Raw genomic sequence first — 63,926 nt, forward strand, 5'->3', positions numbered from 1 at the left:
CAAAGTGATGACCAAGAGCTTAAGGATCTTAACTCATGTCTGGTTAGTATTTGTGTGTGTGTGTGTGTGTGTGTGTGTGTGTGTGTGTGTGTGTGTGTGTGTGTGTGTGTGTGTGTGTGTGTGTGTGTGTGTGTGTGTGTGTGTGTGTGTGTGCGTGTGTGTGTAACTGAGAGGGTGTTAATGGCAGTAATGTTGCGTGGATACTGTTCGCACAGGCTGTCCATACCTATCATAGCGAAGTGATCGGTTCATCCAGGTCAGGGTAATTCTAAGATCAACATACGCACACACTGTCCCTTCCCTTCCTCGCCTGCCAGACTGTATTGCTGGCAAGTATCCCTGACAGTACCCCACACTTTGCATATGTTCTGTTTATTTGCTGGAAAAGCAGTTGCAGCTCTAACAATATCCAAGAGAAAACCCAGATACAAGAAATTGACACATAATGGAGATGATCAGATAGTTAAATCGATGACATTGGCGCGTTTTATTTAACAGACGTAATGTCGCCCCTTGGTCTTTTATAGGCCCACGTGAACGGTAGCCTTAACACCTCTCTCTCCTGCCCTGGGATAACATCAGACACCCATTACCTCATCCCTGAATGAAAAGTGACACGCCACCATGGCATAAGGAATGTCACAGATCAAACTCTGATACCCAGAGGTCTCCGGGGCTGGGGGGAGGAGCGTTGGGCATTAACCTATAGAAGCAAACAGGAATACAAAACCACGGCATCGCTGTAGTCATTTGGCCATTCTCCCTTCCAAGTGAGAGGCAAATATACCAAACACTTAGCTTAGCTGTATCTGTAAGATGTAAATATTGCAGATATAGGGGGGGCGGCAGAAAAAGACAGAGGATAAAGTAAAGTAAGGGCATATGGGTACATCATATCAAGAAGCTTGCGTGTTTCACTGACTTCCCTGAACATCCCCCGGCCCTACCACCAGTCCCCACCACTATGGGGGTCTGGCCCCTTGAGGTTTCCGATTCACCATCACCCCAGCCCTGCCTGCTCAGCTTGGGCAGTACTGTTAGGACCCGTACTGTACCGGTCAGCGGATCACAGAGACCCCAGCGCTGACCGCCTCTCTGCTAAAATAGTCCCTTTGCTGGCAAGGTGGATCAGCCGGCTATATTTATCTCCAGTGGGTTGGGTTCCCTGCCGTGTTGTGTTGCTTCTCATCTTGAATACATTCAGCACTTAATGCTCATAAGAGCTGAGATTGAATAATTAAAGGACTGCGGTTATGGACTTATCTGTCTATTTACTGGTGTTGATGATTTGTGCTTATAGTTAGCTATCTGTTAGCAACGTCTGGCCTTGAGTAAGATAGCAGGTCTTTTTGAGGACATAGGATTGGATTGCAAAACAAGACATTCCTAAAATAGGACGGATGTCATGTAAATCATTATTTTCAGGAATGTATGTGAGAGTTGTTTCCATATACTTTAATAGGATTCGACCACATTACCAGACAACCTATTTGTGTATTTGGTCAGCGTTAGCATGCTTACAGGAAGTTGCAAGAGATATTCCAGTGACCGCTTCTGAATGCAGGCTTAATGGCACTGCTTGAACATAAAAGTCATTACTGGCGGGAGCTTATCAGCGCTGCTCAATCATCGTTCTATGACAGCCTTGTTAACAAACTATTCACCCCTTTATGACAAGCAGCTAACCAATGATTGTCCCTTACAATGGTGCTTGAGTGTTAAAGAGAGAGAGATATAGAGAGAGAGAGAAGGTTTGTGTGTGTGTGTGTGTGTGTGTGTGTGTGTGTGTGTGTGTGTGTGTGTGTGTGTGTGTGTGTGTATGTGTGTGTGTGTGTGTGTGTGTGTGTGTGTGTGTGTGTGTGTGTGTGTGTGTGTGTGTGTGTGTGTGTGTGTGTGTGTGTGTGCTTGTGTATCCACCTGTTGCCTTGCTCACACCGCTGCTCTGAGAGGCTGCCAGTAGCACCTCAAGAACAACTCCATCGATGCAGTTTGGCGGTAAACACAGATTGTCGCCATTGGTCAAACTGACTGTCACTCACCAGGGTTCAAGTTTCACACAGATTTAGAAAGTGCAGAGGCAGCAGTCTCATAATGAAAGGCTTTTATGGTAATGAAACAAGCAAGTGATTCAGTTTGTTTGTATACGACTGTGATGGCCAGACGGGACGATGCTCCATGAGGCCTTTATGTGTGCCAGGCAAGTGAGGCGTCAATAAATGTTGCAGCTGATGTCTTTTGTTGAGCTAGCAGGCTAGCAGGCCCAGTAGGCTAGCAGGCTAGTAGGCTCAGTAGACAAGCTGGCTAGCAGGCTTAGTAGGCATGCAGGCTTAGTAGGCCAGGTAGGACACCAGACTTCAATGTGAGAAGCTGACTGTCAGAGCCAATGAGGGACTAGTTTATTAATAATCATTTTGTTAAAAGTAGTTAGTTCCGTGTAAATGATAAAAACATTTCTGTACTTTTGGGCTTCCGGTAAGATAAATACTGTGTCATTGTTTGGTAGTAACTAGGATTGGAGTCCGATATTGTCGGAAGCAACAAAAAATGTTGACCATGCATTTGACTTAATAATTGTGTGAATTTTCTAAGTAAACGCGTTAAAAAGACTTCTGTGTTCCATCAAGTGGAACACCGAAGGAGAGCTGGAAACTAAACAACGAGCGCCACTATAGTGACCCTGCAGTGGCTTACGAGTTATTCTGACCACATCATTCTTTTTACAGCTCGCAGCCCAGGTCCTGGATGAGTTCGACGACGAGGATATTGGGTTCGGCCTCATCGATGAGAAACAGGACAAGATTGTAGCCAAGAAGTTAGGTAAATAAATTTGAACTTAGAAGGAAATATCGAACATATGCAAATGACACATAAGAAAAATGCATGCCAAAAATTGGAAATGTTATTAGCTGAGTCAAGAACAGTGAAAATGCTAAATAAGAAAATAAGAAAAATGCTATATAAAAATAAAGATACTTTAGTTGCCAGTAGGTCGATGGCATCTAAGATCGCTGGCTGCTTAAAAACACTCAACAATCTGAAGAAAAAATTAATTCTCCCCTACGCTTCAACAATCCCAACTTCCATTACCAAAAACCATTCCAACTCACAACACTTCCCTCTGGTGGTGGACATTGGTCATCAACCTGTTTCTCTCGATCCCTTTCTCATCCTAGACCTCGATGAGGCCGACAGTATCTACATCTTCACTGACGACGAAGTGATTGAATACGATGGAGAGCTGGCCGCGGACACCCTTGTGGAGTACATTTTTGATGTTCGTGAGGACATAATCTCTCATTTAAAAACCTATCAAATCAATAACCACAACCATTAAAAACCATTTAGGAACATACACCCCCATGAAAAAATTGTGGTGGACAAAGTACACAACTCCATTACTTGATTCAAAGTATAGATCCTCCCGGACAAATATTACTCCAATACACGTGAAAGTTGTTGTTAAACTACTGGAGTACTTCAGTATTCAAAAGTACATTTTCTTTCTAATGTCAACTCAACACATTAGTTTTATCATTGCCACAAGGCCTTTACAGAACCTTATGACTCTGAAATAACCACCTGAAAGCACTGACTTGTACAGAAGCATAATGCCTTTACTTGAGAAAATAATTGCTTGTTTTTTCTGAATTAACAAGTTACCTTTCTCAGTATTCTTAGATACATTTTCATAGAAAACTCCAAAGTCCTAAGGTGCCTGCCCAAAATCAACAAAAACAATGTATGGCAAATCTCAGGGGGAACTGAATGCGGAACCAAGATGACTGCTAGGTGGTATAAAGGCTGGTTCTGACCTAGGTGCTGGAAGACCCGGTGGAGATGATTGACAACCAGCGGGAGCTCAAGGCCTTCCAGAACGTGGAAGAGGACATCAAACTGGTGGGCTACTTTAAGAGTCACAAGTCGGAACGTAAGAATCTGTACACGGTGGTAGCATGATAAGACCTTTTGATTTCAGGACAATCGGTCAATCCGCCATTTAGAGAGTTGATTAGATTTCATGTTTAATGGCTTACTTAAAATATCTTTATGAAAAAATAACTAACCAGATTGATGTTATATTGTGATTGGTTCATGTGATTGGTTACATTATTATGTAGGGTTTATGCTGCTGAGTCAATATGAGTCATGCCAGGGATGACGTTCTGAAACATATTGACGGATGCTTGCCCTTCTTCAGATTTCCTTGAGTTCGTCGACGCTGCTGAAGAATTCCATCCCGATATTATGTTCTACGCAACATTCAATGCTAAGGTGAACCATAAAATTATCTGATATATTATTTATTGTTATTTAAGTTGCATCCATTTGACAAACCAAGATAAAGAGATGATGCTTACCAAATTAACTTGAATATTTGACGTAAGATTATTCTTTCTAAACATTATTCCCATTAATGTTTAATTAGACACTACATATTTGTTTTAAAATAATTTGTAGAAAAACTGTTTTAATAGTGAACAAGCTCAAGAACCTTCCAATGTAATTATTTTAAGTTAAATACTTCCATTCCAACGTGTGTTTCCCAGGTGGCCAAGACTCTAGAGCTGAAGCTGAATGAGGTGGACTTCTACGAACCCTTCCTGGCCGACCCCCTGGTCATCCCTGGCAAGCCCTACACTGAGAAGGAGCTGGTGGACTTCATTGAGGACCACGACAGGTGATACGCCCGGACACCGGCTGCTCTCAAACAGAGCCGACAATTAGCGAGCCGTGTTGTGGGGGAAAGAGGATCGTACTGGGAATGTGAAGCTCTGCACCATTTAAAGAAAAACTAATTTTGGTGGGGGTTGTGTTTTGTGTGTGTGTGTGTGTGTGTGTGTGTGTGTGTGTGTGTGTGTGTGTGTGTGTGTGTGTGTGTGTGTGTGTGTGTGTGTGTGTGTGTGTGTGTGTTTGTGGGGCTATGACGACAAACGTTTTGATGGTTAATACCAAACTCCCTTTTTTTTTTGTTAATGCCAGTTATCAACAATGCCGTGTGACATGACAGTATTTCATTGCAATACCGGTAGTGTCGTTCCCATGATATAAATGTGCATTCATATTTTAAACTAACATAACATTTCTGTGTCTTTAAAGACCAACCCTGAGGAAGCTGCAGCCCCACAACATGTATGAGATCTGGGTAAGCGTTGGATAATATCTGATATTTAATAAGTGAAATCTGACCTGAAACTTATCATCTAATTATTGCAAAAAGTAAAACTCTGCCACAATTACAAACTCCAATTCCATGATCAATACATGAAACACTGTTCAACCAAATACCAACATTCAAAGCAATGTAAAAATGATAACAATTTCAAATCACCAGTAATTTGATATCTTATGTTAATAGGATGATGATGTTGGTGGTGAACACATTGTTGCCTTTGCAGAGGAGTCTGACCCAGGTAAAAGGGCCTCCATTCAAATATAGGAACGATTTGACTTACAAAAATCCTTGCTCGGGTTTCACAGTGCAGATTGAGGAGTCGCATATGTTTTGGGCGTTGAAGAGCAATTAAAAACTGAAATCAACATGCTACATCGATTTAAATTTATGCATGGTTTGCGCCCCGTCTGGTTAAATATAGTAATTAAAATGCTATTATTTAACTTGGTCAGGAAAATGACAGCGTCACATTGTATTTACTTGAATTTAGGACATTCATTTCAGCCATTAAGAAATTACAATTGCAAAGAAATGTTTTTTTCAGTTACACAGTTTTATTTTAGTATTTATTTGCTCTGTTTAGATAATTCTTCTAAGCTTAATTTTTGTTCCCTCTACTTACCCAGATGGTTATGAGTTCTTGGAGATCTTGAAAAAGGTTGCAGAGGACAACACAGATAACGACGACCTCAGCATTGTCTGGATTGACCCTGACGACTTCCCGCTGGTAAGAAAGTGATCATAACCAACTTAGACAAGGCAAGGCAACTGTAAGGAGACCATTTCCTTAACCAAGCTTACTAGTGATAAAGGCATCTACAAGTTTTTGTAAGGACATGAGCCCTCTAAGTCAAAAAAATGTAAATCTGAATCCATGATAACCCCTCAATTTCTGGCTTTGATTGAGGTTCTCAGGGACAGAGAGTGAAGGTGTTGCGTTACTTTAGGCCTTTCCGTTTTAGCACCAAAAGCATTTATCTCGGTTTGCCCTCATTTAATCAAAATCTAACATTTTTGTTTGAAGTGGAGATATTGATGGCCCGTCTGTTGCCTTCAATTTGATCAGTATAAAATACTGCAAACTCATTGCATTTCTGTGGGGAATGGAGGTCAGTCTACGGCTGAACCCTTTTTTTGTCTCAGTAATATTCAGTAATACTAGCAGTACAGCTTAGTTGTTATCAGCCTATGGCCATGATGTGGCAAGGATACTGGTGTAGGGCTTTGGCTAGGATTCATTGACATAAGCTCATCTTTTTTTTTTTTTTTCTTTTTTTGCTGCTTCAATGCAGACCGTTTTACTTACCAATCGAATTCTCTTCTGTTTACATCTGTGCTGTTTACATTCCACCCGACGCCAATGCTAAGCTGGCACTAGCTAGGCTACAAGACATTGTAAGCCAAAAGCGTGGTGGCACATCCCGACAGTATCTTTATTGCGGCGGGGGATTTTAATCGTGCCGACTTCAAGTCTGTACTTCACTCTTTCCACCGTAATGTGAAATGTGCTACCAGAGGGAGCAACACACTTGATCAGGTTCATTCCAACATAGCCCATGCATATAGAACCCAGGCGTACCCCCACCTAGGTCGCTCCTCCTGCACCTCTGGCACACACACAAAATCAGAGCAAGTAGGCCGGAAGTCAGGTCTGTCAGGATTTGGCCAGAGGACGCCATCCCTAGGCTCCAGGACTGCTTCAGCTCCACAGACTGGGACATTTTCAGTGGACTGGGAGTGTTGACACGTAGGTCTCTGAATAATTCTCTTGTCTCAGTCCTTGACTACATCATTTTTTGTGTGGATATTGTTACATCCTGGAAGCAGATCCGTGTATACCCAAACATTAAACCCTGGATGACACCAAAAGTCAAATCATTACTACAAGCCAGGAAAGCAGCGTACAGAACCGATGACACCAATGCATACTGCGCGGCGAGATCCGACCTGAAGAAAGGCATCAGATCTGCCATGCTAGCATAGAAGACCCGCATTGAAGCACAGTTCAACAGCGCCTCATGCCCCCGGCAGGTGTGGGAGGTCATCAGGGCAATAACGGACTACAAGGGAAGAACATCCCCCCCTGTCAACAGCAGCTCCCCCCTAGCGGAGGAGTTAAGCATCTTTTACGCACGTTTTGACAGGAACAACAAGGACCCGGTGTGGGCCCCTCTCCCCTCTGATGGCTCCAACCTAGGCCTGAGCACTCATGAGGTCAGACTCAGACTACGCAACATCAACATCAGGAAGGCAGCAGGCCCAGATGGAGTCCAGGGACGGGTGCTCAAGGACTGTGCGGCTGAACTAGCTCCAGTTCTCACCACCATCTTTAACCTGTCTCTGGCCTCATCCTGGGTCCCACGATGTCTCAAGGCAGCAACAATAGTCCTGGTTCCCAAGAAACCGAATGTTCCAGGTATGAACAACTACAGGCCTGTAGCACTCACTCCTATCGGCTTTGAGAAACTGGTCATGAAACAGATTAAAGCCTCCATACTGCCATCATTAGATCATAATCAGTTTGCTTACCGGAAGAACAGGTCTACAGAGGATGCCATTTCCATTGTGTTACACACTCTACTAGAACATCTTGAGCACAGGAACACATATGGGAGACTCCTTTTTGTTGACTTTAGTTCAGCCTTCAACACTATCCAAGCTACACAGCAAACTACACAAACTCGGCCTGACCAACACATTATGCAACTGGATTTTGGACTTTCTAACACACCGCACACATCATGTCAGGATTGGCAAGCACGTCTCCCCCACCCTGCCCTTGAACACCGGGGCCCCTCAGGGTTGCGTGCTTAGCCCACTTCTCTACACTCTTTTCACTCACGACTTCTGCTCCTCTTCTCCATCTACCCTCATAGTGAAATTTCCTGACGACACAACAGTATTTGGCCTCATCACAGGAAATGATGAGACCTCATACAGGAGGGAGGCCGAGAGACTGATAGAGTGGTGCGGTGATCACAACCTGGTTCAACCAAACAAAGACCAAGGAAGTGATCATCAATTTCCACAGAGCCAGACACCTCAGCCACTCTCCACTCCTACTCGGAGGGGAGGAGGTAGAGAGGGTGTCCAACTTCAAGTTTCTAGGCGTGACTGTGGCCGACGATCAGTCCTGGAGGAACAGCATCACCTCTGCCGTGGGTAAGGCACAACAACACCTCTTCTACCTGCGGAAACTTAAAAGGGAAAAACTTCCACAGTGACTGATGGTCAACTTCTACCACTGCGCAGTTGAGAGCGTAGTCACCTACGGACTGCTGGTGTGGTTCTCCAGCTGCACCAGGGCAGAAAAGGAGGCCACAGTCTTCACCTCCCGCTGCCTACGCCGGGTGAACAACATCCTACAGGACCCGTTCCACCCAGTGCAGCATCTCTTCGAGCAACTGCCCTCTGGACGAAGATACTGTTCCCTCCGCTCCAGGACCAACAGACTGACCTCTATCCACAGGCTGTCAGACTGCTGAACGAACAACCTGCCCCCCGCACCCCCCACCCAACACCCAACCCCTCGGTCCCATAACTCCCACTATAACTCCCACTCAATAACTGTGAACTGGACTGCATTGCTGCACTGTACACTATTTTCCATCTATTACAGGACCCCCCTGTAATAGATGGAAAAAGCTAATTTATATTAGCTTTGGCTAGCTTGTAACATTTTAAGGGCTTTATTCATAATGGTACTTCCGATATTAGGTTGATTTAAGGAAAGCAAAAAAGCAAAGGTCATCATAATTATTATATTTTGAGTGACACTTCTTTTTATTTGTTCTATAGCTGGTCCCTCACTGGGAGAAGACTTTCGGAATCGACCTGTCTGCGCCGCAGATCGGTGTTGTTGATGCTGATGATGTAAGTAGTACTCGTGGTTTATAAAGTAAATTCATAAGCAACATTTTAGTATAAAGATGTAAAAGTTATCAGAACTAAACTTTGATATAGTACATTTAAATGGGAAAATGCTTATTGCTTTTCCTGACGATGATCGGCATCCCAATGATGGTTTTCAGAATTGTTTACTGGATCATTACGTTTTAAGGTAATTGGTTGACGAATACGACTAGATACTGATGGGGCCCTTGTTACTACAGGCTGACAGTGTATGGCTGGACATGGACGATGGGGACGACATGCCAACCATAGCCGAACTGGAGGATTGGATTGAAGATGCTCTGTCAGGAGATATTGATCCTGATGATGACGACGATGATGACGACGATGACGACGACGATGATGATGACGATGATGATGACGATGATGATGACGATGATGACGATGATGATGACGACGATGATGATGACGACGATGATGATGACGACGATGATGATGACGACGATGATGATGACGACGATGATGATGATGACGACGACGACGATGATGATGACGACGATGACGATGATGACGACGACGACGATGATGATGACGACGACGACGATGACGACGACGATGATGATGACGATGACGACGATGACGACGATGACGACGATGATGACGATGACGATGATGACGATGATGATGATGACGATGACGATGATGACGATGACGACGATGATGATGATGACGACGACGACGATTATTAATTTAACAAAATCATTATTTATTCTGAGGCTTGACCAATTCAGCTGTCAACAACATCAAGTGTCTTGAATCATCCATTTTTGTATTTTATTAAAGGGGACATATTATACCGCCAGTTGACAGTGTGATTAGTCCTTAGAAGCCGTTTTGAAAATTCTGCAATGTGTGCTCATAGATCAGTCTACCAGCCTACCCAATGGACTGAAGCAAACGTTGCTCATCTATCCAGCACACATCTAGGTGGACGAGTAGAGTCCAGCTGCAGCCCCGGAGAACAACACCCTGGCGTGACAACAACAACCCAGGCGCGACGGTAGTACTCTGGTGTGACTTAGTGATTTATTTTTTAAACTTTTTTTACACTCCGCTATCAGAAACCAAAGATCAACCATGGAAGTAAGTGAGTAGTAAGCATTCATGTTCATGTTAAAGCCTAGCTGTGCCATGGTTTATTTACACTTCGCTAAATTCGAATATAATAATACCGTGCCCTTTTTGAAAAGTGAACTGCACTTCGTTCATTCAATTTAATTCAATTCAATTTTATTTGTATAGCCCTTAATCACCATTACAGTCTCAAAGGGCTTAACAGGCCAAATATTTATGACACATTTATATTCAGAGAAGTAACTGAGAGAGACATGAATATTACTCAATATATTAAGCATATTGACAGTCTCCAAATAAATCACTTCCGTCACACCAGAGTACTTCCGCCGCGCCTGGGTTGTTGTTGTCACGCCAGGGTGTTGTTCTCCGGGGCTGCAGCAGGATACTATTGAGGTGGACACGCCCACGCAGATTTTCAAAACGGCTTGTAAGGACCAATCACACTCTCACCTGGTGGTATAATATGTCCCCTTTAAAATTTGTTCAATTCCATTTGCTGTTTTCATCATCAAATCCCTGCGAACATGTCAAATGCCCGCAGTCACAGCCACCAAATATCCTGTGCAAATCTTTTGGAAGAAACTTTTTAAGATCTCGTCTTTTTTATTCCCACTGTATAACAGTGTCTTGTACAATAAAAGAAAAAAACATTTTGGAAACTTTGACATCTAATGTTATTCATTTTATTTTAATTTTTTTACACAACTCTAAGTTCGAAGTTTCAACGTCAATAGCGTTTTTTGTCTGAGTCCATCTGTGAGTCTGTCTGTCACATGTGCCGAATGTCTTCTTTCTCAATGTTGGGCCATCTCTCTGTGGCCCCAGACCTCCCCAGATGAGGGCTAAACGAAGGGTGCTTATGGGGGTCTGCCTGCGACGAGTGCTAACAGCCCCGGTGAACATCACCTTGTTAAGAAACATACATTGATGTTCATCAGGGCTGATAGCATTTGAACCGTAGAACTATGGTAACATTAACCAAATGTGTTATCGTGAATGTAACCTTACGTGCTAAAAGGTGCTGTTTTATCACACAGATGTTTTCTACAATGATGAAATATAACAACAGCGATATTCTATTTTTGTAACAAGAGAAAATACTGTAAAGTCTTAAATAAATAACAGCCTGGACAGAAATGCTAATACTGTATAGTTTCTTAACAAGGTCTCTTTTGTTTGGTGTGTGTGTGTGTGTGTGTGTGTGTGTGTGTGTGTGTGTGTGTGTGTGTGTGTGTGTGTGTGTGTGTGTGTGTGTGTGTGTGTGTGTGTGTGTGTGTGTGTGTGTGTGTGTGTGTTGGTTTGAGCGTATAAGTGTTTCTGTGTGTCTATGTTAGAGGCCCAGAGAGTGTGGAAGAGAAAGAAAGATAGCAAGAGTATGTGAGTCTTTGTGTCTGAGTAGACATTGTTTCCAAAGATTCCAGCTAAGGTGCTCCCTACTAACCAAAATGGCCGCTAGGTGAATAGGGTCTATTTATATTAGGTCCTTTACATTTATCCAAAAAAGAAGTTTGCTGCGTCTTCTCTCCTATACCACAGTAGCTTGAGCCTAATCTGTAAGCCTACGCTTCCACGGATAGGTTTGTTAAGGCCGTGTTTTAATATTCCAATACACTTGAAATATTAGATATTAGGATACACTAGATGCCCTACTTCTAGAGCGTTTGTATGCATTCCTTAAGTTCTGAATAGTTCTCAGCACAAAGTCTCTACAGGTCCCCGACTGACAATGCGAGACGGGTCTTATTAAACGTTTCAATAACAATATTGAATATAAATATAAAACAGCATTGCATGAATATCTTAGGTTTCTCATTGTGTACAGTCGGTTAATAAGGGTGGCATAAGGTGAATAGGGGTATTATTCACATAATTTCCTCTCTTGTGGCAGAATAGATTGATTTTACACTACCTGATTCAACGCTTTCCAATGGCCGCTCGAGTTACCGATAGCTACATCCATTACCAGATTCCTTTAATGCTAACAGGGACTTTTGTAGTTTGGAGGTTGGTTTATATCAACAAAATATCTGAGGTTATTAATACTTTAATGTAAAGAAAAGGCACATTGTCTATTCTTATCATGGTAAATGTAGTACTGTAGTTAAATAGAGGGTAGTACATACCCAATGGTTTGCTATAGGTTTAAGCTTTGGTATACCAGCTAAAAAAAATCCCAAGTCGTCTACTCCATTAAGGAATCATTCAATATTGGTATGATAGCCCATTGTTTATGATCGCTCATGCCAGTTTATGGTATAAAGACGATAAATAGACCCCAGTGTAGTGAGGTTGCATGACAGCCGGCCCTAGATACTCACGAGACTCATTAACAACTGTCTCTGATTCTGATTCATGAGAAAGTGTGCATGTTTTAAATCATATATTTTTTTAACTTTGACATATCCGTGGAAAACTCCAGCCAGGGACAGGAGACCAGAATCAGGCTCTCCCTGGAGAATGGGGAAGTTTGTTCCTCCGATCATACACATGTGGTCTAGTCTCCTTGTAGGCTACTTCTTGCATATAAACTGTCAAGTAAGGTTGATTAATCTGGGTCCTTAAGTTAAGGCAGAGACAGGTGAGGTTCATCCATATAGCCCTTAAAGATTTAGGTACGAAGGGGGTGTTGATTCATTGGTGCCTCTTTTAGATAGATGTACCAAGGTTTTTTTTATATGCAATAGACTAACACTTACTACGTTTCTAAGCTTCAATTTATAGCACTAATTATTTTCCAGCTTTCAGCAAATGCACAGACTAATGTATGAGATGATATGCTTAACCAAATGTATGAAATGGTATTATAAGTAATGCATGTAGCGCACCTGTATAGCGCATGTTTTAAGACTTTAATAATCTAAACCTTTTTAATGTAACTCATAAAAATGTAGAACATGAATGAATACAGCCAGAGGGTATAATGTGAGGTATCCCAGATGTGTTGTTGGCATGAGCCCAATGCACAGGCCCATGTAGGTCTCAACCAAAGTAGATGGTTCAGATGGAGATTACTGCTCGAACTGAGGTGAAGGTTCAAGTAGGGTGTACTGCTCAGGCTAAGAAAGATTTGCCAGGGTAAAACACTAAACTAGCTGATGTGCAGATTTTTATCCGAACCTAGCTCAAACCCAGATGAATGGCAGTAACTCATCAGTATTTTTAATGAATACATGGAACCTAGCTGTGTAAGTCAAGGTTAACGATCCATAGAAAGGGGAGGGAACAAGCTGAATAAAGGAGCTGACTAATGCAGAAGAATCGAGGAATCCTGGCCATGGAGGACATCCACCCAGACTCATTCAACAGAAGAAACTGAACTTAGAAAATTGGAATTGAAAAATTAGAAAGATCTTCTCTCCAAACACTCAGCCCATTGGAAGCAAGCCTTATCCCTCAGCCCACAAAGGAAAGATTCCTCCCGTAGCCCCTTGGGGCTACGTACGCCACCTACCATGGAACCAACTGAATAGACTTTTTCAGCCGCAAGGAAAGATTGAGATTCTCTCTCTTTTCCCCCTTTCCTAACGACCACCAACCCATTGGAGAGAGGTAGAATTCGATAGCAAAAATACCCAAAGACTTTGCCGATTTAGATATACCCAATATGTGCAACAGACGTCTTATTTACTTTTTTATGAGAAATATCCTTGACGGCATATTATAAGCCTTTACAGCGTGCGTTTTATTACTTGTATGTCTCTTATTGCAATGTCCCACATACTTGTCCTGCAAATAAAATAATCAACCCATCCTTTTTTCCATCAATCAGTGAATTCCTTTTAAAGAGGAATAGAATAACGCTTCGTGAACGGTCAGCAGAATCAGTATAAGTGTCGTGGATCTTAGAGGTTACTTAGTCAGTCAAGTTCGAAGAAACACATCCCTAGAGTTAGTTATTTCCTAACTCTTTAACCATCCTAGCAAACTTCCAAGTGCACGGATCCAAGGGGAGAGCCATCATCACACAGACGCGATCAGCAGCCACGTCCCTGACCAGGGTTATGCTCAGGGGTGGGGCGCCGAAGCAAGCGGGGTAGGTGTCTGGTTAATATGATAGTTAGGGGCTGGGCGAGTCTCCCCACTGACCTGTTAACAGTTACTGGACAACAGGTTTTGCAAAATCCACCTCCCGTGAGGCGGTATAATCGACGGTTCTAACAAAACACAGCATGTACACCTTGTTCCCTTCTCACACACACAACCCATAACATTGTTCAAGTTATCCTATATGACCTCCCCGTACATGTTGTTCAGCCTATACCTCTCCAACTACACAATGCTTGGAAGAATGTCCATCTCGCCATGTTCATGCATTAGAGCCAATCATTTGTGGATCCTGGATCTGCTTTATTCTGTTTGCTTCTCCTGAAATCCTTGGGCTCTCCTGAAATCCAGTGGGCTGATTCACCTTGGCTATTTTGGCCTTGAGTTCTAATTGTTTTCTGGAGTGAAGATACATTCATACAGTCATACAGTGTGTACTACTGAAGGCTGCCCCGACTTTAATAGTTGCCTAGTGGGCAGGAACCAAGAGCACTGAAAAGTCAGTGTTGAAGCACATAGTCTGGTATGTAACGAGAGACAAATTCTCCTGCTCCACCCTTAAATGTGAATGATTGGTCTATTCTCTATCCTTGGCCATCATATGTCTTAAACAAAGTGCAACCACCCCTTCAAGGACGACACTGAATGTCTACTCTTGAGCTAAAGAACAGACCTTGCAGGGCAGGGCACACACCCTCTGTCTAAGATCGATGGCAACAGCAAACAGATTTACTTTTGAAATTATAATAAATGTCTAATACCTAAAAAGTCATTGGTTTTAGTTTCAGAACAAAACTTAAACATCATCAAATCACCTATCTGAATATAAAAGTAGATTTTCATCAATATCTAGTTGTCACTTGCATAAATCCAGATCAGTTTGAATAACCACAGTGGGTCATTAATACAACCGTTTAGAACGATTTACGAGTATTACGACAACACCCGGGAGCATGTGATCTGCCTCCACTGGTTCCTGAAACTCCGCAGCACGCATGCGTCCATTTGTACACGCCTCTTTCTCAAACCATGTGTTTGTTATCTGGTAAATAAAGACGGAAGACCCCAGAATCTGTAACATAGCAAATTCCATCATTATCAATTAATGATTTGCGCAGGAAAAGAACTGCAAACATGTCGGCCCCGGATTTAAACTTTCGCGCCCAGGTGGAGTCAGTTTTAAGCGAATTGGTAAAGGTCGCTACGGTGGAATTAACAAAACTGTTCGAGACACACTACCAAGCATGTGTTGTGTCCACGGTAAAAGGCGGGGGAGGAGAAGAAACGCTAGAAATACTGCAATGGCAGACAGAATCGGTCGGAAAGGCGGTGCCATGTAGCATTGGAGTTCAATTCAATGGACACCAATCGAGGAACGAAACAGCCGAGCATTCTGGTAAGGAAGCGTATCAGCTCTTTTTTGCAGAGTTTACTTCCTGAACGTTCAACGATGTCCGACGTAACTTACATTTTTATAAGCTAACCGCTGTAAACAGCGATTTGGGGTTTGACAATGATTTCAAAATTGCAAGGATACGAATAACTGATTTCTATTGTTTGCATTATCTGATTAATATTTTTTGGATGGTAACCCTCTATTTACCACTGTTATATGCACGATTGTGAAAGAGAAGAGTTTGTTTTGTTGTAATAACTCCTCGTTATGTTTCCACACTCCAAGGTGGAGAATTACGCACCGCAGTTAATCCTGTTTATCTGATGGAATGTGTGTGTCCTTTCCTCGCCGATCCCACCTCCCCCCATTTCCCTCATAGGTTCCCTAAACTTGAGAGGAAGGGCTGATTGTTCGAAAAGCAAAGAGGAGGAGCAGGGGTTTGCTTCAACAGACACCCCCACAGAAGAGGAAAATGGCTATGGCGAACGCCTGGGGCTACTTGTGAAAGAGGTCGGCGATGCTGAGTGATTTAAATCTTAGTGCCTTTACCGAAACCTGTTATTTTAAAGTGACTGGAAATCGAGTCAATACCTTAGCGTTATGTCAATTTTTGATGTTAAAAACATTTTGGGAATTTTAGTTCAGACGAATTTGCAATTTCTAGGGTCAGGACTTTTGTTACTGGTACTAAAGCCAATGTGACTTCTGCTAGTTATTTCTCCAGGAATCATCTCTCCAAAGTCTCCCCCACATTTTTAATTAAAAAAAAATCTTTATCCACACCATTGTGCTCCCATATACCTTGTTATACAAAGTCATCATTCTTTGCGTCAAACTTTCTTGGCTCTACAAATGAAGGGAATACAAGGTCATAATAACTTCTTTTACCTTTCAGAATGCAAATCAAAGCCCCGTTGAAAGCAACTTTCCAACGCCACCTAGTTGCGTTAAAGACGCCATTAGCCATGGTGAGAAAATGATTCTCAATACACTTGTTTTAATCATTTCCTTGTTCCCTGCTCCCTTCTTTTGATGCTATCATATTAATTTAAATAACACATATTACATTATATCAATCTATTTTTTCCAACTCAAACCTACTTTCTTTCCACAGACCATCACAGACATCCCAGTTGTCCCCCGTCCAGCCCATCCAGGCCCAAGCAGCCCCCGCTGGTCAAAGCGGAGCGAGAGAGTGAGGTCGTCACTGAGGGACCGGTGGAGGCCGTCTGCCCACCCTTGCCCAAACGGGAGCACCAGGAGCTGGAGGTGGCTCCCTCCGAGCCGGCGGCGGCGCCCCCAATGCTACGGCCTGAGCCTCAGCAGACCGCGGTGAGAACGGCCCAGGGCCAGGACTGCGGACCCTCCCCCTCCGACGCGGCCGCCGTGGCCCCCTTGCCGCAGGTCGAGGCGTGGGAGTGCGTTTCCCCGTCCAAGGTGGCTGCGGCGAACGACCTCCAGATGAAGCTGAAGCGCGCCAACCGCGGCCTGGTGCGGCCCTGCTCGGTGCAGCTGGTTGACATCGACTTGGCCTCAAAGTCGTCGGGCGCTCCCAAGAGGGTCGCTGCCCGTCACAAATCCGGATCGTCAACGTCGTCTTCGTCGTCCTTCTCCCCATCCCCTCCCCCGAAAGACCTCCGGCGCCACCAGGGCCTGCACACGGGCCATCGCCTGTGCTGCTACACAGCCTGCAGTAACGGCGTGTGGCGCCTGCAGGGGGTGGTGTCGCACACGCGTGACGGCTACCCCTGCAAGGTGTGCGGCAAGAAGTTCAAGCGGCGGAAGATCCTCCGGCGCCACGCGCGCTTCCACACGGGCGAGAAGCCATACGCGTGCCCCCGCTGCCCCAAGTCCTTCGCGCTGCGCAAGACCCTGCGGCGCCACGCCCGCTTCCACACCGGCGAGCGGCCGCACGACTGCTCGCAGTGCGGCAAGAGCTTCCGCCTGCGGGAGAACCTAAAGGCGCACCTGAGGTTCCACAGCGGGGAGAAGCCGTACGTGTGCTCCATCTGCAGGAAGACCTTCCGCATTGCCCGCAACCTGGAGAAGCACAACATGGACAAGTGCGGCTTCCTGGTCCCCTCCTTCAGGAAGATCGCCGGGTTGGTTGGATAGCAGAGGAAGGAACGCCTTTTTAAAAGCAGAAGTGTGCTGTTCCAGGGAACTGGATTGTGGGTATTACACTGGATTTGCGCAAAGTCTTTGACACCTGTCACTGGTGTAAGTTCAAGCTCTTATTGGCTGTTATGTTCTATCGGAAATCATCCGTCCCTGTTCTTAGAAGGGCTTCAGCGTCGGGAGACATGTTAGGAGCTGAGTTAGCAGTTAGCAGGAAACAACTTATCACTCACTAGGCAGTTTGAGCCTATGAGGACTCCATCCTTTTTGGGGTAGGAAGTCCCTTTTGGAATACGTTTTTGGCTTTTTATACTTTCATTTCTATTCAGGCTCAAACACATGAGAGGATGTGAAATGAAATCCGTTTCAGGTTTCTTTCAGCGTTTATTTGGAGGCCGTTGCAGTACTGTCATGCAATGACATTACAAGTTCTTATATGAAGATAACTAAAGTTTATCAGTTCTGTACAGATGTACAAGGGATCAGTTTGCTACCTACTGGCTAATACTCTTTATGTTCAAGGTTTGACTTCAACATACGTGCAGTTACTTTATAGTCAGTACAGGCAAATAGAAGTACATCGATTTGGTCTAATCCTATTGTCTAATCCTATCCTTCTATACATTTTCAGTTTTTATAACAGAATAGACCAAGCTTTGATCTTCCCCATGAGGGATATTTCCTTGTGTTTTTTTTTAATGTTTTTATATATATATATATATATATATATATATTAAAAAAAAATTTTAGTATAGTTTTTTTGTACTTCATTATGTCTGTCAAAGATGTTCATAAAGTATTTTTATATGTTGTTATTTTTGTTACTGTTATTCTTTCAAAATGTTGTTATAAAAGAATCTTCAGTCATTCCAAATAAAATTTAAGTTTTAGCTAAAGTGGAACATTTTTTATCCAAAACTGTAAATTCTGGTTCTGCATTCATCAAACGCCTGCCTTCACGATCCACACGGTAAATCTATCCTCTGTATGTTCCTCAAATGCTGGAACTGTACCAGTTCAAAACTTGAACCACAATACAGACATCTAACAGGAAGGGTAAAGGATATTGCTATTGTAAACGGCCAAATTAACTTGCTTCAGACAATATGAACCAACATCCTGTTAACCCTGCAATGGCCTGGCTTGGGTAATGAGACATGGGTAATCAGGGAGCATTACAGGAGGAGGAGTCGAACGAGGGGCTAGGGGGAGGAGTATGGGCTGAAGGGACAGGCCTATGAGACTTGCTCATCTGGACCATTACATGAGGGAATGTTATTTTTTGTTCTGACTCAAAGCCATGATTGGTGGTTCTGAAACAGCAGGGCTGGCCAGATTTACCCCTTTTTGAATCACTCCCATTCTTGAACCAAAATACCTTAATTAATCTGAGTGATATTAGATGTGCCTACAAGGGGACTAGTCTCTGGAAGGGCAATGTTTGAATGAAGTAGTGTCAAAATATTGTATTATCCCTGCTTTCGGTTTCCCCCGTACCTAGAAATAAAGACCAATATGGAACTATTATTTCAGGTTCGGATTTCCTTCTGTAGTCCATCATCTGTCATTTCGAAGACCGAAGGGAATCTAAGCCAGTACCTTTCTTTGTTTTGTTGTTTTTTCTACCAAGAAAAGAATCTTCTTACCTCAATTCACTGCGCCTTTGCATAGATATCTTCAGCACAGTGATGTCATCACCTCTTCTAGCATTCCTTGGGAGAACAGAAGAATGATGAGTGTGTGTGTGTGTGTGTGTGTGTGTGTGTGTGTGTGTGTGTGTGTGTGTGTGTGTGTGTGTGTGTGTGTTGGTTTCCCCCTCACCCACTGAGTTCATGGCCATCGCCATCATTTGGTTAATCAAAACGTTGGGACTCATCACACCTAACCTTAGGTTAGCAACGATAACCATAGAGTGTTCCCTAAAAACATGTTTCCATGCAAATGCCCTGTTTTACAGTTTCGGGGTTTCAAAGATTCCTAAACTTAAAAATGTTAAATGGATCATTGTAAATTTGATTTTATTCCCCTGCCAATGCTTATCATTTGTCAAAGCCTTTCAACTGAAATTAAACAGTGAAATATTAAGCAAATTCACGCACCGAACATTAAACAAACTGAAAACTTTAGGCTCCGCCCCACCAGGAACTGAACTGCCAGTCACAACATTGCTTTCGCTTCTGATATCTTTGTCACATAAAGACGACGACATGCGAATTTTGTAGATTCGTCACTAATTGATTCATTAATTGAGTCATGCAATGACCTAACACGTATGATGTCATTTTCCACAACTTAATCGCGGTCAAGAACCAAGAGAGCGAGTGCGGTCTGTTTAATTTGCTAGTTAAACATTGCGACAGGTAGCTAACCCCCCTCTCCAATTCTCCATTGACTTCCTGAACGAAGAAATCCGCTGAGAAGATGGACGATCGAGAGAGGACTCCGCTCGAGGTGTTCCTCACGTGCCCGGTGTGCCAGGACCTCTTTACCGAGCCGCGCCAACTGCAGTGCGGCCACAGCATCTGCATGTCGTGTCTGGAGAGCATGGTGGGCCACTCCACGGAGCTGCCCTTCCGCTGCCCGGACTGCAGGGCCTATTTCGGGAAGATCGTGGAGGTCCAGAAGAGTTACGCGTTGGCTAGCATCGTTGACGACTTCAAGGAGACCTTGAAGCAGATGGTAGGCCCAGATGAATAGGAGCCCCTCGTTATCTCTTGTTTTGTAAATGTCGTTGTTTGTGTAGTTGCCTCTCTCCGCCTCTGACTGGCCATCCATGGTTATGAGTTTGGGTTGTTGAAAAATATGCTCATGTGATGTCAACCATATATTATTATCATTACGATACTTTGATTGATTTAATATTGTGGTACAGGTACAGCTAATGTCTAAATGACTAATGATAATGACAGTAGGCTAATGTAGACAGTATTTTCTTAACTGCTTGGTTATCATATCCACATGACCAATTTTATTTTGATTTGCATAATCTCATCTGTACTGAAAAAATGATGTTGCAAGCAAAGTCAAAAGCTGCTCATATACATAAAAAAACAACGTTACTTTACATCCGTTTGTCTTAAGCCAATCAGAACAGTCGTTTAAGTCATCACATTTCCTCTTCCCCAGGAGAAAAAGGCCGCAAAGGTGTACTGCGATTGTTGCCCCGACGACGACGACGATGACGACAAGCCTCTGGCGGTGAAGACATGTCTGAAGTGCGAGGTGTCTCTGTGCAGCGAGCATGTCCAGACGCACCTGGAGCGCCGGGCCTTCGCGGCCCACCTCCTGGTGCCCCCGCTGGCCGACCTGCCCGACAGGAAGTGCCCGCAACACGAGGACCAGGTGCTGCGCTACTATTGCCCCACATCACGGCGCTACGTGTGCAGCGCCTGCACGCTGGAGGGCAAGCGGAGCGCGCTAGTGACGGACGCGGCCAGCGCCCTCGGCAGGAGGATGACGGTAATGGTTCTTTAAGTCAGTGGGGTTCCCCCCCACAACCCTACCAGGGTTTTACACACAAACAAGACTCAAGCCAACAGCCAACTGCCCCTCCCCTATCCCAACCACTCCGTTGCCTCTCGTCTGACCCGTTTGGCAGAAAATTGCCACGACACATACCGCGAACACTACTGCCAAGTATACAGTATATGTATACAGTACCGTATATGTTCTGCACTTGCGCGCGATGCAATAGGTCTCTCTTACATCGGGTGGCGCTAGTCTCGTTGTGCTAGTCCACCTCTCCAACACACCGCACTGATTCGCTGGTTGTGTTCTAGCAGCACACAACTCTGATTGGTTGTGTGCTGCTAGCACACAACCAATCAGAGTATCCAATGCCTCCAATCCTCCGACCACCAACGCTTTCAGACTTTGTTAAGTTGAATCGGACAAGACACCATCCGCGCGGTTCTAATATTATTTCCCAAACTCTCACTAAACGTTTCAGATGGCCAACGGTTGGGCCAGTGTGTTCCACACTTTAGTCACAGACATCAGACTTGAACTCTGATCTGGGTGAACGGGGCATCTCACTTTCTTTCGCTTCAGATTTGTTTCGCTAGAGCCGGGGCTCCATAAGTGCGTAATTAGCTGTATGTGATATGTTCAAAATTTTTGTTTTGTATTGTTATCTGTTGTTTATGTCTGCATTCAGTCAACAACAAGCAGCAGTTGTTGAGGCTACAGTGAACAAGTTAAAGAATAAGAAGGATGGAATATGTGAATCAGTCGATGTCAATGTGCTGCGGAGTGAAGCATTGAATAGGAGGGGGAGGTTGAGGTTTGTGTGAAAGTACTGCATTACCTTGATCCACAAGCTCACTTTGTGTGTGTGTGTGCGTGTGTGTGTGCGTGTGTGTGTGTGTGTGTGTCAATTACAGGAGTATATGGATCAACGTTTTCAAATGATCGAGGGTCAAATCAACAAGCTACAGGACGACATTGACAATGACGTGAGAAACCTGAACAGAAGGGAACTTTTCATTTGAAATGTTTTATTCACATTTTATTTGAAATTGAGTGTCACAGAGTTGATGTGGAATTAATTTAACTTGAAATTATTTAAATAGTTTTTAATCTGAAATTAATTAACAATTTGACATTTATTTTACCTTTAACATGTAATTAGTTTTAATTTGAAATGGTTTTTTTTGAATTTTCGAGGATATATGCTTACTTTTCCTTTTTAAATGATGTTTTTTTTCATCACCTGATCCAATGTAATTTTAAATGCCTGGTAACATCCGACCGAATGTACGCTTAAATGCCTCGTAACAGCAGACTGATTGTAACTGACGTCCTCTTGTGTGTACTCTTTCTAACAGAAAGTGAAACGCAAGCCGGGAGATTCTTCCCTCAACAGCGTGACCGTGATCCTGCTCTGCCTCTGGATCATCGTAGTGTACTACTGTAAGAGGACCTCGCAGGCAAACATTGAAATACTAGAATCCTTTAACGCTCCATTTAAAAAGCAACAAGGAATATTCCATCCGTCTGGTATTTATACGCTTATACATATATTTTTAATATTATATAATAATAATAATAATAATATATCATATTAAAGAGGTAAATTATATTTTGGATTTAGTAATTGAATACATATCTGCATTGTGTCCGTTCTGTGCCCAACGGTTCATTTATTTGAAGTATAGAAAAATGGTATTGACCATATTTTAACGGTCTATTCATCTCTTCTTACCTCTCTCATTTGATTGGATGCACCCATGCGCTAATCCACCAATCCGCCGTAACCATCCAGCGTATAGTTTCTCAGTGGACAACCAGACGCTCACAGACACCGTGAAGAGCCAGCAGGCACGTCTGCATGATATCTACTCCACCGTCGCAGGTGAGAAGGACACGTTGGTGTGTGAGGACCTCTCCATCTTTAACACAGAGATACACAGCGTGTCATCGTACAGAATGTACTGAACATGGCGGGTGCCACACTACATATTAAACAATTACCTTTTTCGTAATACTGACGCAGAACTCTTCGTGGAAAATCCTCTGCATCTTCGCAGAGACCCTGAGAATGAAGCTCAAGGTAAGACAAGTCAAGGTAAGACAAGTCAATTCATTGTATTGACCTTGATCACAGTTACAGTCTTAAGGGGCTTAACAGGCCATTCAATAATGACACCCACCTGGCCGTATCCCCCCAGAGGGCAAGAAAATCCCCCTTAATTAGCATGGAAGAGATCTCAAGAATGAACACAGAGTTGGGGATCCCTCCTTTCAGGGATTGTTAGGAGTGCAATGGGTGCCATAATTAACATGCATAGGAATTCAAGCAAACATTTTCATTATTTTAGTCAAGAAAAGTAAATGGTGTCTATGGTGATGGCGCTGGACGGTTAAGCTCAGTGTTAAACTGTTTTTTTTTTTTAAATAATTTTAAGATATCAACAACTCTTAGATCTGTATTAGATAATTGATTCCAAAGAGTTTTTGTTAACCTAAACTCAAAAATTAAAACGGTTTTCTCTCCGTTATACCCTTCTCCCTGGCCCCCGGTCCATCCAGAAGTTCCTCTCACGCTGGACCTGGGCACCGCCAATCCTCACATCTGGGTGTCCGGGGACCTGCGGTCTGCGCAGCTGGTGATGACCCATCTGGACTACCCCGTCCTCGACACCCGCTTCGACGACATCTCCCAGATCCTCTCCATCCAGTGCTTTGGCGCCGGGAACCACACGTGGATCGTGGAGGCCGAGGGGCACTGGGAGGTCGCCGTGACCCACAAGGGCATCCCACGCAAGGGCAGCAGCGCCTTCGGAGATGACTCGCGGTCCTGGAGCCTCGTGCGTGAGGGCGACGGGGAACCGCTGTACGCCGTGCACAGGCGGGTCCGGACCAGGCTGACCGCGGCCTCGAAGTCCAAGCGCATGGCCGTCGCCGTGGACTTTGGGAAGGGATCCATCACCTTCTCCGGGGTTGGAGCCAATGGGGGTTTCACCAGGCTGCACGAGTTCCACGCCCAGATGACGGAGCCTGTGTGCCTGGGGCTGGGGCTGGGGCTTTACAGTTTAGACCCCCACAGCAGAGCTAGGATCCTGGGAGCCACCTCGGACAACCAGCCACGACACCGGGTAGCCAACGGCTCTTAGTGCAGCCATGATGGGACTCAGGAGGGTGTCGCCCGCTAGTGGTTCTCGATGAATTCATCATGAAGGTTGCAGTTCTCCAGTCAGGGAGAGTTGAATATATTGCCGCGTGAATATGAAGTATATCCGGATTACCAACAGACTATGACTGGACATTAGCACAGCGATCTTTACAGCACGGGTATTGCTTGGATTTTATTTGCAGGAACTGCTCTATTTGTGGATATTAACAAAACTGTTCAAAAGAGTGTTGGCACAGATTAAGGTGGAGGAATATTTTTGTGTATTTGATTTGATCTTTTACTTCAAATTGATATTTGAAGCAATGATATTTTTTCTCAGGGATTTCTTTAGTATTTGTAAAGAATATCTAAAAGATGAATCACTTTTGATAAGACGCTATGACAGCGTTAGGATAACTTGTTTTCTGAACTTGACTTGAGATACAATATGAACATTGTTCCCAACGTAATTAAGTGCACAAACAAAATGCATCCTTCTTCGTCTTGGCTATCAATTTTAATTTGGGCTGTCTCGCCATCAGCAAAAAAATTTTTGCATACAGGAAGTTCTTGATGTACTTCCACTTCCTGTCCACCTGGGTTTTAGGACTAATGTTCACTTTTAAACAGAGTAAAAAAAGAACTGGGGGAATTTGTACAGCTGTTAAACAAAATGTATATTTTAAAAGACAATTAATACTATTAAAGATAACTAAATGTCTAAACTTATGATTACAAAACATTCTTTAATCTCATGGTATGCTTCCTAGTCATAAAAAGACAAGCACACAATAATAACCCATAAACCTGCTAAACAGACACACCCAATATCTACTTTGGATGGCAGGACCTAAAAGAATATGTTGCGTTTCTGTACGCCTACCTGCTAAATAAACCTAAGTCCAATCACAGCTGTTAAATAACTAACTATTCCCAAGCAACAAGAAATGCCTTTGAGTCTCATTTTTCTTCTTGCTCATTTATTTCGAAAAAACGAAAGTCAAAAACAAACATTTGTACAGATCCACCCTCTGGCACTCGACATGGAACCATCAGGGGGCCGCCAGCCATCATACAAAAGATTAAACTTCTCCATCATACAAACGGTTTTCTTGGGGCGCAAAACTACATTTCTCAAGTTCCGTTCTACAACATTGAAACACTGCAGAAGGTTTCAGTCAGGGACTCAAACCGAGAGCCGTCGGACAACACACCGATTCCCCCAGGAGGTGGTTTTGTATAACGAGTGGAGATACATTATACAGGATCCATCTGCTGCTACAAATGGTTCCCTCACTAAAGCAGACCGGGCGCTTGGGGACGGCGGCTTTAACACTGAACTACCGTCTCCTTTCGGCAAGAGACGACCATATGACTTTTTTCACATTTACAAAAAAGTAGCTTTTCGGATTCTCATACGTTTGTAACAGAAAACAAATACATTTAAGCTTCTCGGTTATTAAGGTTGTATAAAATAAATCCTTTGTAGTGCCCCGTTGCTAAATTCCATTATTTTGAGAATCCAGTAATGATAAAATAGGATTGTTTAAATGCTGGTCTTCCGGCCCACTGGGTGAAAACTGACTGAAAAACGTTTTTCCTGCATTTAAAATACATATACATCATGCTCACCATAGAGCCCCACACACGCGCGCGCACACACACACACACACACACACACACACACACACACACACACACACACACACACACACACACACACACACACACACACACACACACACACACACACACACACACACACACACACACACACACACACACCTGACTAAGTACAAATAAGGTATCTGACTGTAATTTCTCCCTAGAGTCAACAGGGCGCAACCATGATTCGCTTTTATTTTCTCACATCAGCAACATATGGACGATAAAAATAAAGTCACGACTAGTCATAAAAGAAAATCCTGTTTTCGGTGTGTTTGTTTTCAAGCTCAGCAGAAGACTGGAGGGGAAGGTGTTGATGTTAGTGTCTGGTGTGCAGAAATAGGATGTTCTCACTGAAGGTCCTCAGTCTGGGGGAGGGAGGGGGGTGTCTTAGTCTTAGTCCCGTTTCAACTGTCACCGTCTTTATTTCACCGTGCCCATGTTGTGACTGCGGATGGAGCACCAAGCCATGAAGATATCCCTGAGAGAGAAGAAACCAAAGTATGTTATTATGAATATGTACATACTAGACAGGCATGTGTCTGTAAGATGCATTTAGCAGTTCACTCCATCATGCATCACTTTGTCCAACCACCGGCTGCATCTAAAGCAACATAAATGGTGTCTAACACAACCATCATGATTCGTCAACCAGAGCAGTGCTTTATTCGTCTCAAAATCTGTAGGCGGTACAAGCCTCCAATCAGGTGGAAGAACTCAAACGCCAGAATTATGTTTGACATAAAAATTTACCCATTATCATTATATTTTGTGTTTTAGCCGTTTTTTTTAATGGCTTCATACCAACATAGATCACGTGTGGCTTGTTTTAAAGGAGACATATACCGCCAGGTTTGAGTGCGATTAGCCTTACAAGCAGTTTCGAAAATCTGCCCCATACGACATCACTAGTGGGCGTGTCCACCTAGATCTGTGCTGGATAGATCAGTCTACCAGCCTACCCAGTCGACTGAAGTAAACTTGCTCATTTATCCAGCACAGACGTCATATGGGGCTAATCACACTCACACCTGGTGGTACAATACGTCTCCTTTAAGAACGTAAAGGCTCATATCGCGCAAGTTTTACAGCGCATTTGATAAACTCTTGAATCACGAGACACAGGACAACATTTGCTTTGCCCCCCACGTGAAGTACCATTCTAAAAATGGAAAGAAGAGCCCAATACAACAACCGTCCTCTTCCATCAATTGGGTTTCTTTGATGGGAGCCTTGGCTGTAGGGCTACCCACCTGCAGTGGTCGGCGACGCACTCATTGCTGCAGTACTCCCGGTCCCAGTCGGTGCTGTCCACCGCAGGGTTGGTGCAGCCCGCCCGGACGCACATGCTGTGGCCCTCCAGGGCGTCCCCCACCTCCATGTCCGTCTGGGAACCCCAAACCAACATGAGGATTCAACGTTGCAATGCAGCGCGCGCCATCATCAGACAGTACTCAATAAACTATCGCTTGAGTCGAGTTAGTTCATATGGGCCGTGATACCAGGGTAGCAGGCTTTAAAGTCGCCGTGACGTAGGGTTGGGGAAGTTTGCGTGGAAAATCCACGCACCTCCCAAGCCATTTATAGTTGCCGTAACGCTGGTGTGGACGTGGGGTTTGCATACTCTGGTTGTAAAGCATTCAATTCTCCGGAGGTTGATACATTAATGAACCAGTTGCCAAGGTCGGGGGGGCACGGCTACTATAAGTTACGAACAACCGTCTCAAATGACTTAATTTACCCACTGAAGTAAATGTAACAATTATGTTTCATCATCAACCAACAGACATTATCCATTCACGTCGATGGGTATGAATGTTGACCCGATGCAAGTCAAGTTGCATTACTGCCTTAACAAAATCCCCCCCCACAATCATAACACAAGCACCTAGACCGTAGAACGCTGGGCTGATGTGTTGGCTCACCTCCTCCGACGAGAACACCTCGGCCACCACCTCCTCGTCCGCGTGGCCGTCCAGGTGGGCCGAGTTGACCACCTGCAGCGCCAGGCTGGGCCCGGACACGGCGGTGGACAGGGCGCTGGCCGACAGGACCGCCGCCGCCGCCGTGGTGACGATGATGGGCCCGCCCTTCCCGCCCTGGACGGAGGCGGGGACGATCTTGATCTGCAGCGGGGGCGGGGGCACGGCGGCGCCGGCGGCCGACATGGCCGAGGCCACACCGGCCTCGCGGGGCTTGGACGCCATCTGCAGCGGCGGCGGTGCCGGCGCCATCTGCTGGAGGCGCGGCGGGCCGTGCTGCATCTGCTGCATCTGCTGCAGCGGCGGCGGCAGGCGGGCGGCGGCGCTGTACGTGGCCACGGGCTGCAGCGTGCGCACGCCGCTGGGCAGCACCGTCACCACCTGCCCGCCCGCCGGCAGCATCTGCCGCGAGATGATGATCTTGGTGACGCCGGGGGGCACCAAGGAGGAGGTCGTCATGGTGACGCTGCCCAGCGGCGGCAGCGTGGGCTTGTTGGCGCCGGTGCGGGAGCGCGTGGTGACCTCGGGCACGTCCAGGATGATGTTGGAGGCGCAGATGTTGGTGATGGTGTTCTCCTCCAGGGGCCCGCTGGGGGCCAGGCGGGCGGCCGGCACCATGGCGACCACGGGGGGAGCGGGGGGGGGAGCAGGGGGCGGGGGGGAGGGGCTGGTCTCCATCACCTCGCTGGAGGGCTGGGTAAAAACATGAACGTTTGAATCTGAGGAGCGGGCCACGGGGTTCAGAAGACAAGCAGGTTAACGAGAGGGACCAAGAGAAGGGGCGGAGGGGGTGGGTACCTGGGACATCTGGTTGGCTCTGTATGCTGCCATCGCATGGAGATACTCCTTCTTAGCCATTTCTGTTTTTCTTTTATACACCTGGCGGGTAAAAAGGAGAAAGAACCATTACTTATGGATTATTCATCCATAACAAGAGTATAACAATACCCAACGAAATGTGGCAGCAACAATGGCATACATTTATAATCACATATATTTAGCTTTGGCTTTAGTTGGATCTTAGTTAGCCATTGAGCTAGGATCGGTATTGGCTCGTTATTGTTAAATATCACTCAGTCGACAAGCAGCAGAGACCAATCCATCCATCCATCCACCAAACAGCCAGCCAGCCAGTCCCCTTGGGGTTCCTCTCTTTCTAAAGGGGTGGGGGGGCTCACCTGCTTCTGCTCCTCGGCCAGGCTGTCCCACATGGAGGCCACGATCTTGGACACCTCTCCGAACGAGGCGTTGGGGTTCTGGCCCTTGATGGCGGCCTGCGTGTCCCTGAAGAAGAGCGCGTACGCCGACACAGGCTTCTGGGGCTCGTTGGGGTCCTTCTTCTTCCGGCCCCTCTTGCCGGCCGCAGCAGCCGCCGCCAGGGCCGTCACCGAGGCCAGTGTGGCCGGCTTGCCCCCCCCTCTCCGGATGGGGGCCGAGGCCAGCAGGGTGGGGCGGGGGGGCATATGGGAGGGACCAGAGGAGGAGGCAGAGGAGAGGGACATGGGGGAGTCGACCAGGACACTCTTCAGAGCACAGAGTGGTGGTGGCAGGAGGAAGGGAAAACAAACACAAAATAATCACCAGGGAGGCCACCACCAGACCGCTCGCAGCGTCCACACATGCAGTAGCCTGGCCCGGAAGGAGTCATGGCAAGGGTTTACTTCAGGCATGCAGAAGGCCCTTTCCGCAGCAGCCATTTTTTTTTTTTTTTGAATTTTATTTATTACATTTTCCAACTTGTACAACAACATACATGAAAATACATATGCTTAGCAACATAGAAGGAAAATACTTTTTGGATAAAAGACATCAACAACAAACAACAACAACAGAAACAAAACAACATTAAAGAAAGAGAAAGAAAGACAAAAAAAAAAAAAAAAAAAAAAAACCTCTTACAATACTGTCAGAAAGTTAAAGTATACAGCCTATACATCTTGTACATCTTGTTGACTTTCCAAGAAGTCTGTAAATAGTTTCCATACTTTGTAGAAAATCTGTAGCTTCCCCCTTTTAGCATAAGTCATTTTTTCCATGGCCAGAGTATTGGACAGGGTCTTGAACCAAAAATTGACAGAAGGTGCCTCCATAGCTTTCCATGAAGTGGCAATACAGTATTTAGCTTGTAGTGAGCACATATATACCATCTTTTTATCTGTAATGGATAACCTTAAGTCTGTTGGGACAAGTCCAAGAATGAACAGTTTAGGACAGACGGGCAATCTGGTGGAGTTTATGTCAGAGATTCGTTCTATTACCTTTTCCCAAAATTCCCTTATTTTAGGGCAGGTCCACAGGCAGTGATAAAGTGTGCCCTCTTCAAGACCACACTTAATGCAGAGGTCAGGGTTATTGTTATTGAAGCGGTGCAAAAGGGAAGGAGTTATATATGTGCGCATAATCCATTTATACTGTATAAGTTTAAACCTGGTGTTTATAGTTTGAGTCTGTGCTGTGTGACACACCTTTTCCCATTCGTCCTCAGAAATTTCTGTATCCATGTCACTGGACCACTTCATTCTCTTGTCATTTGAAGATTCATTGGAGTTTTCCACAATTAAGTTATAAGTCACCGAAACCTGACCACGACTATGCATATGATTTAGTATAACCTCTTCAAGACTGGACAGTGGTGGTTTGTTTATCTGTTGTTTGTATTTTTTCAAAATAAAACTCCTAATTTGCAAATATTTGAAGAAGTGGTTCCTGGGTATATTGTAAGCACCATGTAATTCCTCAAAACTATACAATACCTTATCTGCATTATACATGTCCCTGATTTTACTAATACCTTTCATTGCCCATGATTTGAACCCTGAGTCGTTTCTTCCTGCTGGGAATTGGTGGTTTCCCCATATTGGGGTGAACCCTGATATGTCTGAATCAATACCTAAATGTGATTGCACTTTGTGCCAGACTATGATGGAGTTTTTAACAAAGGGGTTGTGTGTGTTCTTTAACAGGTTCTTTAATGAATCAGAAAATAAATATAATTTTAATGGCAAGGGGGATGTGATGTAATTTTCTATTTCAACCCAGGAATTTTTAGGTTCATTTGAGAACCAGTGCATTATTGCCTTGATCTGGGCTGCCCAGTAATACCATAGAAAGTTTGGCACTTGTAGGCCCCCTCTATCATATGGCAGATAAAGTAAGGATATCCTAAGTCTTGAGCGCCTGTTATTCCAAATGAAATTAGTCATTAATTCCTTCAGTTTAGGAAATAGGGTAGGTGGGGGGCTAAGTGGGATAGATTGAAAAAGATACAAGAATTTTGGTAAGATATTCATTTTAAGTATGTTTATACGACCAATCAGAGATATGGGAAGATCTGACCATCTCTTCAGAGTATTACTGGTAGATGATAGAATTGGGTTATAATTTTCTGAGATTATATCTTGAATTTTGGGGGTGATCTGTATCCCCAAGTACTTAAAGCCCTTGGATGCAATATGAAAATCGTTCCCTACTATTGGATTATCTCTCTCTTTGTCATTTAGGAACCGCAGCAGCCATTTTGACATGTTCTTGAAGGTAAACACTGGTGTAATCACTAACAATTTAGAAATACCTGTTCCATTTATGTGCCCCAGGACCATCCCATTACATGTCAAAATGGCTGCTGTGTAAAAGATCTATCGATATCATGTACACGTCAGCAAATGAAGCAAATATTAATAATATGTGTGTAAAGCACCAAACAGTTAGCAGATTTACCATTTCATAATTTGGTATAGCAAACAGTGAATTGAGATGCATGTCATTGAGGTAGCGATCGAAACCCAGATCCTTTCAGCTGGGAGCCAGACACCCTAGCCATAACAGAATTGTGCCCTCACATCTGGCTGCAAAAAATGAATGGTGCTTTACCACCCGACGCCTATTCTGGGCTTTGACCGGCCCACCCTGCATTCCATTCCAAAATGGCAGTGGCTCAGGAGGTACAGCAGGTTACCAGCCTACCGGAAGGTGGGTGGTTCTATCCCCGCTTCCTCCTAGCTAGTGTTCCTGAGCAAGGCACTAGCCCATCTGCTACCGACAAGCTTGCTGTCGTCATGCATGGTTGTCATGCAAGGCGACAGCCAGCTTGTTTTCACTACATTACAGCCTCATTGCTTGCTCTTCATCCATTAAAGACAGACAGACTGACAGGTCAGTCATGATACACAGGGCTTGTTGGGGGGGGGGGGGGGGGGGGGGACGACGACGACGTACCCGGAAGTCGTCCATGTCGTCGTCCTGCAGGGAGCCGGCGGGGGACGCGGTGGCTGACAGCGGCTGATCAGGAGAGTTGGTCTGCAGCAGGATGTTGCCCGCACTGAGGCCCAGCCCCAGCTCAGACTGGTTGATGGTGGACAGCTGGCTGCTGCCCAGGAGGCCGTGGCCGATGTCCCCGAGCTGCACGTCGATGGTCATGGGCGAGGAGCTGCTGAAGTGGGATCCGTTCGAATTCCCCAGTTCCTGTAGAAGAGTGGTCTAGATTAGTCCCAAATAGACCGTTACTTTCTGGGATGGACATCCAAGTCATACAGTATGAGCAACACAAACATAGTTTGAAATCAATTTGAGTGGCGTTTTACATTTCTCACCAGAGCCGAAGAGCTAAGCAGAGCTCCAGCTCCGCTCTGGCTCATCACCCCCAGGTTCAGATGTTCGATGCCCTGGGAGCCGCTGTTGACGAAGGTGGAGGCGAACGACGGATCGTTGGCTCCGACCACCAGGTTGCTAACAAGGCTTCTGGAGCCAACCTGTCCAACCACACCGTCCGAGCCATCTGAAAGCTCCCCAAAGTGGGACACTACATCGCCGACGTTGAGGGCTGAATCCGGGTCCAAGGAAATCGGAGGGATCTCGAATACCTCATCGCCTAGGCTTGGGGTATGAAATGTCTGCTGGATGGGTAGAAAGGAGACATGAATGATGAATGACACGGTGAGCAGTAAACGTTAAATAAGACATTTATCATTGATAAAACGACGCACAAATGTACAGGTGCACCAGGGTTTCTCTCACCTCTGCAGACAGAAAAGGGTGCCCTGATCCGGTGATGGTCAGGTAATTGTCACTGCTGCCTGGAAACTAAGTAGGGAAGACAGATGGTTTAACACACCCGTATAACCGCTTTATATTAAACATGATTTTTTACGTTGACTGCTAATATTACCTTATTCTCTGAGTATTCCCCATATGCCTGAGTGTCTAAGAACTCCGTGTCGACATTCTGCCCACAGCTACCCGACAGATCAGAGTAAAAATTCAGATCCATCCTTAATACTTTAAAGATCAACGTGGACAAGTCTTCGACAGGCTACTACACACATTAAAATACCACCAGAGTTATCTGATCCACTGAGGACGACAATGACCTATAATACATGGAGCTAGCCAGCCACCAGAAAAATCTAGCAGCTAACTAGCTTAAAGGGCTAGCCAGAAAAACCTGCCGGTTTTGGTCCCAAGAAGATTCACTACAACGTGTTGGATTATGCGCCAGCCTAAACCAGGTGTTCACCGTTAACAATGCTGTAATTTGATCGTTATACAGTTGTGTAGCTCACTTGGAATACCAAGTTTACACCAAGTAGCAGCAGCCATATATGTCGCCTAGTGGGCTACGTCGGCTCCGCATGCAACACAACGAGCTAACCCCACAGACAGAAACAATCGATGGACTATACTGCAACAGGCTAGCGCTAAGGCAGAAATAATCTATTGACGATATAGCTCTGATCATCTGACCTCGATCTATTGTCTTGACTTTTGTCAAAAAAAACACACCTAAAAACACGATCAAATCTCCATTCTTTGCTATTGTTGTTGAAGATACGTATTTTCAGAGATAACGTCCGGTTTTGGTAAATCGATTGTAAATACGCATCCTATTTAACAATAGGAACAATATTGTTAGAGATTCGTGATTTGGAATAGCTTCGTAGAAAAATAAGAGGTTACTTAGTTTTAAAGTTAATAGTTATCGATATGTCAATTCGTAATCAGGTCTAACTGCAATTGTTATAAATAAAGGGAGCGATATGTGTGCCCTCATTCTGTATAATAGACATTTTAATCAACTCAAACTACGTCAGAGGCCATTCAGATGTTATATTTATTGCTTCGCACAATCGTAGGGAATCTTTGAATAACCCCTTTTGGCAACTCTGCATAGTTTTAAAGTTGTATGTCAACAAGAGATGGCAGGTTCCTCTAAACTCAACCTCTTGAGGAAACCCTGTACACACTCCCTTCTCAACGAGTTATCTTTGTATGTCATCTCTCGGCTTAGAATAACCCATTGAAATGTCTACCGTCTTACCTCCATCGTCAGAGAGCTTGGGAGCTACATCCATCTACTTATTGGAGGAACTATGGATACATTAATCAGCTAAGGAAATATCGAGTTTAAAAAACACTGCTTCCGGTTTCCTTTATTTCGGGAAATAGCGTCACTCGTCACGCAGAGGGCAAATATTGATGTTCAATTTGATCCACTCTTTTCTGCAAAACGCTTCACATTTTTTGCAAACCGCATTTCCCTTTCTGTTGTAATATTACAGAGAGCCAATAAATAACAATACCTGTATCTGCACCTGCACCTGGCCTCCCAACAATAACTACTGTAATATATAGTAGTTCACAGACAACTGAATGAGTGTGGGATATGCCAAGTAGACCTGTTGTGTTTTGTATAGACCACAGCATGACCACACTGGTAAGTTGCTAGCGCTGAGCTTCATCAGGAAACAGAGAAGTTAACAAATTCTCCCTTATTGCTCCTTCTCATTCATAAACAAATCTAACAAAAATACACACTAGGTGACACAGTTTTCACTGTAGATTGCTGTTATTCATAACATAGATAAGTCAAATCATAAAACAAGAATAATTACTTGTAGCAGGTCGTCTTCACACACACAACAGACCAGCTCTATGTTGTACAATACAGCCCACATTCTCCTCCTTGCACTGCATCAGTAACTAATACACCCCCCCTCCCACACACAGTTCCATCATTTCCCCCCCCGATAGTGAAATAAAAAACAAATGTACATCAACACGATGGAGCCCTTTGCAGTTCCAGGACTCAAGACACAACAGTCTGATGCCGCCAAACGATCAGATCCGGGAGGAAGAGACTTGTCAAAGAGGGGAGGGGTCCTTGTCGGTCCGGGTTGGGGGTGGTCTTCAGTGGGCCTGTAGACTTTGCTCAGTACGCGGGTGTCCCTCCACCCCATCGATGCGCTGTCGTGCCGGGGGGACGGCGCTGAGGTTCTGGGGTAGGAGACGTGGTTCTCTACACAGCGAGTGGTCCCTGACGGGTCGGGACTGGGAATGCAAACGGTGAGTGGGCCGGGGGAGAGAGAGAGGACGAAAGAGGCAGAGCGAGAGAGAGCTTGTATTGAGGGTAGTGCTCGCTCAGTGTGGTTTGTCCGAGGTGGGCGTGACTGAACAGTTTTGAATGATGGAGAGGAAGAGAGAAAACCTATGGATGCAAAGCTGCTACTTTCCTGACGAAACAAGAAACAACAACCTACATGAAACAAATCAGACATTCATTCATAATTTCAGAAGTTAATGATAAAATAAAAAGAAATGACTATAGTAACATGATTTTTTTTTGTTGAAAAAGGCCGACCGAGTCCATGGGCGGGGAAGGGTGGGGCGAGTGTTGATTGGTCAATCCTCCGAGCTAGAGGAGGAGTCAGAGTCTTTGGGCACCATGACAACGTCGTCAAGCAGGGCCTCTTGGTCCGAGCTGTCGTAGGTCCCCACCTGCATCTTCACGTCAAAGTCCGCGCTGGTGAGGAAGTGATGGGAGCTGTCCAGGTCCTCCTCGTCCATCATGTAGGCCCCGTCCGAAACCAGCGTCTCCTCCTCCTCCTCTTCTTCTTCCTCTTCCTCCTCAACCTCTTCTTCTTCCTCCTCTTCCTCCTCCTCCTCTTCCTCGACTCCACCGAGCAGCGGGTTGGTCACCACGGTGACGGTGGGCTCGGCCGGCCGATGGTGGCGGTGGTGGTGGTGCCGCCGCCGGCCCCTCTTGGGGATGTCCGAGTCTTGGGTCAGCAGGCGGTCACTCAGGCTCTCTGGAAGGAAGCCCTGAGAGAGGGGAGACGGGGGTCAGTGAGGGGGTGTGCACGCCCAAGAATTACATTTTCCCCTTAAAATAATACAAAATGTTAGTCGCAAATAATGTGAGAATACGTATCCAGCTATGCAATTTCTTCAACTCAATTATATTAGTATGGAGATCGTTTGACCCAAAAATCTAAATCACGATTAATATTTGATTAATTCCCCAGCCCTAAGCGGTGGAAGTGGTGGAGCTTACTCAAGAGCTAGATTATAGCTACAACCATGGTTACATTCTTACTACACCTTACTAAAGAGGGATGGTGTACGTACAGAGTGGCGGACGGTGTCGGACCAGTCGGGGGCCACAGCGTGTTCCAGGTTCTCCTCCAGGTACTCCCTCAGGTCCTGCAGCATGGGGCAGAAGGACGCCCCCACCTGGAGATACAGAGCAACACACTCACATCAGCACCACCGCATACTGCCATTCAACTGATACACCAAAGGGGGCACTATCCACTGAATTCTAATTCTGTCATATTGGATTGCTTGAGATACATTACAACAAATATTTATGTTTTTACTTGAAACGTGAATATAACTAAAATTATAATTATTTTAAATAGCTTTGCAGGTCTGATCACTAAATCATTGCCCGATTACTGCATTTTGTTTTAGCTGCATTGTTCAAATAATTCAAATAAGGGCAACCCACGACTTAATTTTCAAGGGCCAACAAATCACTGAAAATTGTGGGTCTGACAAGTTGGAAAATGTTTATCGCTATAGTAGAAAGTATCAGAGCTTTAATAAGAAACAGACAACGCTGTGATGGTGAATCTGCTCTCACCTTCTTGCCCGTCCTCATGTGAATGATCTTGACCTTCTCACTGCCGGTCAGAGCCTTGTCCGCCCTCCTCCTCCTCCTCTTCCTCTTGCTCCTGTTTACTAGAAGCTGAAGACACAAACGAATGACAAAGGTTGAGTGGTTACATTTATATACGTTTTTTTTTTTACACATTACGACATTAATAAAAAAATCGGCCTAACCCTTAAGAGATACCGGAGATCAGGATCAAATCATCAGATAGGCAGATCATGTATTATGATGGAGCAGAAGGAGACAAGTGGAGATGTTGTCACAGTACCTCCAACATGTCTCCCTCCACTTCATAATCAGGGTTCTCCTTGAGCCAGGTGGGCGGGTCTCTGCGCCGAGGGGTGCGTTCCATTGGGTCTTGGTTCAGTCCATCCGGGTCTGACAACTACAACGAGTTAAGACTATTTAGCGGGGCCTACCTTGTGAACCTCAGTCTCTACACGTTCGTATGGAACTGCACTACAGACAGACCACTAGTGGCGTTAACGCAGGCTTCCGGATTGCGGTGACATGACTAAACGTATTGTTTTGTTGATCGATCGGACAGATTTTCCTCATAAGATTTCAGTTTCACACAATATAGTTTGAAGCCATTTTTTCATCCCTCTTTGGAATTTCCTGTTGGTCTACAGAGGCGATGGAACCAGCATTCCTTATTTGGGTAAAACACATTTAAGCCAAAACCTCATTGGTCAATAGAGGGTCACGTGTGCAGCACAGCAAGTTGAAATGTACCTCTGGTTCCTTGTGTCTCTTGCGGCTACTGCTGCCGCCGCTGCTCTCTGCGACCGAGCCGTTGGGCATCAGAGCCTGCTTGGAGAAGGTCAGTTTCAAACCCTCCTCCTGGTAGTAGAAGAGACATAAGGTATACTTTAACCCAAAAGGAACTATTCATCACGGTGGTACGTTGCCTTTCAATGATGCCAATCAGGTATGTTCATTATAATGCAAGATGTATAGGGCGACCAAGCCGACCATATTAGGAAATGTTCCTAACCTCTCTAACATAACAATCTGGTCAAGCACCATTCAGATTTGTAGGGGAAAAGTGGCTGATTTTACACACTACAGGATACACAATTTCCAAAAACAAGCGAATTTTGCACACTTCATACTCCAACTAACAGCCCCCATACTATATCCTGAGCCAAGACCTCCGGATCAGCGTCAACACCCAGACCAGCTCTGGGAGCACGGCCTCCCCTTCCCCCTCTGCCTCCCTCACCTTCAACAGCTTGACGGTGAACTCCCCGTCCTCCCCCTCCGCCCCCCCGGGGGCGCCGGGGGTGCTGTTGGCCTTGCGCATCAGCCGCGCAAAGTTGAGCTCGTCGCCGGCCATCTCCTCCGAGCCCGGCGGGAGCTGGGCCTCCGACATGTAGCGCCGCCCTGCTGGCCACTGGCCGCTCAGCACCAGCGTACACAGGCTGTCCAGGCGGTTGATCAGCACGCGGTCCTTGGGGGGGGGAGCACCACAACAACACGTGGGGGAGGGTCAGAGAAGCATTGGGTCTCATCTGGGTACATCCTGGGTACAACCACTGTGATGAGTTCTGATCTGGTCTCAGCGGTACCTTGGGCCAGTCCACTCGGAGGGGGTCTGGAGGGGGGGCTTCTCCCTGGGACTGACTCAGGGACAGTAGGCTGTTCTCGTCGCCGTCCTCCATCTTCAGACGGGCTGGGAGAGGGACGAAACGTTAATATTTCCGTTGGGTGTAAATGAGATTTGAATCCAACGACGTAAGCGACTACATTCTGCCGTTTCTCTGCGTCCGCGAGGCTTTACCTGTTCCGCCGTCGCTCTCCCCGCTGTCGTCGCTGCTCGCCGAGCGCTCCGACGAAGACGAGCCGGACTCCGAGTCTGAATCCGAGTCTGAGCCGCGCCCGCCCTCCTCTCCTCCCTCCGCCGCTCTCCTCTCCGCTTTCCTCCCTCTGCTCCTCTCGCCCTTGAAGCCCCAGCTCCGGCCCCGGCTCTTGGCGTCATGGTGACTGAGCGGAGTGCTCTGTAGCTGAGCCCCCATCGGCCCCACGCCGGCCGCCGCCGCCGCCTCCACCTCCACCTCCTCTTCCTTCACGCCAAGCTCCTCCCCTTCCTCCAACTTGGGCGTGGAGAGGGGCGTGGCCGGCCGGGGCGCGGCGGCGGCAGCGGCGGTGGGCGTGGCGGGGGGCTGGGGCAGGTTCTGCTGGGTCATCAGGAAGTCCTGGTGCACCTGGCTGAAGCTGAACTGGGTATCGGCGTAGATGGAGAGCTCGGTGCGGCTGACGCCGTGCAGCGAGGCGCCCAGCATGAGCTGCCGGTCGTGTTCCGGGCTCATCCACCAGGCGGGCAGCTCAGAGCCGGCCGGCGCCAGGAGCAGCCTCTCCTCCAGGGAGGAGTGGGGCAGCACGCGCTCCCGCAGCCGCCGCAGGAGGCTGATGCGGTACAGCGTGCGGGAGGCTCGCTCCTCTGTGATGGGCGCCAGCGACTGGGACAGCTCCGACGGCTCTGGGGGGCAAACAGAGGAGGAACACGTTTGAGTCTCTAAGGTGACCAATCGGATGGGCTTTACTCATCATAATGCTGCGGGGTGGGGGGGGGGATGTCATCATTTTTGCGAATGATGACATTCAATAGGAATAAACATATATTCTTGAGAACTCCATATAATGGGATAATCACCCTGGAAAAAGGCCTAATGCACAAATTACATTTATTTTTTGCCCAATCCGGGAATGAACCAACATAAAATTGACCGTCCCGTGAAGTTCTCGACAGACAGACGGACACCTCCAGCATCTCTAAAGGGACACCATGGCAACCAACCGTGGAAACCAGCCCCACCGACCGACGGTTCCTCACCCTCGCTGCGTGCGGGCCTCAGGTGGCAGACCCGGCGGCACATGGCCACGAAGGCCCGGAAGTAGCGGCCCAGGCTCTCATCCGTCTTCTTGTCCAGGCGGGCAAAGCTCCGGAAGCGGGTCCATTCGTAGTGGGGGTCCTGGTCCTCGGGCAGGCCCGGCTCCTTCTGGATCTTCTCCACGCCGAAGGTGGACACCACGCGGTAGAAGTCACACTCCTCCCGACGCGTCCACCTGGAGAAGCCATGAGGAGGGAGATTGAGGTTTTACAGGGGTTTGTCTGGATTAACAGGGTTTGTTTGTCTGGATTAGGCTGATTCCTGTGGTCTGATGGTAGGCCTTTTGGAGGAAAACACCTAACCTTTATGAATGACATCCATCTCAAATCGAATAACTGTTAGACACTTTGGACAAAAATGTTGTCCAAACGTTCTCAAAAGGGGAGAAAACAAACTCAGAAGGAAGTCTTTCATGACTCAACACAAGTCAGGAAAGTTGTTCCTCCAAACACTCCTTCCCCCTTTTGATTCTCTTGGTTATTCCCTTCTCCCAAAAGGAAGTGTATGGTTTTGGTTGCCCTTTTAACAGCTTAGGATGGCGTTGTTTAACGTGGGGCCTGTGACGGCCATTTGAGAGTAATTGATGCAGGGCTAAACAGTTGAGGACGCCTTTCTACAGTTGACATTTTTAATTTTTCCATCATTCCTCCTGCATCTCTAATGACGCGCGTCAAGAACGCGCGTCAAGAATGCGTGTTAACGCATTCGCTCAGGACACCCGTCTTTAGCTGTGCATTGGTTGAATCCTTTTGAACCCATTGAACTCAGGAGAGGGGTTTGTGGAGGGGGGGGGGGGGGGGCTCGTTACCTCTGCTGCCTCTCCTGCCGGGCGATCTCCTTCAGCTTGCTGGCCTGCTCGCAGCGGCGGCGGCGGCGGTCCCCCTTGGCCTCCGCCTCCATCTTGAGCTGCTCCTGGCGGTAGCTGCGCTGGTAGGCCGTGATGAGGCGCCGCAGCCGCGCCGTCAGGGTGGAGCTGGTGGGCCACTCGCACGCGCCGCTCTGATTGGACGAGCTCTGCGGCACGGGGGGCGGGGCCTTGTCGTCCACGGAGACTTCGTCGTCCATGTTGAGAGAGTCGTGCTGGGGGAGGGGGGTACTTTTATCAGCCCATGTTTACCCAAAAGGTTTCTGGATAAACAAGATAGTCATGAATGGTGTTGGTATACTAGTGTGTTAGCATAAGCTATGTGTATCTTGCATTGTTTATTTAAGTATAGTTTTGTAGTTAAAAAATAAAATATTTACAGATGCATTAAATCTGCTACTTACTATAACAACTATGTTTAAATATATTATATTATGCAAGGTTAACATTGTAATGTCGCTTTTTTATATTAAAGTCTACGTTTATACTCTTTTGTATTTTTTTGCCAATTGTGCAAGACTGAATAACTTTGTAGTTTCTTGTCCATCGTGCAAGACTAAATAACTTGATGGCTAGTGATCCACAGTGACGATGGCCTCACCTCCTCATACATGTCCTTAGTGTGCCTCGCCGCGGGCTTGAACTCTGGATCCTCTGAATACTTGTCATCGTCAACACTGCGGAGAACAAACGCAAACGTCATCGCTTCTGACCTCCTTATCCGCTTTGACCCAGTACGCTCAGACGCCAAGAGAGGGCGAGTAACGGGCTTACACAGCCCCGACAACCACAAACCGTTACAGCCACAGTCTCCACCTCAAAACCAAATAAACTGTCAGCTGGGAATCAGGTTTGTGCTGGGACAAGCAGGTTTCGATACATCCCATACAACAATTTCTAAATAATTACTAATCGTTTAAAATAAGGCTCAAGGCTACTGGTCCCTAGGATGTTGGACAGCGCCTACATAACTTCAGAGGAACACATGGGGCCAGGATGACGGTTGACCGGCGTGGTCTAGAATGAAATCACTCACTCCTCCCCCATCTCGGCGTCCCCGGTGTGCTGCTCCGCGTCGATGGCCTTGTCGTCAGGGCGACCGGCCCGCTCCAGGAAGCAGAAGCAGGGGTCGGCCCGCATAGTGGTGTACATCTCATATCCTGGGGAAGGGAAGGGACGCCACGCGATTGGTTGAAATGAAACGACAAAGACCGCAATTGGTTCCAATTAAAATCCCATCGGGTTACGACGAAGCATTTTCATTCATTTAAAAACGGTAGTCACTGATGGAGCCATGTGTCGTGACCTCCTGTTGACCCCCACAGCCAGCCTGAGGTTCTCACCACGTTACCCAGAACCCAGGACCATGTGGCGACCCCCCCCCTGCTCACCGTGTTTGAAGACCCCCACCAGCAGGGAGCGGTCCGCCGCCGTGTCCCACCAGCCGGCCGGCACCTCCTGCTGCTCCATGTCTGGCATCCAGATGTCCATGTCCCTGGAGACGCACACGAGACAGGACGGCACACGCATCAGGTTATACATTATGACACTAGCACTGAATCAGGATACAGCGGTTGATTAAAGGGATACTTCACCGGTGGAGCCGTGAATCTGTATTGAAAGTGGGTTATATTTTTGGTAGAATAGTAACATTTCAAATTTTGTGCCTTCTTGACCGAGAAAAGGCAGACGGTGACCTTTTGGCGCTTGCGGATTGAAGATGACAATTCCCACAATGCCAATCAGCGTTCACTCCCTGAGGATTGTAACATAACAGCCTATCAGCGACAATATATATTATATATAATATCACAGCCAAAAGCTGTGTGCGCCTCCGGTTGATATTCTGAATTAAAAACTGCGTCGGGTTCTCGGACATCTCTGGAACTTCCACAACAAGGAAAGACTCGTAGTGGGGGATATCTCGGCCAGAGTTCTGCACAGGTTCGGGTACCCGACGAATAAACCGCACAATTTCAATGAAATGGAGGGGGAAATAGATACTGTGTCGGACACAGGTGCTGGTCAGGTGGGAAGCCTGAACAGCGTGGGTCGGTCACGGGTTTTGCGATTGTGAGTGAGACTTCTCCGGTGCTGGAGATGTTATTCAGGAGCAGAGGAGTAAACTAAAACCGTCCACAGCGAATGATTTGCTTTTTTTGCACAGCAAAAAGACAATCGCAGTCCACAATCGCGGGCAACAATCCCTTTCTCCTCCATGTCACAGTTCAGTTTACTTCAGATTGATGTGGAAGTGGAGGAACCAGAGACGTCGGAGAATGCGACGGAGTTGTTTGAGATGATATTATGAATAAACGACTTCATCGGGTTCTCCGACGTCTGTGGTCCTTCAACATCAATCTGAAGTTGCAGTTCAATCTGGACTTCAGAGAGTCAAAGCCAACGTTTCTTCCCCCAATTCCTTCTCCACCATAGACGAGAATCAAAACACGGGTCTCCACTTTTTGGCCCAATAAGTAATATTTTACATTTGATCAAATTGAAATTGTTTTTAACTTTACTTTCAACACTGAAGACCCTCGCCTCGTCCTCCGAATGTCACTGTGCAGAACGAAGAGTTCTTACTGAACGTTTGATAAGGAGGTGAAGGCTGATGTGTGGGGTTACCTGTAGTCTCCTCCTTTAAGGACAGCCTCCGCCTGCCCCCCGATGACTTCCTGTTTCAGGTAGTACAGCATCCTCACACGGAGCAGCACCCTGGAGGTAGGTAGGAGAGCACAGGAGGAGGATAGAGGAGAGGACAGGAGGAGGAGGTAGGAGAAGACAAGAGGAGGAGAAGGGGAAGGTTAAATAAAGCAGTACTTGGGTACTACTCTCTCCTCTGGTCGACATGACCACCCGGAGCACTTTGCGTTCAATGGTTCCCATTCAGGAGGAAAGAGGAGCTTCTCCGTTTCATGAACTTCTACTCGTCTCTCAGCCTTCGGAAGGTCATTTAAGAACCAACCTCAAAACATCTTTAAGAGGATATGTTTATTTTATTTTGAAAAACCCGATGGCACAAAAAAACGGTGCATGAGCGTTTTTGTTAGCAGTGCGTCTTGTCTGTGTGAGTTGAGCGTGTGTGTGATGAGCATGTGTGTTCTGAGTGAGTGTGTGGTGTGCTACTGTGTTATGAGCATGTTGATATGATGAGCTCATGAGTGCATCATGATGTGTGTGCGTGCGTGCTGTGGAGGTGGGCTGGTACTGACTTGTTACACTGGTGATATGATGAGCTCATGAGTGCATCAGGATGCGTGTGCGTGCGTGCTGTGGAGGGGGGCTGGTACTGACTTGTTACACTGGTGCTTGAGGTGCTTGCGGTAGCTGTCGTCCAGCAGCAGGGTGTCAGGGTTGTACTTGCGGATCCACTCCACCTTCTGCACGTCGAAGGTGCTCTGGGCCTTCACCCTCTTCCCCTTCCGGCCGCGAGGGACCGGGATGGACAGACCTGGGGGAGACACCACCACGTTAACCGACTGGATCAGTGGAGAAGGGGACACCTTCACGTGTTACGCATACATTTCCATACAGAACCATAGAGATAAAACACCAAACCTGAAACTGCTTGATGGCTCTGTTCAGGATCAATTAGAGAACGTGGGTCTACTACTGGTTTAGTTTAATCAACATATTTGCGTTAGCTTGTCATGTTTCTCGACCAGTGTTTGGCCAGTTCGTTTGTTTATGCCACACTACCAGAGTGGTGGAGCGGTGTGTGTGAGTTTGCGTGCGTTCGTACGTGCGTGTCCCTGCCAGAGTGGTTGAGCAGTGTGTGTGTGCGTGTATGTCCTCCTACCAGAGTGGTTGAGCAGTGTGTGCGTGCGTGTATGTCCTTCTACCAGAGTGGTTGAGCAGTGTGTGCGTGCGTGTATGTCCTTCTACCAGAGTGGTTGAGCAGTGTGTGCGTGCGTGTATGTCCTTCTTCCAGAGTGGTTGAGCAGTGTGTGCGTGCACACATGTCCTCTTACCAGAGTGGTTGAGCAGGGTCTGGGGCTCTCGTCCGTTCTCGGCCGGCGTGATGAGCTCCCAGATGAAGCTCTTGATGTTCTCGTCGCCGCGGTAATGCAGCAGGCAGAACACCAGGATGACGCGGCAGATGGTCTCCACGTCCCGCTCGCCCAGACGCCGCTTGCACCGTGCGTGGGACAGGATGTCCCTCCAGCGCCCCCACCTGGAGGCAGCGGAGGGAAGATCAACATTATGGTCCATGCAAAGAAACATTTCTTTGGCTTGAATCAGACTCAGTAAATACAAAATAACTGATTAAGAAGGATGAGGGATGGAGGGAAGATAAGCGAGGAATAGTTGTGAATGAAAAAGGAGGGAGGGAATAGTTGGGCTGGATTTCTAAACGTATATATTGATTTAGATGATTTATACAGAGTCATTTTCAGTCGGCATTAGACTGCATCATTAACAGAATCCGACACTGGTAGCATTCTTCGGACAGAAGTTTCTGGGATTACGTGTCTTCCCATTTCCTGCTTAAAGAACACCATAAGGTCAGATGTTGAATATAATGAAACGGAACAAACGGAAGTGCTGCACTTAGCAAACATCAACAGCAAAAGAAGAAATATGAATATTTCCTTTTGGTGCGTAGTATACTATAAAGTGGCCAAAGAAGGACTTCATAATTGGGACTACATAGAACGGCTGGACTAGATTTAAAAACTCTTATTTTAACCCTGAAATCAAAGAATCGTATAAAATGCCTGTGTGTGGGCGTTGTTCACCCACCCGTAGACGAGCAGGTGCTTCTCCACCCGGAAGCAGTCTGTGCGGCCATAGCCGTTCCCGGTGTGGCGCTCCGAGCGCCGGGACGAGCGGGACTGCCGAGAGTTGGCGGGCGGGTACTCGTCGTCGCTGTCCGGCTCAGACAGCTCTCCGCCCTCGCCCCGCAGGGTGGAGTACTGGCGGGTCTGCTTACGGACCCTGGGAGTGTCGATGACGAGGGTGTTCTGGAGGGGAGTGAGAGGGAGAGAGTACCAAGGCAAAGGAACCAAGGAGAAGCATCATTTAGATAAGACAAAAACATAACGGCAGGTTTTCTTAAAAGTATTGAAATTAAAATGCAATTGTCCTTAGAATATCCTTTCCATTTTGATGTTGACCATTCTATATTTTCACTCTATCCATCTGGTGCCGATGCCGACCACTGACTGGATTCAGACACAGCTCATTAAGGAGCAGCATGCCCACAGGTAGGATGCCGACATTTTAATTCAACACCAGAGCCAACCCTTCCCCCAACCTGGGTGGGGTCTGTGGACATCAACACCCAGATCCAATGGTTACCTTTCGGTTCATGGAGTCAAAATCGATGTCGGCCTTCTTTGCCCACTTCTGCCAGAACTCCGGGTCGTCCAGGGCGATGTCGTTGCGGTTCTCCGAGGCCACGAAGCTGGCCTTGGAGAAGGTGGAGCCCTTGCCCTCGCTCTCGATGGTGATGGTGGTGGCGCGGCGCTGGAGGATCTGGTCGATGTCCTCCTCGCAGAAGCGGCTGCCCTCGTCGTTCTCGTCCATGATGGCGGCGTACGCGCCCTTCCTCAGCAGGTCCTCGATCTCCTTCTTGGAGAACTGCGGAATCTGACGAGTGGTCAAAACAAGTTAGCTTTTAAATGGTTCTGCTGTTTCTGCACTATGCTAGGCTCACCGATGATTGTGCTGAACTACGCTAGGCTAACCAATAACTTCAGAACTATGCCAGGCTAACCAAAGTCTTATCTATGCTAGGATAACTCTTGACTAATCCCCCCAAAAGAAATTACATTATGTTTCCAGTATATATATACACATGCACGTGGGGGAGCATGGTTGCCTAGGTGACGGTGGTCAGACCCCCTACCCCGTTGGGGCCGGCCTCCTTGCTGCCGCTCATGCTCTGCAGCACGGCACGGTCCAGACCCAGCTTCAGGCTGGCCTTGTCCAGCATCTCCCGCTCGTACGAGTTCCTGGTGATCAGGCGGTACACCTTGACCGCCTTGGACTGGCCGATACGGTGGCATCGCGCTTGGGCCTAGAAGAAGGAGACAGATGGAGGGAGAGAGACAGAGACGTTGAGACACAGTGGTGTTCAAACTCAGCAGCAGCAGCAGCTTGTGAAGGAACGGGACATTTCAGAGTCAGTTTTTATTTAAACAGACTTTCATGCTTGCTTAAGCATTCTGCAAAATCTTAAATACATTGCACTTCAATTATTTTTCTTTGACGTATCTATCCAATTTTATTATTTCATTTTATTGTACGACTATGTTTCTATGTGAAGCCCCTTTGAGTGTGCCTCGCCTAGTCTTTATCGAGGTAGTAGATACATCTCATCGAGGTAGTCCTCTTGAAAGCTTATCGTAGGACGAGGTGTGGTGGAAGCCCCTACCTGCAGGTCGTTCTGCGGGTTCCAGTCCGAGTCGAAGATGACGCAGGTGTCGGCGGCGGTGAGGTTGATGCCCAGGCCACCGGCCCGCGTACACAGCAGGAAGACGAAGCGGTCCGAGTCGGGCTTACTGAAGCGGTCGATGGCCGCCTGCCGGAGGTTACCCCGCACCCGGCCGTCGATCCGCTCGTACAGGTATCTGGTACACAGGTATCAAACGTCAGAACACCGGGTCGCATTACCCACTCCCCAATGCCTTAGTACACACTTTACAAAGAATTCACATGCAACTTGGATAGCATTATATTGCGGTAGTAGTAGTATTAAGATTGATCAAACGGATCACCAATTCTGGCGCACTCTGAGTTTTCTGAGTGACTGTTTGTGTCCCACATTCACACTGAAATTGTCTTCTGGGTCGCTAGATGAACAAGTTCCAGAACCTACCACTTGGGACTCCGAGACATACACAGAAACCCCTCTGGACAGACCGTGAGGGTACTACGGGATGAGGAGCGGCCTCACCAAGAAACAAACATCAGAACCGCATCAGACAGCAGGTTCTCCGGCCACGCTGCGTACCTCTTGTTGATGAGGTAGTCCTCCAGGATGTCCAGGCAGCGCACCATCTGGGAGAAGATGAGCACCTTGTGGCCGCCCGCCTTCAGCCGGGGCAGCAGCTTGTCCAGCAGCACCAGCTTGCCCGCCGAGCGGATCAGGGCCTGCAGGTGGAAGTCGGCGGCCATGGGGTCGTACACCTGCCGCAGCTCCGCCACGATCTTCTCCTCCGCGCCTGGGGATCACAGACAGTAGGGGGGGGGGGGGGGGGGGGGGGGGTTATCTTCATCATCCTCGCACAGGTCGGTTACGTATTGAAGCGTACACTTGTTTTAGTAACAGGAGGACTTATGGGGGAAAGTTGCAGGTTGAAGTACATGAATGGAAGTTAAGATCCTCTCAGAAGGCTGGGCTATTTTCGAACGTAAGAGTAAACTGTTTTCTCCAAAAGGATCTCTAAAAAGGTCGAACCATTGACCCCATCTCTGCAGGATTTTCCACCGGTCGGATTCTAAATAAGGACATCAGCTGTCAGACCATGGAAACGTGATGGTTTCCCTTTAAGGGGTCTTACCATTGGTGAGGGGGCAACGGTGGGAATAGAGTTCAAATGGCAATTACGGATACTGAGGCAGAGGTTGGTGGAAAGGCAATGGGCCGTACCATTAATGAGGTAGGGGTGGTTGCAGCACTTGCGGAGCTCCATCATAGTGTTGAGCAGGTTGGGCACGTTGCTGTTGCTATTGACGCCCACACTGAGGAAGGTGAAGTTCCTCTCCAGGATGGCCCGGTAGTACTTCTTCTGGACGTCCGTCAGCTCCACCTGGAGGCAGAAGGACTTAACTCAACAAACATGGCAGCAACTCTGGCTTTGAAAAGGGTTGCAACACATCCTTTTTCTTTAACCTATTCAAGTGAATTCTATTTGGATTGACCTACATCACAGCGAGTCTGTTAGGGCTTCACAGAACACATTATACAACCACCCATAACCGTAAGGTCTCTAAAAGGGCAAAACCCTCCATATCCAAAGGAATAAACCGGGAGAAAGAACACACAATAGGAGTCTCTTATTCCAGGGACGTCAGAATCAATTGATTTCTGTAAGAGTTATTCTCTGGCCGTTACAATTATTAATTGCCAAGGTCATCGCTCGTTACACAAGCCTAAATCTCATTATTATTTTTTGGCATAACTAAGCAATAAAAAGAAAATAATGTTCATGTTCCTCTTACAAATTATTTTTAAATCCTGACACAAATAAAATCAAAAAACCAATAGTTTCAGTTCTGCAACCAACATCTGTGTATTGTGTGACTGTTCCCTCGGAGCTCACCTCGATGATGGTCTCCTGTTTAGGAGCCAGGTTCTTCTCCACGTCCTCCTTCAATCGGCGTAGCATCATGGGCTTCAGGATGGACTGCAGCTTCTGGACCTGAACCACAAACAGAAGAAAGAGGCGTTTGGTATGTGGGAACATGCAAGGGAGAGAGAGAGAGTGTGCATGGAGAGGAGGAAGAACGAGCCAGAATGAGAGAAAGAAACCTGAAGAGAGATGGCATGAGAGAAAGAAATAGAGGAAAGAAGAACAATACAGTGAGATGGAGACAGAGAGAGAGTGACCAAGCACAGACAAGGAGATACAGTACAAGAGATGGAGACAAAAGAGAAGAGATGGAAACAGAAATAGAGCAAAAAGAGAGACAGAAAAATAGAAAGAATAGATTTTTCCCTATCAAAAGGGTGGAGATAGCTAGAGCGAAAAAGACCGGCAGCAACACAAACTCCTCCACACCTGCTCTTCCGTCTTGAGGTCTCCGAACTCCTTGAGAAACTCTGTCTCGGAGGGGAACTGGGCGGGCTCAAGGAAGTGCAGCAGGCTGAACAGCTCCTCCACCGTGTTCTGCAGAGGAGTTCCCGTCAGCAGAACCTTGTGCTCCTGGGAGGGGGATACAAGAGGAGGCCATCAACCTACTGGTAGGAGCCACGAAGAACCAGAACCTCTCGCCTGACGCTCAAACCCAGAACCTCTCGTCTGATGCGCACACCCCCGTCACCGAGAGTGAAGCTGCGTGTCGGCCCTCACCATGTCCAGCATCTTCAGGCTGTCCAGTAGCTTGCAGTTGCGGTTCTTGAGTCGATGGGCCTCGTCGATGATCACACAGCGCCAGGAGATCTCCCGCAGCTCGGGGCAGTCCGACAGCACCATCTCGAAGGTGGTGATCAGCGCGTCAAACTTGTACGCCCCCGGGATCAGGTGCTCCTGCGAGGGGTAGAGAGAGAGAACAGAGCCCATGAGGGGGAGAGGGTGTTATTGTGTTATTGTCTCCCATATGTAATGGGAGGTGTGATGAACGATAGGATCACAGCGATGAAGGATTCACTGAGCCCTTTTACTGTGTAAGCATTTAGCAGACGCTTTTGTGGGAGAAGAAGAATTCTAAACCTGCCAAATATTCTTCCTTTTGTCTTAGGTTTGCCTTTGTGTGTATGTAAGAAACTACATTTAATCGGGAATCGTTTTTGATCCGAATAGTGACCCCAAGAACCCCCTCGGAACCCCCTAACACACAGACACACACAAACCTTGTCGTCCTTGCAGTACATCTCGTACTGCTGGATCATCTGCCGGCTGGCCAGGCTGCCGTGGTACACAATGGCATTCATGTCGGTCCAGGTGGCGAACTCGCGCTCCCAGTTGGTGATGGTGGAGAGCGGTGCGATCACCAGGAAGGGGCCCTGGATACCTGCACCGAAAACCTCCGACAGCAGGGAGATGGACTGGATGGTCTTCCCCAGACCCATCTCGTCAGCCAGGATGCAGTTCTGCCTGGAGGACAGGGAGGAGCGGACCCACGGTGAATGGGTCACCCGATGCAGGCCATGCAGTGGATTTCTATAAACCACACCGTGTCGCTGGTAATGTGGACGCTATGTACACTTGATCTCAGAGTGGCCACCCTGCCTGACCTTCAGTCAACCTCACACGGATATTAAATGGTCAAAGTTATCGTCATCCTTTAACGGGGTAAATATGAATAAAACAAATATAATAAAGATCCAATCCCATGTGGTCCGGATTAAAGTAAAAAAAAAAAAGACGGTTATGTATGCTGAAGACAGTGACCGGAGAGAGGTGCAAGTGATGGCCCAGTACCTGTTGTACCAGTTGAAGAGCAGCCAGTTGACCCCCTCCAGCTGGTACTCCCTCAGGACGTTCCCGCTGTTATACTCCTTGGACTCCTCTAGCTTCTTCCACGAGGCTGCCGGAGGTCTCGGCTGATTGGACGAGGACAGGGGAAACAGGAAGTTGGTTGACGGTGTTTGATAGGGAAGGGGTTAGCATTACAGGACGCCTGCCGTACGATGTGTAGAGCGCAGATACCGATACAAAAACATTTTGAATCGAATTCAGAAATATTAAAAAAGGTTGTAAAATACATGCAGAGGAGTGCACACACACACTTTCAGTTGAGCCTTAAAAGTGTTCTTGACAACAGCGTGGGCCCCACAGAACCAGAGCACCACTCACGGTTCTCTTGAGGCGTGCGGGGCGGTCCTGGATCTTCTTGAACTCCTCCACCTTGCCCTCATCCACGTCCTCCTTCAGCTCCCAGGTGGCGTCCTCGTAGGGCAGTGATAACCACTTCACCAGGTAGTACACCACCGGCTGCAACAGACACATGCACACATTGCTTATGGGCTTTTCTTACTCACAACCTAGAACCACGGCCACGACCAATAAAACATTCGAAAGATGACCAAAGCCATTATACCAAAAAGAGCAGCGTTCATCTAGCCAAACGAAACACTTGGCCTAGACCAACTAATTTTAGCCAATAACAAACCGCGACCTGTACACATCTAGCCAACCAGAAATGCAGATATCTATGTGCTCCAATGCCGCCACAAAAAACCCTTTAATGAACAAAGCATTGGGAATGGCATTGATATTTGGCCTGTTGAGCCCTTTGAGACTGTAATGGTGATTGAGGGCTGTACAAATACAATTCAATGGAAATGTTATTTGAAATAGGCAGAGGGAACGATACATCGTACAGACAGTTTGTCTCGGCGGTGAGCGCAATAGTAGGTTGCGCCACAGAGACACAAGACAGTTTCAATCAATACATGAGCAGGCAAACGCTGAGCAGGTGCTCTGCATCATCGTTCTCTTTTTGAACAAGATTAATGCAGACATTACAAGTCTTCGAGAGGACCGAACCGATCCTGCCGAGCGGCAATCAATATTTGTGTATAAAGCCAGAAGGGAGAGCAAGCTTCTTTGCATTTCAGATTTGGAGACAATCATCTTTTGCTCAAGAACTAAAATTATTCTGGGATTGTTGGCAAAGAACATCAGTTAATGTTAGCGAGGGTAAACGTGATCCAACATTTTGTATATTACCAACACCTAGACACGTCATGTGAACTTTAAAAGAACACTAGATAATTTTGTCATTTACAAAAGACACCCCTACAAAACAGTTGGTCTTTCACAAGTACTAAATATAGATAAAACACCTCAGCTGATAAAAATAAATCTTTCAAAGATAAAGACATTGGTGAAAGAATGTCCAGAGTATGCATGTAGTTTGTAGACCCTCTCTCGTACCTCTCCGTTGTCCTTGTCCACACTGTGGGACTCATCCAGAATCCGGTCAGCCTCTATGTAGTCTGGGTTGAAGGCCTCCTCCTCCTACACACACACACACACACACACGAAAAGATCTCAGCAACTGCACGTAAAAAATATTGCATTTCCAATTTAGTCTCATATTTCACATTTATCAGGGGTCTTTACCCATAACAGACGTGTAGAGAATTCAGACATATCACTACGGAACATTACTTCACACTTAGCCATTAAGCAGATTAGAGCTGTTGTCCAAAGCTACTTTGGGATGGGCCCATCAAACAATCAACGCAAACATACAATTCTATAAAAATTGGGGTAAACGCTGCAGAGCTGAGATCAAACCCTAGAACACAGGAGGCAGGTGGGGTTACGCTCAACGTAGACTGCAGACATTGAACCCAACACCTTTCGGCTGGGGGTCTTACAACCACCTGGTTGGACCTGCTCACCTCCTGGAAGAGGTTCCTCATCTGGGTGTACTTGATCTTGAATCTCTTGAGCTTCTGGTGGATCCGTTTGTCCCGCTCCAGTTGTTCCAGAGTGGACCATTCACAGTGCAGGTAGGAGCTAAGAGGGGGACAGAGGGAGAAACACAGAAAGAGAGGGGGATTACGTACAATGGGATAAGATAAGAATCATTTTCACAGTTCAGTTCTTTTTTTTACCAAAAAATAATAATAATAATAATAAAAGAAAAAAGGCATAGCAACCGAGACTTACTAGTTCTTGTACTTAACGAAAAACTCTTCCATGATGATGTATTGGCCCGGGGAGACCTAAAAGTAATGAAAAAGGAGGCATTTATTTAGCAAAGCTTTTACCCACAATCATACTGAGACAGATTTTTGTGGGAGTTTAGAGTTGGTCCTCAAGATGTAGACAATATGAAATCTACCTCTTTCCTGGTTGACCTCATGGAGAGAACTTTGTCCACAATGGCTGCATCTTCCTCGCTTGGGTTTTCCTGTGAAATTGTCAGTACAGTCTTTTAAACACTACAATCCACATGCTGCAACCGTACACACCCTTCCTTTAAATCGCTAGTCCAACCATCGCAAACATCCCCTCTGTTGTTAGTGTCACAATTAAAAAGATCTAATGAGCATTGGCTGATGGTGTATATATCTAGCCAATCAAAAATGTACACATGAAGAGAGCAAACTGTAGCTATCTAGCCAATCAGAGAAGACGTCTGCTGCTATCCACATGCGTCAATGCCCTAATGAATAACTGAATCTGTTCTGTTCCACGCTCAGAGACAGAGACGCGTTGGCAAAATAATCAATATCGCTTTGGTACATTTAACCAGGCAACCACTAATGGAAAAATCAAACCCTGCTGTCCCAGCATTTAAGTACGCAACAGCTCACCACAAAGAACTGCATGCTGGGTTGGCCGTCGGCGTCCAGCTCCACTGTCTGTTGTTTCAGCTGCTGGGCCATCAGCTGAGCGGCGTTCCTGCTGCTGCCTCCGCCGCCGCCTCCGCCGCCACCACCACCACCACCACCAGCACCACCACTGATGGAGGCCACGGCGGTAGTCGTCGTGGTGATGTCGACGTCCTCCTGCTCGTCCTCGTCGTCTGTGATCTTGATGTCCAGGTCCTCCGTGTACTTCTTCCGCTTGACCACGCGGTTTGAGCGCCTCTGTGTGGCGGGGGTGGGACAGCCAGGGGTTAAAGGGCGAGTAGGTAAGATCGTTTTCTGCAGGAGGACTTCGGCTTACGCGTTTAAATAAATGCCTTCAGAGTAGTGGTGAAGCTTTTAGAGGTAGACACATGGGGGTAGCCGGTGGGAGAGGCGTGGTCAGACGCTGTCAAACGCCACTCCACTCGCGCTCCAGCTCTGATGCGCAGCCAATACAATAATTTCTCCCGCTTAATAACGTTACACATTTTAGTCAAAGATAACACCGAAGTTCACCAAACCTTTGTAAGACCCAAACATAACAGTTTCCAATAAAAATTGCGTTTTTTTATGGGAAAGTGTGGCCGTTGGGGTTTGAACCAAGAGCCTTTCGTCTGGGACTCCTAGCCACTGGTCTGACCCTCCGTACAGAGTGTGTGCGTGTGCGTACCGTTGCTATGTCCTCCTCCATGGGCGTGGGGGAGGCGGGGCTCAGCTCTCCATCAGAGTGGTCCGAGGACGCGTTCCTCTTCCGCTTTTTCGTGCCCACCAGAGTGATGGTGCTGTGGGACAGACGGAGAGCGATCAGGCCTACACTACCGACCCAAGTCGCCCCTCAGTATCAATACATCACATTATCCAACCCTAAGATGCTATCTAGTCCGATATCACGATATCACATCGCCCAGCTTTATGCTTTTGAAATGCATTAAAGTGCTCTGATAACAAACTGAGACGGGGGGGTCCCCCGCAGGGAGCAGCAGCTTACTTGGTCTTGGCCTTGCTCTTGCTCTTGCTGGAGCCACCCAGGGGTCCCACGGCGGCCATGCCCGTGCCGCCCGCCACCTTGGGCTTCCCCTTCTTGTCGCCGCCCATCCCGCCCTTGTGGCCCCCCGCGGCACCGCCCCCCGCCGGGGTCTTCTTCTTGCTCCCGCCCGACTTCTTCTTGGCGGCGGTGGTCACCACGGTGACGGTGCCCCCCAGCTCGGCGGCGGCGTGGCTGGCCGGCAGCTCGTCCTGGTTGAGGACGCGGGGCAGGTTCTTCTCGCCGCGCGCCTTGGCCCGGGCGATGGCCTCCGCCACGATGCGGTTGGCCTTCTCCTGCTTGCAGAGCGTCTCCACGCGCCGCACCGTCACCGTCTCCCCGCTGGCCTTGGTGATGCGGATGGCCTGGCCGCCCAGGCCGCTCACGCCCAGGCCGCCGCTGGTGGTGGTGGTGGTGGCGGCCGAGCCGGCGGCCGACGTGTTGATGACCTTCACCACCGAGACGGTGCCGCCCGCCGAGGAGGCCGCGCTCGTCTGGACAAACAGAGCCATGGTGATTAGGAGCACCCCTCGTATCGGGGTGGGGTGCAGTGGGAATGGATCAGAGATTGTTGTAGAGGGATGTAAACGCACTTCTGAGTCAACACCCCACCGTAAGTCCTTCAGCGGACATTTTTGCCTTAAGTGATTGGGATGGAATCCAGAAACGGCTACAGGGGTGAGGCTAAAGCGTTAGGCTACGGACGTGCGGATCAAACACAGTGCCTTACAGCACGGGGTCGATCCCTAAAGCCACGCGACCATCCTAGCCCCACTGATATTAAAAAGGAGATGAGGCAGACTTAACATCTGATCCGTCTCCATACTTTCTGCCGCAAATAATTATTGCAAACGAGCGAGAGTGATGGGTGAAAGGTTGGGAAGTGGTTTGGCCTGCTTGGGAGTCTGAGACGACACCATTTCAAAGTACTCAAACATCTTCATTCAAACTTATATAAAGCCCACAACATTGATAGGATGGCGATCCCCAGGAATGGGGAGTAAAGCTGCCCTCGGTTAGGCCAGAGCAGCTATCTCTCCCCCCCCCCCAGCCCAGTGTCAGCTCACCTGTGGCTGCAGCAGCATCTTGAGCGGCAGGGCGACTCTCTGGCCCCCCTGGCCCTGGGTGATCTGGAGCATCTGGGGGCTGCCCGGGGTCCCTCCAGAAACCAGCTGGTACTGCAGGAACACAAGGGCACAGAACCCATGGATCATCACATCACACCTCATCAGGTATATAGTAACGGCTGAACACGTGGAGGGAACTTCTGATCATAGCTTGATAAGAAGCAGTCAGTCAGTCAGTCAGTCAGTCATTCTAGTCATCTCGTTGGACGGGTTTAAGAAAGGCACGCAAAATGCGAGATGTCAAAATACTTCGTAAAGTAGCTTCCTAAAGGCCCAAGGCCATTTCTTATGGTTAGCACGATCCCAATAAAAAAGACGACAAAATTTGTTCAGATTAAAAAATATATATATCACAAAATAAAAAATATATATTGCAAATCCTTTCTTATAGTTAAATGTAATTCCAATGATTCAATCTTAAATAATTGTAATCAGTGTTCTGGCTAACTGTTGTTGTATTTCCCTTCTTTTAGAATTGTATTATCCATTTACCCATGGTTTTATTTCATCATTACTGTCACAAGGGTATGTCCGTCCTCACCTTAACTCCCCCCTGCGCGTTGGGCTGCTGCTGCACCTGCAGCTGGATGGTGAGCACCTTGGGCTGCCCGCCCGCCTGGCCCACTGCCCGGGCCTGGGTCAGGGCGGCCAGCTGCCCCCCCTGGAGCACCAGTTTCCCCCCGGGGAGCTGCCCCAGTACCAGCCTGGTCTGGCCCTGCTGGGCGGTGCCGCCCGCCACGCTCACCGTCTGGGCCTGCGTGGTGTTGGTGCCGGCCTGGGAGGGCTGCTGGAGCACCAGGGTGATGCGCTTCGCCTCACCGCCCTGGGAGAGACGGGGAAAAGATGGACATTTAGTGGAGGCTATGATCTAAAGAGAAGATAAAACAGTGCTTATTGATAAACTGAAGGAGACATTAGGGGACAGTAGAAGTAGAGCGACGGGACTGATGGTGATTTAGACGTGTATCTTTTAACAGGTAAGGGGTTAGGGCCTCTGGCCCTTGGATGCGATCACGTAGACTGTGGATGTTGCGGTCCGAACCCAGAAGCTTATAGCTGGGAGTCAAACCCCACATCCACTAGGCCATCCTGCCCCCAGAATGAGACATGGGACACGATGTCGAGCACTGAAGTAGGACTAAACTAGACAAGGGGCCCAGCGTGGGTGGGGATAGGTGTGGTGGTCTCACCTGCTGGGGGACCGTGGTCAGTGTGACCCCCTGCGGCCGGGCGGCCGTGGAGGCTGAGCTGACCTGGCCCTGGATGGCGGGCTGGATCTGGACTTGAGGTTGGATTTGAACTTGGGTCTGTCCTTGTGCTAGCTGCACTTGCACCTGCTGGCTCTGCGGCTGCTGCACCTGCTGGGGCATGGAGGTGAGTAGGACCTGTTTGAGGGATCCGTCGGGCATCTGCATCAGCCTCTGTACCCCGGCAGAACCCACCTTGAGCTGCGCCTGCCCGGCCTGGTTCAGCACCGTGCCCCCCTGCAGGATGGACATGCCGGGCCGCAGTTGCGTGCCGGACACCAGGCGGATCACCTTGCCCCCGCCGGCGCCCCCGGACACGGTCTGCAGCACCTGGGCCTGGCCCTGGGGCCCCTTGAGGATGACGATCTTCCCCCCCGCCTGCTGCGTGATGGCGGCCAGCTGCTGGGGCGTGAGCTGGTGGGCGAACTGAGTGAGCTGCTGCTGCGTGGTGGTGCCCACTGTGGCGCCGGCCGTGGTGGTCTGCATCGTCATCGGAGAGCTCAGCAGCACGGTGGTGGCCCCCGCCGTGCTCGCCACCGGCGTCTGCACCTGCACCGCCGGTACTGGGGAGCGGTACGTCGTGGTCGTGGTGGTGGTGGTCGCCATGGAAACTGTGGGTTGGAGGGCCAACTGGACTGTCTGGTGCTGAACGGGGGCAGGGGCGACAGGCACCGGCTCCAGGAGAGGAACGGGCGCCGCTACGGTCAGGCCGAGGCCAGGGGTGACGGTGAGCTCCGGGCTGGGCTCCGTGTCGGCGGGGGGGTCAACCTGCCCCAGGGCCAGTTTCAGGGCCTCCTCCACAGGGTCAGAGGAGCCCTGGGAGAAGGAGTCTTCCGGAAGAGCGTCCAGGTTAAACAAGGGGGTGTCCTCAAACAAGTCCATGATGGGATCCGCCATGGTGCCCCCTCTCCACCCGGGGAGATGGGCACGACCAAAAAGACCCTCTTAGTCGAGGGGAGATGAATGATCACACGACCAACCCTCTTCGGTGTTCCCCCAGAACTAATGCAAAGAACTGGGAGCACACAACCAATAGAGACCTGACATTAATAAACATTTAAATTGCTAAAATAATATTGAGGCAGTCAACAGTTTGACTCCAAATGTACTTACCAAACGGTGACAGGCTTCTTCAGCCCCTTCCGTAACTTAAGGTTAATTTGTATCTTCCAATACCACGGACTGGGATGCCTGTGTAAAAAAACAGAACCAACGATGGGTTTTGCAAACGAGTCACAATTGAGTCAATTCCAACCAGCTCCTTGGCCTTCTTAACAACTCATCCGTTTAATAGTCTATGGGGACATTGGTTCTACACGTCGAAGCAAGGTTCATACAACTGTAATGGCTGTTAAGTCACGTTTACATAGTCCAATCACTGAACTAGTCCCAGAACTTCAACAGAAATCCCAACAATAACGTGTAACACACATTCACTCGTATTACAAACGTCTGCCTTTTGTTTACTAAGTCACTGAAATCTAGCATATATGACCCAAGTAACCAATACAACTCAAACAATAAAGCATATAGGCTAGAACAGTATCGATTATATAAGCAATATTAGTTGAGGACAGCAGTTTAGCTGTAGTGGGTGCTGGTATGGATGCTGGTGAGGAGAGATGCTGTCTGGCCGGCTCGCAGTCTCCTCACAAACCCCTCAGTTAGCATTAGCTTCCTCTGCTAGCGATACAAAAAAAACCTCTTGCCAATTACACTTGACGATAAAACATGGAATTGTAATTATATCCAGTAAAGTGGACGGGTTGTGTTCACCGCTTTCTTCTCTGTCATCTAACTACCGACCATTGAATGACTGTTGGACTCCCTCGTCTCGTCAACAAACCGGACCAAACCAAAGCAACGTGCCACTATAACCATCGCCCGTCAACGTTGAGACAAGGGTTAGGCCGCGATGCTGTTTGGGCCGGCCTGCGTCTCATCTACGTGCACAATACCTGTGAATAACCATCCCATCCTCTGCCCCGACTCTCTCAAATATATTTTCGGGACGCTAAATTTACCTTTGCATCGACACACATGGCTTTCTCCGTCTCACAACACTGTACGATTACAGGAAACGGCCAGTGAAGAGCAGGAACTAACTTCTTGCCTCAGAAAGCGTAGAAAGCTTGCCCCTCGAATGCCACAGGGCGCTGATTGGCCGAGGTTTACGCGAGCCGGCAGCATATAGCCACCAGATTGGTTAAAGGAGGTTTCCGTCATATTATAAGGACGTAACCGGGCGGGACTTATGCAATGGACGTAGTTAGGTTGAGGAAACAATGAATGCGGCCTAGATCATTTGGCTGAGGTCCTCAATAACAGCAATTGAGCGCGCTGATCAATTACTGATGATCCAGGAACGATCAATGATGTTTTCGTTCATTAATGACCTATAGCTCGTTCAATTTGAAATATATCTTTCAAATTAACTTACCGTTCCAATAAAAAGAGTAACATCTAAACGTTAATGAATGAAGCCATTATGTGTAGTATTGTGAACAGACATTGGATTGTATTTCACTGTATTATCATGAGATATGAATAAATAGATTACATTAAAAAAATAACATAAAAACCGTAATGTCTGATCCTTTTTGTTTATCCAACAAATATATTTGTGACCCCATGGGCCATGACCACCATAATATCAGGATCGTTTATGGCTCATATGTGTATGTATATAGGTTATAGCATGAACCAAACTTTATCCCTATACCCCATTGGATTTCCATCATCAACATAACATAATCCTAACAAAAACTAGACACGTTAAGACATGCTATCAATTTTCAGTTTAGAAATGTAACAGTTGCTTCTATACAAAGTGTCATACAAAAATGTGTTATCCTACTTTTTATGAAAGGGCAGATAGGGCTTATTACCACTCAAGAGTTCCTGTCAAGAGTGGGGACATGGGAGTTTGAACCCATACCATCCTCAGTAACCTTCTAGACATATTATAAAAGAGACATATTTTGATAGTTTTCAACCATTTCAATTGTGATTAAAGGAATGTGGTCACAGGTTGTGGACACATGTTTCACAGGTTCTCATTGATAGTCAATATAAATATATTCTGACTCCGCAGATCAGGCAGTTATGTACCAGAGAGTATGAGTTGGTAGGTGTGTATGTGTGTGTGTGTGTGTGTGTGTGTGTGTGTGGGGGGGGGGGGGGGGGGGGGGGGGGTTTGTGTGTGTGTATGTGCGTGCGTGTGTGTGTGTGTGTGTGTGTGTGTGTGTGTGTGTGTGTGTGTGTGTGTGTGTGTGTGTGTGTGTGTGTGTGTGTGTGTGTGTGTGTGTGTGTGTGTGTGTTTACATGTTTTGGCAATGTGAATGAACGTTTTTGCCAACACTTTGAATTCAATTGAACTAAATTGAGAGAGAGAGAAAGAAAGAGGGAGAAACGATAGAGAGACAGAGACAGAGTGAGCGAAAGAGATACAGTGAGCTAGAGAGATACAGAAAGCTAGATAGACAGAGTGAGAGCGAGTGAGAGATAGATTAAAAAAGAGAGAGAGACAGAAAGAGAGACAAAGTGAGAGAGAGAAAGAAAGAGAGTGCAATGAACAGCTAGAGAGAGAGAGAGAGAGAGAGAGAGAGAGAGAGATGGAGATAGACAGAAAGAGAGAGTGAGATAAACTGAGTGAGGGAGAAATAGACAGTGAATGAAATGGAAAGATATACAGAGAGAGAGATATATGGCGTCCGCTGTGGTCATACAAGTGTAAATGAGTGGATTGGACGGCACACTGCACTCTATGCATTGCACACCCTGCTGAGTGCAGCCCGATCCCGGGCCAACGTCTCCATCTGTCTGGTTCCCGGGACCAGGAGCTTCCGGCACACACCGCAACTCTCTGTTCTGCTCCTGGCCCGGCCCAACCAACCCACGCCAAACCCTGCTGGTCCGAGCTATATTTACCAACAGCTGCTGGGGAGCGATTTGGTAAAGTCAGAGGAGAATCTGCTGGGATAAGGGGAGAATATGTTGGAGTCATAGGAGAATACGGTGGGATGAGAGGAGAATATGGTGGAGTCAGAGGAGAATCTGCTGGGATAAGGGGAGAATATGTTGGAGTCATAGGAGAATACGCTGGGATGAGAGGAGAATATGGTGGAGTCAGAGGAGAATCTGCTGGGATAAGGGGAGAATATGTTGGAGTCGTAGGAGAATACGGTGGGACGAGAGGAGAATATGGTGGAGTCGTAGGAGAATACGGTGGGATGAGAGGAGAATATGTAGGAGTCATAGGAGAATAAGCTGGGATAAGGAGAGAATGTGGTGAATTCAGAGAGGAATCTGCTGGGATGAGGGAAGAATATGGTGGAGTCTTAGGAGATTTTGGTAGAGTAACAGGAGAATATATTGGAGTCCGAGGAGAATATGGTGGAGTAAGTGGAGAATATAGTAGAGCCAGAGGAGAATATGGGGAGATGAGAGGGTTTTCTAGGAAACCTAGAGGAGAATTCTGGTATCATTTAGAAAACATTTGAGGGAAAGGTAAACGATAGGAAAATGTGCACCATTCAAGAACAGGTCAAATAAGAATTATAAACCAGTAGAACCAATGCTGTACTCTATTGACCACATGTAAGAACACGATATGAATACTTAATTAATAAATAATGGTGTTGTTTAATTTTTGTTTGAGGAAAAAGTTTTTCACTGTTGGATGAAAAACATGGAACACCTTTTCTTTGTATAATTTGAAAAAACAAGACAAGTGGCGACTTTTTAACGTCTATGTAGATTTTTTTTATATTTATTTATCCCAAGATCCAAATCCATCGTAAAAGTGTATTTTCATAACAGGCAATATGTAATATAAGACACAAGAAACATTGGGACAAATCCAGTTGGAAAGACAGGCAAGATACATTCTGGAATTCAGTTTACAATTTACAAAATGTAACAAAAAATACGTATACTCTGACTAATTCATTGCATTTAAGCAGAAATTGCACAAAGTAAACCATTTTACTAAAGTATTAAATCTGATTTGCTGAATTATTTGATTATTTGATCCAGTGTTTATCTCAAATATGTCTGCTAAGAAGCAGAAACAGAGAATCCATAACATTTTGCTTTGAATTTTAAAAATCACTAGATTTTCCCTGAAAGGGGTCCTTTGGGATTAGGAGTTTTTTGTGTTAAATTACAGGTACTTTGAAATATCTGTCATGAAATCTTAGAAATTGTAATTACATTTATGTTATTTTATCTTCTGGCCCCATAAGAGATGCATATGCAAGGTAAAGACATTAAATGTGACAATAATATAGTTTTCCACTTTTAACCCTTGTCTGTGTCATAAGTCTATGTGGTATCGTAAGCTAATAAATGCTACATAGGTCCGGCTTCAAATTAACTCCCAAGGTAGCATAACACAGGTCATTTACATTTGAAAATGTATTGCCGCTTAAACATTCACCTTTGGGTCACGGCACATCTACTCAGTGCTCCTCTAATATATTTCAGGTAAGCAACACATCAAACACTTCCTGTTTTCAGACATGGCCTCAACATCCTCGCCCGCTCTCCATCCTCCCCTCACTTGCATACTTCCTGTCCCGCCCCCAATGTGAACCCACCCACCCAACCATCCCCAAACCCGCCCACCTCCCTCAACCCCGCCCATTCTGCCAACAGCCCCAGACTGCACCATCCTGACCCATTGACCCTCAAACAACCCCAACCGCCCTATCAAACCCAAACCTGCCAACAAGCCTCCACCCAACCACCTGGGCTCCAACCACCTCCAACCTGTTACACCCCTGCTATACCAACCTGCCCAAAGAGCAACACATCCCCTCCACCCACCACATCCCCAACATCCCACCACCCCTACCAACCACATCCCCAACGGGCCGTCGACAGCCACCCTCCTCCCCACCCTCACCCAACACATCCGTCCATCCATGCCTGTCCCGTCGACCCACTGCCTAGCCGGGGTCCCGATCACAAGGGGAAGACCAGGAAGCCGGAGAAGGTGGAGTACTTCCAGCCTCCCATCAGGTTGCCCTTCTCCAGCTTGAGATAGGCCTTGTCCCCCCGCTCCATGATGACCAGGCCGGCGTTGGTGGCCGCCTCCCGCGTCACGTCCTGGTCCCCAGCGAAGGCCGAAACCATGGGCCAGCCGTTCAGCATCAGGCTCACCTGCAGGACAAGACAGTTTCATGCAGAGGTTAGCAGAGGCGTATTCAAGGGTTAGGGGGTGTGAAAAAGAGTTTTCTCGACGCACATGGTTGTTGTTGAAAAGCATATTTTTACTTAAAACAACTAGCACACCCGTCGAGTCACTTGCACAACTTAAGCCTCCCTCCAGTCTAAAACTCTGGCCCTCTTAAGGAGCACCAGAATGGGTGTGGCTCAATCCGCCTATGAGCCACAACTGCAGACTATTACGGCTAACAGCCAGACAGGAATATGTGCATCTTTTAAAACATGGTTTAAAACAGTGAAGATGCCATTCATATCTTCACAGGGGGGCTGGGGTGGAACATAACTCTCCAAGTGCCACCCCATACTAAATGTGGTTTTAAAAAAATGTATTTTTAACCATCGATTCTCTGAAATGCTCTGCAAAGGCTGAGAGTACTCCCCTGTGTTATTCGGTGTGACCGCTGCGCTACCTGTACTAAATTAGTCTTAACCCGTCACAGTGTTATAAGTATATGTAGCTGTGTGCATGCGTGCGCGCCTGTGTGTGCATGTGTGTGGGCGTATGTGCGTGCGTATGCATGCCTGCTCGTACACCAATGAGTGTGGTTTACATAATTGCAACGATTAGCGTCGATCTAGACTCTTTAATGCGCTACTCCAAGTGTTTCCTCTCGTCTCATCTCCGTACC

General features: G+C 47.1%; 6 protein-coding genes across 21 annotated transcripts in view; 3 read left to right on the top strand and 3 right to left on the bottom strand.

The window, feature by feature from the left end:
• The window catches only part of casq1a (calsequestrin 1a), a 12,542-nt gene extending 1,232 nt beyond the window's left edge, over nt 1-11,310 (top strand). Inside the window, exons 2-11 of the mRNA XM_030364376.1 lie at nt 2,724-2,817; nt 3,174-3,274; nt 3,817-3,928; nt 4,199-4,272; nt 4,548-4,678; nt 5,098-5,143; nt 5,357-5,411; nt 5,800-5,900; nt 8,972-9,046; nt 9,286-11,310. Of these exons, the coding sequence (XP_030220236.1) occupies nt 2,724-2,817; nt 3,174-3,274; nt 3,817-3,928; nt 4,199-4,272; nt 4,548-4,678; nt 5,098-5,143; nt 5,357-5,411; nt 5,800-5,900; nt 8,972-9,046; nt 9,286-9,774 (1,278 nt within the window). The 3' untranslated portion in view covers nt 9,775-11,310. The remainder of the gene's footprint in view (nt 1-2,723; nt 2,818-3,173; nt 3,275-3,816; nt 3,929-4,198; nt 4,273-4,547; nt 4,679-5,097; nt 5,144-5,356; nt 5,412-5,799; nt 5,901-8,971; nt 9,047-9,285) is intronic.
• A 3,819-nt stretch (nt 11,311-15,129) lies between these two features.
• Nucleotides 15,130-18,616, top strand: si:rp71-1g18.1 (C2H2-type zinc finger protein). The gene is made up of 4 exons (XM_030364728.1): nt 15,130-15,602; nt 15,982-16,112; nt 16,498-16,570; nt 16,717-18,616. Exons 1-4 carry the CDS (start codon nt 15,341-15,343, stop codon nt 17,715-17,717), a joined length of 1,467 nt encoding a protein of 488 aa, XP_030220588.1. The 5' UTR covers nt 15,130-15,340; the 3' UTR covers nt 17,718-18,616.
• Nucleotides 18,617-19,846: 1,230 nt separating this feature from the next.
• On the top strand, nt 19,847-25,244 carry LOC115549487 (E3 ubiquitin/ISG15 ligase TRIM25). 6 transcript variants are annotated; one of them, XM_030364722.1, is made up of 7 exons: nt 19,847-20,399; nt 20,847-21,179; nt 22,103-22,174; nt 22,547-22,718; nt 22,984-23,073; nt 23,215-23,286; nt 23,754-25,244. In XM_030364722.1, the coding sequence occupies exons 1-7, from the start codon at nt 20,142-20,144 to the stop codon at nt 24,332-24,334; spliced, it is 1,578 nt and encodes a 525-aa protein (XP_030220582.1). In that variant the 5' UTR covers nt 19,847-20,141; the 3' UTR covers nt 24,335-25,244. The 6 variants fall into 6 exon arrangements, with proteins under 6 accessions (XP_030220582.1, XP_030220584.1, XP_030220581.1 ...); XM_030364724.1 differs by having other exon boundaries at nt 23,215-23,271; XM_030364721.1 differs by having other exon boundaries at nt 19,848-20,399; nt 23,751-25,244.
• Nucleotides 25,245-25,296: 52 nt separating this feature from the next.
• On the bottom strand, nt 25,297-34,420 carry tox4a (TOX high mobility group box family member 4 a). 8 transcript variants are annotated; one of them, XM_030364719.1, is made up of 9 exons: nt 34,294-34,420; nt 32,994-33,059; nt 32,570-32,869; nt 32,196-32,456; nt 29,159-29,503; nt 28,779-28,859; nt 27,924-28,673; nt 27,252-27,385; nt 25,297-26,479 (listed from the first exon to the last, which is right to left on the bottom strand). In XM_030364719.1, the coding sequence occupies exons 1-9, from the start codon at nt 34,297-34,299 to the stop codon at nt 26,422-26,424; spliced, it is 2,001 nt and encodes a 666-aa protein (XP_030220579.1). In that variant the 5' UTR covers nt 34,300-34,420; the 3' UTR covers nt 25,297-26,421. The 8 variants fall into 8 exon arrangements, with proteins under 8 accessions (XP_030220579.1, XP_030220580.1, XP_030220578.1 ...); XM_030364720.1 differs by having other exon boundaries at nt 32,196-32,441; nt 32,570-32,872; XM_030364718.1 differs by having other exon boundaries at nt 32,570-32,872.
• On the bottom strand, nt 34,390-59,196 carry chd8 (chromodomain helicase DNA binding protein 8). Of its 4 annotated transcripts, none has more exons than XM_030364710.1 (41): nt 59,091-59,196; nt 58,180-58,257; nt 57,262-58,081; nt 57,010-57,177; nt 56,361-56,642; nt 55,760-55,870; nt 54,657-55,186; nt 54,339-54,450; nt 53,633-53,908; nt 53,158-53,226; nt 52,983-53,038; nt 52,712-52,829; nt 52,239-52,322; nt 51,156-51,293; nt 50,781-50,902; nt 50,210-50,453; nt 49,710-49,886; nt 49,419-49,562; nt 48,960-49,058; nt 48,287-48,446; nt 47,648-47,858; nt 47,069-47,264; nt 46,541-46,711; nt 45,991-46,281; nt 45,433-45,653; nt 44,661-44,863; nt 43,984-44,140; nt 43,315-43,404; nt 42,078-42,181; nt 41,723-41,846; nt 41,288-41,363; nt 40,630-40,901; nt 39,764-39,996; nt 38,711-39,409; nt 38,499-38,602; nt 38,153-38,380; nt 37,663-37,770; nt 37,196-37,312; nt 36,898-37,002; nt 36,381-36,485; nt 34,390-36,074 (listed from the first exon to the last, which is right to left on the bottom strand). In XM_030364710.1, exons 3-41 carry the CDS (start codon nt 57,961-57,963, stop codon nt 35,655-35,657), a joined length of 7,827 nt encoding a protein of 2,608 aa, XP_030220570.1. In that variant the 5' UTR covers nt 57,964-58,081; nt 58,180-58,257; nt 59,091-59,196; the 3' UTR covers nt 34,390-35,654. The 4 variants fall into 4 exon arrangements, with proteins under 4 accessions (XP_030220570.1, XP_030220569.1, XP_030220568.1 ...); XM_030364709.1 differs by having other exon boundaries at nt 57,010-57,180; XM_030364708.1 differs by having other exon boundaries at nt 57,010-58,081.
• Nucleotides 59,197-62,676: 3,480 nt separating this feature from the next.
• Nucleotides 62,677-63,926, bottom strand: part of cbln12 (cerebellin 12) — a 4,211-nt gene continuing 2,961 nt past the window's right edge. The window contains exons 4-5 of the mRNA XM_030364729.1: nt 63,926; nt 62,677-63,231 (exon numbers count right to left, since the gene is read on the bottom strand). The exon at nt 63,926 is cut by the window's right edge and continues 119 nt beyond it. Coding sequence (XP_030220589.1) covers nt 63,034-63,231; nt 63,926 — 199 coding nt within the window. The 3' untranslated portion in view covers nt 62,677-63,033. The remainder of the gene's footprint in view (nt 63,232-63,925) is intronic.

This window comes from Gadus morhua, chromosome 8 (genome assembly GCF_902167405.1).
Source record: "Gadus morhua chromosome 8, gadMor3.0, whole genome shotgun sequence".
NCBI classification, from domain to species: Eukaryota; Metazoa; Chordata; class Actinopteri; order Gadiformes; family Gadidae; genus Gadus; species Gadus morhua.

Coding starts and splice junctions, on each gene's coding strand:
- si:rp71-1g18.1 (XM_030364728.1), top strand. CDS start 15,341: ATGTCGGCCCCGGATTTAAACTTTCGCGCCCAGGTGGAGTCAGTTTTA. Junction 15,603..15,981: donor CGAAACAGCCGAGCATTCTG/GTAAGGAAGCGT, acceptor TTTCCCTCATAG/GTTCCCTAAACTTGAGAGGA. Junction 16,571..16,716: donor TAAAGACGCCATTAGCCATG/GTGAGAAAATGA, acceptor TTCTTTCCACAG/ACCATCACAGACATCCCAGT.
- LOC115549487 (XM_030364721.1), top strand. CDS start 20,142: ATGGACGATCGAGAGAGGACTCCGCTCGAGGTGTTCCTCACGTGCCCG. Junction 21,180..22,102: donor CCCTCGGCAGGAGGATGACG/GTAATGGTTCTT, acceptor TGTCAATTACAG/GAGTATATGGATCAACGTTT. Junction 23,074..23,214: donor TATCTACTCCACCGTCGCAG/GTGAGAAGGACA, acceptor ATACTGACGCAG/AACTCTTCGTGGAAAATCCT.
- tox4a (XM_030364712.1), bottom strand. CDS start 33,246: ATGGATCTGAATTTTTACTCTGATCTGTCGGGTAGCTGTGGGCAGAAT. Junction 32,873..32,993: donor ACCCTTTTCTGTCTGCAGAG/GTGAGAGAAACC, acceptor CTACCCATCCAG/CAGACATTTCATACCCCAAG. Junction 32,457..32,569: donor TGCTTAGCTCTTCGGCTCTG/GTGAGAAATGTA, acceptor GGACTAATCTAG/ACCACTCTTCTACAGGAACT.
- chd8 (XM_030364708.1), bottom strand. CDS start 57,963: ATGGCGGATCCCATCATGGACTTGTTTGAGGACACCCCCTTGTTTAAC. Junction 49,563..49,709: donor GCCTGAAGATGCTGGACATG/GTGAGGGCCGAC, acceptor TCCCCCTCCCAG/GAGCACAAGGTTCTGCTGAC. Junction 37,313..37,662: donor AGAGACACAAGGAACCAGAG/GTACATTTCAAC, acceptor AACTCGTTGTAG/TTGTCAGACCCGGATGGACT.